The sequence below is a fragment of the Nicotiana tabacum genome, chromosome 18 (genome assembly GCF_000715075.1).
Source record: "Nicotiana tabacum cultivar K326 chromosome 18, ASM71507v2, whole genome shotgun sequence".
NCBI classification, from domain to species: Eukaryota; Viridiplantae; Streptophyta; class Magnoliopsida; order Solanales; family Solanaceae; genus Nicotiana; species Nicotiana tabacum.
In genome coordinates, this window is record NC_134097.1 from 56,847,030 (window position 1) to 56,919,118 (window position 72,089).

General features: G+C 38.4%; 1 protein-coding gene across 3 annotated transcripts; it reads left to right on the forward strand.

The window, feature by feature from the left end:
- The first annotated feature begins 18,141 nt into the window (after nt 1–18,141).
- Nucleotides 18,142–43,453, forward strand: LOC107826087 (subtilisin-like protease SBT2.4). 3 transcript variants are annotated; one of them, XM_016653035.2, is made up of 9 exons: nt 18,142–18,562; nt 20,239–20,633; nt 21,088–21,183; nt 21,339–21,408; nt 34,530–34,812; nt 36,150–36,487; nt 36,582–36,849; nt 36,926–37,198; nt 42,830–43,453. In XM_016653035.2, exons 1-9 carry the CDS (start codon nt 18,560–18,562, stop codon nt 43,237–43,239), a joined length of 2,136 nt encoding a protein of 711 aa, XP_016508521.2. In that variant the 5' UTR covers nt 18,142–18,559; the 3' UTR covers nt 43,240–43,453. The 3 variants fall into 3 exon arrangements, with proteins under 3 accessions (XP_016508521.2, XP_016508523.2, XP_016508520.2); XM_016653037.2 differs by having other exon boundaries at nt 18,145–18,562; nt 21,108–21,183; XM_016653034.2 differs by lacking the exon at nt 18,142–18,562 and adding an exon at nt 19,462–19,614.
- The last annotated feature ends 28,636 nt before the right edge of the window (nt 43,454–72,089 follow it).

Sequence of the window (72,089 nt, forward strand, 5' to 3'; positions counted from 1 at the left end):
CCAATCCAGCACACCACGGTTTGATAGATCTCGGTTTGTCTCTGAAGAAGCAAAGGCGAGGTACAATCATAAACTTGCCAAGAAGCTACTCCATGAGGTCCATATTGACAGGAAGGCATTGGTGAAGGAATGCCCCAATATGTTTGATGAGCTACGGAGGTGTCAACTGCACATCTTCTTTGAGGCTCCTGAGGAAGCCAATATTTAGCTAGTGAGGGAGTTCTATGCAAACCTGCCAGAACACGAGGACAAGGTTGTGACTCTGCGCAACACCCCGGTTAATGCTTCTATATAGGTCATCCGTAGAGTGTATCGCCTCCCCGCATTCACGGGTGATGATCATTACATCAGGGCTAGCCGCCCGATGGTTGACTGGGACAGAATTCTGGAGGTCATTTGTATACCTGGCAGACAGCCCAAATGGGTAGCACAACCTACGACTCTACACTCTAAGTCGCTTACTTGGGAGGCCAAATGTTGGCTCACTGCCATCACCACTCGGTTGCTACCATCCAGCAATACCACCGATGTAAATGGGCCATGGGCCACTATGATCTACTACTTTATGACTCACCAAGGGTTTGATGTCGCCCGAGTCCTCTCTGAAGAAATGTTCATCCGATCGCCCGAACTAAGCAAAGGCCACTATTCCCTTCGCTTGTCACCCGTCTATGCCGCCTTGCTATGGTTCCTGAGAACTCCCGAGTTGATGGGAAATTACCTATAAAAACCCCTTTCCGGGCGAGAAAAATTGGGCAAGAGGGAAGAGAGCCAGTACGACGCAATGATGACTCGTCTGTTGAGTCTGAGTCTGAGCATCACGACGCAATGATGACTCGTCTGTTGAGTCTGAGTCTGAGGATGATTCTGATGCTGCTGAAGCTACTGAGATCACAGCCCCTCCTAGAGGGGACGAGGCAGGATCATCACAGCCACGCCGGAGCACTCGGATGGATGCTCTGGAGCAGGAAATGACTGGACTGCGGACCTCCATCACTGACTTGGGGTCCCGCATGGATGTTGTGGCTGACCAACAGGTGAAGTTGGAAAAAAAGTTCATCGGCTGGTTGAGAGCACTGGGTCGCGCCTGCAACGTGAACCCAGATACAGTTTCGGATCAAGAGTGACCCTTCAGGGAAGTTTCTTTACCTTACTGTTTTTTATATTGTCAAGCCATGGGGACATGTCTTAATTTTAAGTGTGGGGTGAGGGACTTTGTTGTATGTTGTACTTGTGAATATTATCTAATTGTTGTTCTTGGTTGTGTTTTGTGTTAGTGACTTTAGAAATAGAGTAACAGTTTTTTTTAGGAAGTTAAAATAGAAGCGACTTGTCCCGACGATGGATCTCTTTCGGCGGGGTTCTTGAGGGACCAAGTCGAGAAAAAAAAATTATGTCTTAGGTAGTGTAGTAACTCCCCCTTGGTTTTCTTTGGGCCACGGTTCTTTTCCAAGGGTTTTAACTTGAACCGGGTATAGGTAGATTTTTTGTTTTAGGTTAGGATTAATGGGCGACGAGCTTAAAATTGAAGAAAAAAAACCCTTAGCGTTCTTACACCTGAACACGATAGACGCTAGAGTGTAGCGCTTAGCTTCAAGGGTTGAATCTTGTTTAAGTGCCTTAAAAATTGTATGTTTGTATCTAACTTGAACACTCAAAAGAGAATGTTTTGATAAACTAATCCGGAGTGAGTCATGTGCCATGTGGGTGTGAGTATCATTGTATTCCATGTTGTACATTTGATGCCTAGAACTTGCCCTGTGTGTTTGCAAAGCGAAATAGTAGCTTCATTCGGTTTTAGAAGTGATATAGATATTTCTTTGTTGAGTTAGACATATAAAGTGAACCCACCTGAATGCATTACATCTTAGTTAACCCTGTTGAGCCTATAAGCCTGTTTCTTTGGCAACCACAATGTGAACCTTAACCACTTGTTTGAATAGCCTGCTGTTTGAACTAATTTTCTTCCACTAAGCACTAGATTGGTATTGAGATTATGTAAAAACAAAAGTGTGGGGTGGTAGTTTGGTTTTTGAAGTGGAACCATGGAAATAGAGAAAAGGTGCAGAATGTGGAGCGTAAAAAGAAAAGCACCACGAAAAAAAAAAGTTCATATATTTTGTAGTGATTAATAAGTGGTAGCTTGTACAAATTGCACATAATGTATGGGGATGTTTAAATAAATGTGGTGGAGTGTTGGCTTACAAAATGATGATTTTTTAAGTTCAACGTAATTGTATTAAAAGTGCTTAGGGAGGTTAGTCACTATATCCAAATGTATCATACCCGTCTCTTAGCCTACATTACAACCAAATAAAGTCCTATTAATCTTAGACTGAGTGGGGCTCGATTTGTTGAGTACTACACTAGGGGCAAGCCAATGGTGCATCTTTGTGGCATGTGAATGTTCTTTTTGGAGAGTGAGCGAATTATGTCTATTTGAGTTCCTAATTGTTATCACTATCATTATATATATGGAACTACTCTTTTGTGTGATGTGAGGGCATATGATTCACAAAGGAAAGGTGCATCTTGACTATTGTGTAGAGTGGTTTGAGTAAGTGCAAATGTTACAGGGTACGAAAAACTTGATTCTTGAGGTAAAAGATGCTCACTACTAGGTGTAACTCTGTGAAATGTTCTTGGCGTGAGTCGTTGAGGGAAAAGCATAGGGAATGAATTTTTATGGAGTGTGGTGAATTGCTCGAGGACTAGCAATAATTTAAGTGTGGGGTGTTGATAATAGGCTATATAGTTGTTATGTACACCATAATTGCCCATGTTTTGTGGTTGTTTTATAATGTAAGTTGCCAATAAAATGCTTTAATTAATGCTATTTGGTTTCGCAGGGAATATAAGATGTGAGGAAGCAACATGAAGTATTTAGAGGCAATAACGTGAAGAAAACACCCACTCAAGAAGTACCCAGACACAAAAAGAGCAAAAAGAGAAGTAACGCGGAGACAAAAAGGCCCAGCATACTTACCGCGGTTGCCACTGCGGTCCGCGCCGCGGTTGGAGTCAGTGTCCTCCGCGGTCAGCGCCGCGGTTGACGCCGCGGCCGCGGCAGCATATTCACAGTCCAGAAATTTAAGGGGCCAAAGTGTCAATTCGGGAAAGATTTTGTAAAACCCTTATAAGATGTAGGAAACTCGCCCAAGAAAGGGGGCTTATTATTTTTTTGAGAGTACCTTTGCAAGAGAAGTGTGAGATATCACCCAAAAACATCATAGTTCTTATTCTCTTCTATCTTTCTTGCAATTTTCCATTATGAATATTTTCGTAGTTTATTCTTACGTTGTCATGAGTAGCTAAATACTTTAATCTAAGGTTTTGGTGAAACCCGTTGGGGATGACTTGGTTGTGATAGTAATATAGTTTGAATTGGTTGTTAATCTTTATTTGTTCATCTACGTTTTGATTGTGGTTAGTTGAAAGGGCCCTCAATTATCCGTTCCTATTTATTATGTATCTTCTTGAGAGAGAGTGCATATTTAGGTAGTTGTTTGAACAACATCACTCCCGGAGTATAGACGAGAGTCATAACCGAGGGTTTAGAGGTTGGATTAGAGATAACGATACCTCGGGTGCAATCTAAAAGAACGGTAATGTGAATCTAGCTAGCGTAGCTTGAGAGAGTGCGTCTAGTAAATTATCATAATTGCTTGAGAGAGATTTATGATAGCTGGAGAGTTCTTGATTGATAGAGTCAACTAAGGCATCGCTATAAGAACATACAACCAAGGAAATCACCAACGGGGGAAACCATTACCTTATACCTTATTCCAACTGTTTACACATCAAGCATAGTTAATTTTCAGTTGTTAATTATTTTCAGTTTTTAGTTGTTAGAAATATCATCAATCGTGAATTACAAAGTTTGGGGGAATTGATTCTGTGAATTTAGTAAATCCGACAAAAGTAATTGATAGGTTAATTTTCTGTGGTTTGATTCTAGGCAAAAATTACTCAGATTATATTTGCTACGTCCGTGTGTGTCTGTGTATAAGGCATAGTTTGGCGTTATCAGTTACAGAAGCTCCACCTTCCAAAGAATTCATTTCGCCTCTACACGTATGGATTGCAAGGTATTGGGACTTTCGTACTGGTCGAGTCACTTGATAGGAGGCCCTTTCATCTGTGGAGAAGAAGGTCGTACAGCTAGCAGCCGAGCTTGAAGCGGCAAAGCCCAGAGAGAGGCGTAACGATAAACGATTTTATTGTCTTCAAGCTCAATTAGCAGCTATCCTTCTTTTATTTTTCCAGTCTCGCGAGTCATCCCCGGATGCTCCTCCTCCACGTTATCTTTTTGCCCTTGCGGAAGATGAGGGTTCTTCAGATAGTGGAGGAGATGAATTACAAAACACTCTTTGAATAGTGGGGTTTGTATTGCTAACATTTTATTGACTTGTTTTAGTTCTAATGTTTTGGTGAGTTCTTGTTGAATATTATAGTTTATTTGTGAATATTAATATTGTAGTAATGGGAGTTTTGGTTGAAAATTGAATATAGTCTGATTATTGTAGTGGGTGTTATGTTTTGGTTGGCGGATTAAGTTGTGCATGCTGTAATCGTGTTGGAGATTGTTTTATATGTTTATTTTGGTTGATTGGCAGCATTTTGACACTGAATTTAGGCTTTTGGCAGATGGTGCAGCTTTAAAACAAGTATTACCTGCCAGATTTTTTCATATACTTTTAAAAAAAATATAAATTGTAATTTAGCGACCTAAACCAATCGGTAAGTGCCAAAAAAATTCCTAAAAATTGTTAATCTCCAATCGAAGGCAATCCGTAAACAGTAAAAAAATTCAGAGATTATAATTTATTGACCAATATCGGTTGGTATCTTTATTTTTACCGAAAATGTATTAATATACCGACCGACATCGGTCGAAATTATAATTTTATTTTTTATATAATTACCGATCAACTTTGGTTAGTTATATTATTTTACATGAAAAAATTGTTTTATCTTTTCGAACGATAATATTGGTCGAAAAATATAACTGTATTTTAAAAAGAATATATATTTACTGACCGAAATTGTTAGAATTTAGACTAAAAAAGGTTTACTTTTCCAATAGGTTGCGGTCGGTATTATCGACCGCAGACTGTTGCTAACTTTGACCGACCAATCCTATACTGTTCACTTTGTTTCTATTGGTTTTCGGTCATTGGATCGATTATCATGTTAAATTTTAGAAGTGGAAAATGATTAAATTAAGAATGCCATTACGATAGGAGTAATATACAGTTCAAATGCGATTACGTGATAAGTAGGTCTACTATATGAACTATGATTTGGATGCATGGTTTTTTCTTTCCACTCTAATTGTTGTTTTGTAAGATGAAGATACTTCTTGCGTTCCTTGTACTAGGCGCTTCTATGATAATGCTTTAATTTCACATGGTGAACATTACACTTGCATTATAGATTCACCAAATTTGTGGATGTGAAACAAGACAAATAAAATGGAAGAAAAAAAAAGAGAAAAAAGTAACGGTTAAAAATAGCAGATTTTGCTCTTCGAAAGCTTGACTTTGTTCATGAAAAAAATGTGTGTGTTTCTTAATACTTGCTGTTTCATGCTTAGTGAATTTTCTTTTAATTAAACTTCACTTGAACTCGTTTCTTATCTTCTCATATTGGTGCTAGCAATGAATTCTGTCCTCAAAAACTTTCTTCTTATATTTATAGTTCTTGTTTCATGCAATGGCGAAGATAGAAAAATATATTTAGTTCTAATGGAAGGTGATCCTGTCGCATTTCATCAGGTTAAAACATCTTCAGAAAAAGGGAACAAACTTGATCCAAACAGGTATTTACAAAATTTAAATACCCTTTTCAAGTTGATTGCTTGAGGTGTGTTTACATTGGCCCAAAAAAATATTGCTTGCTACTTATATGAATTCAAAAAATAGTGTTTATGCCTAACATTCGATGAAAGTACTCATTCTTATTTTTAATTGTTTTTTCTTTTAAATATGTGATGCGTAATTTAGGATAGCTAGATATACTTTATTAATGGATGTGACAAGTAAAATTGCATACATAAAAGCCATAAGTGAGGATTATTTGTTTACATATAGTGAAGCATATGCAAATGAGTTGACAAAATCCCATGATGAGTTTCTACAAAGTAATTTGGAGAGAGGGAGCTATCACAAGCTTTACAGCTTCAAACACATCGTCAACGGCGTTGCAATCCACACTACTCCATCTCAGGTGCTTCCCATCTTCAAACTAGTAGTATTATTAATTATCTAATTCTACATGATCTTCACTTACCACTTCATTGAAGAAAGCCATATTTACCAAACTAAATATGGTAGTAGCAACAAATCTTTACCATCAACTATTGTTAGAAAAATATTACTACGGAGACGAAATAATCAGTGTAGTCATGGTTCTTAAGGAATTTAAGCTCTCATTATTGCTACTGCAGGAATTATGGCAGAATTCTTCCAGGATTCTATAAAGTCTATGAAATTCAAGTACCACCAACTAACTCAAATTTCCACTAGAATGAACTCTGTGAATTTTAAATAGTAGCAAGAGAACTTTATGTGTTGTGTTTTATTTTGGAAAGGTAAGGGGTATTTATAAACCCTTTAGGTTTATGTTAGAATTACCCTTGCCAACATGTACCTTTTAAAAATCAATAGTCACCTTTTCAATTCGAAATAAAACTGTTAAAAATGTTTTAATAATTAATCTTTTTTAAATAAAAATAATAGGTGACTGAAAATATTAATTTCGGACTACTTAATTTCCCCCAAGACCCAATCTTGACTATAAATAATATAGCTGAATTCTAGTTTCCCTCCAAAATATTCTTCAAAATATTCAAACCATATAAGACAGAGAAACAGTCTCTGTGCCCTATCAGGTAGGGGTAAGATCTGCGTACACACTACCCTTCCCAGACCCCACTTAGTGGGACTTTACTGGTTGTTGTTCTTCTTCTTCATATGACAAAGAAGTGTTTATAAGCACTTCTTTCTTTCTTTATTTTTCCAATGAGGAATAAGTTTCCTCTTCTTAAAAGCTAAGTGCTAACCCATCAATACTAACTAATTTAACAACTATAAATTGGTTTATTTCAATAAATGGCAATAACTTATATTTACTGTTGGTATATAGTAAAACTTTTTAGCAAACATCTCAATCTTGTTGCCAAAAATATTTTAATCGTTGGTAAAGTAAACAGATTTTCTCAACAGCTTGTTTGATTTGTGGCCCAAAATTTGTTTAATACTGAAATTGCATGTGTTGAAGAGTGATGAGACAAGAGAGTTTTCCTCTTGGCACGACTTGAGAGGTGGTGTTTAGAATTTGTCCTTGAAGATAATGGAAAATACATGGATTCAAATTCAGGAAGAGAGAAGGAAATCATTTTGTAACAGGCCAACAAAGATCACATGAGCCATCTCTCATGAATTTAGCGTGATCATCACATCTGTTGGTTCACAAGCCAAGGAAGTTTACTACAACTATGGTTTTGAGTCTATGAGACTAACAAGGATATTATTGTAAATAGTATTCATATACACACGTTGTAGTTAGTTTTATATTTGTTCGTCAGTTACATCTTTAATTTTGTATTTTGTATAAATACGACTTCATTCTAGCCTTTGTAACTTATGAGCCTTTGCAATTTACTGGCTTTGTAGTTCTACACTCTAAACTTCAACTTGGTATCAAGAGCACCAATGGCTTCCCAAACTTCTTCTCCAAATCAAATCAGTTCCTCTCAGTCCTCCTTGGGTCTTCCGAACCTCCTACAACTATTTCAAATATTAAAGGTTATGTACCCATTGAATTAACATATCTTAATTACCTTACATGGAAAAAGGTTTTTTCACTATTCTAAAAAGTCACAACCTTCTTCCATTGGTTGATGGCTCTATTCCATGTCCACCATCAACCCATGATGAGTATGGCTTGTGGATTCAATGTGATACTGTAACTCTCAGTTGGATCAATGTCAGTCTTTCACCTCCAGTTTTTGATTCCCTTCTTAACTGTGCTTGCGAAACATCCAAAGAGGCATGGGATGTTCTTGCTTCCCTCTACCTTGATCAAGTTTCATCTTCATCAATTCATCTGAAATCAAAATTTCATAATTTTAAGAAAAAATCGCTTTCCATGGAGGATTATCTCCAACAACTGCACTCTCTTGCTTGTTCACTTGGAGCAGTTGGCAAACCAGTTTCAGAAGACGATTTAGTGGCCCAAGCATTGCAAGGATTGCCAACTATAAGATGAAAAGGAGGAGAAAGAAGATGCTAACTATGAATTGGTTGCTCGAAAGAGGGGGAGCCCCGAAGCCTCAAAGGCAACTGAGCCGGTGATGGTCGAGGAGGCTCAGCTTCGGACCGAGGAGATCTCGGAAGATGGTCTGAGCAAAGTCCCCGAGTCATCACAGGCTGAAGATGTCTCCTGTCGTGACAAACAATTGGCGGGTGTGCTGGAAGGGTCGGGTTCCGAGGCCCTCCGAAAAAGAGAGAACGCCCCAAGTGCCTTGCTTGGGGTAATCGATATTGGTGATTCACCGCCCCTCCCCACATTTTCTGAGGGGAAAATTCAGGAGGCCCAGGCTCTGGAGACCCTCGACGTGGGAACGACCCACGAAGGGGAGGACTTATTCTGTGGTTGCTTCACAGGGGTCGGAGATGTTTCCGATATGGATGCATCGATCATTTTCGATGAGGCTTAGTGAATCCTGAACCAGGTAGACTTCAGCTCCCGTTATTAGTTTTATGTTTGCCTTTATTTCCTTTTGCCTTATTTACTTTCTTTCTCCATAGGCCATGACGCTTCATCGGGATGCGTTTTCTAAATCCCAGGCCGAGCTAAACCTGTGTGAAGACGATCTCAAAAGGCTCTCAGAGAAGAGAGATGCCCTTAAACTCTTCAGTGGGCAAAAAGAAGAGGAAATCAAAGACCTCCAAGTTGAACTGGCCAAAGCTCACAAAGAGCAGACCGACCTGATCGAACAGTTGATGAAAAGTTTTCTTAGAAGTTCGATGTATCGATTCGGGGATGATGACTAATACTTTCATCCTGCAGGTTCAGCAGAACGCCGAAAAGATCAAGCAGCTTTGCGAGGAGGCCAAGATGAAGGAGGCAGAGACATTGGGGTGGAAATAGAACATTGACCGCCTCGCCTCAGAGAAAGATACTGTTCGAGCCCAACTATCTTCGTCTGAGCGTCAACGCCAAAGCATGAAGGAGGAGAGTGTGGCCCGAGACTAGGGATGTGCATTTGATTTATCGATTCGATTTTGACCCTTATCGATTATCGATTTGTACATATGCTTATCGTTATCGTTTCAATAAGTTTTCGATTTTTTCGATTTATCGATTTTTGGGGCTTATCGATTCGGTTATCGATTACACCAATAAGAAAATTTGCGGGATTCCACGAAAAGTATATCGCTATAAACGCGCCTAACTAATATGGATAAAAAGAAGCTAAAATAAGACGAACACTGTTTATGACATAAAAATTATGTCAACAAGTACATGCAACGAAACTAAAGTAAGGGATCAAATGTATGCCACCAACTCTCCAACGGTATAAAAAACAAAATACATCATCACGGCTAATTCTGTTTTTCATTAATTAGAACTTCATTCCCTTGAGCTTTAAATATGATCATTCCTTAAATGTGGTAGAGGAAATAATAGGGTTAGGGACTTAGGGTAAAGGAAAGGGTATTATAGAATAAGGGTAAAAAAAATTCTTTTTAGTATCTTATTGGTTTATCGATAAACCGATAACTGAAGAGGACAAAATCGAAATCGAAATCGATAACTCGATAAGAAAAATCGAAATTGATAAATCGATAAACCGATAACAAATAATCGATTCGATTTATTGATAAACCAATTCAAATGCACACCTCTACCCGAGACAAAAAAAATTGAGGAGCTCGAGACTCGGTTGGCCGCTGAGCTTGCAAAGGCCACATCTGTGGCAGGAAGAATAAAGGATGAAGCTGAGGCGATGGTGGCTTTCTATCGAGCTGATGCTGAAGCTGCTCAAGTTCAAGCAAAGGCAGCGGCTGACACAGCCTAGAATCGATCATAATGGTCGTTGAGCATGCCAAGTTTCAATCTCGAAGAGAGACTCTCGAGGAGATTCATGCTCGTGGCTTCGACCTTGCCGCCGATATCGAGAACACAAAAAATACTTAAGGCCAATGCTGGTATGCTACTTTCTTTCGATGATGATGACTCCGGGAGCGTGAGCGAGTCTGAGAGTAGAGAATATGAAGATGAGGCTCCTCGGAAATATTAGGTACTTAGAACTTTTTCTTCTTTTTTTGGATTTTTATGTAAGACCCTGAGTGGTCTTTGTAAATATTTTTGTATATATGAAAGATCCCTTTTCTTTCCGATTTTTCTTTGATTTATGTTTTATGAAAACTCTGTTTTGCTTTTGCCTTATGATAATTCTGATATACTTCAGATCTTGTGAGAATTTTGACTCACTTCGTTGCCTTGCGAAAATTTCGACGAAATTAGATTGGTATAGTCTCTATAATAGAGTGAGTATTTGATCGAACTCGGAGAAGAGAAAAACCCTTAGGTTTTGGTTGAGCGAAGGTGAATCCTCGAACTTAACAATATAATGGCCTTTAGGCTCTTGAATCGGGCCGATATGGCCTTAAAAGAGTGGCTTTTTCCCTTTTTCAGCTTAAAAAGTTTTAATCATATAAAAAGTCGTTGTGCCTTAGCATGAAATAAATCTGTACCTATTAGGATTCAGTGTTATCGAAAAACTTTGTTATGCCTTAGAATAAGTTTGTTCGGGAGTTCGAACAATTTGGTACCTCTTAAGGTTTTTGAGGGTTGATGTTATCGAAGCTATTTGTAACTTTGCCGAGGGTGGCCTTTCTAACCAGTTTTATGAAAATATTTTAAGGCCTATTTGATTATGGAATTGGACGTCTCCAAACTGGGTTAGTTTGGTCGTAGCCTTTAACTTGAGATTTGCCCTTTGGGCTTATTTTTCGATTATACTTCGAACTTGTTCGAGGTGTCAGTCCCCGATTAGGTTGGTCGTGGCCTATAATTGCCTTTTTAAGGTCTTATGAGTTAGAAGTTTAATAATTCGAGCATGTCAATTTTCGGATGGTAGTCTCTGAGTGCGGGAATAATTGCTCGAGCTTTAGTTGCGATTGGCTCTGGAGCTGGTTACCGCAATAGATCGTAAGTATGAAATTGTAAAGTAGAAATTTCACTAAGGCATGGAACATTTGGTGGGGAAAAGATACTTCTTTTAATAGATTGTTCATGCGTATATGTTTTGCCATTAGGGCTCGAGTAATCTACGCAGACACGGTTCATTTGACCATTTAGCCCTTTACAAAATTTACATATCGAGACCCTGTCAACACGAAATATTTTTCTTGAAAACATAACATCCAAGGGTGATGCCCCCCAGTATTTGAGGTTGATTATAAAGAAGCCTCGGATTTTATTGAATTGTCCCCAGGTAGCACATATAATTGTTGCCTCGTTATAAACCTCGCCGGAAAAACCCATTTGGGACAAAAATCGATCTAAGGAAAAAAAGTGCAATGCGTGCTTTAAAACCTAAGGTCTTCGTGTTGAAGAATTTCCCGATGTCTTCGATCAAACACCTGTAATAAGTTAGTGTCAAATATAAATGAAAAAGGAAAGAGTCATACCTTAGCAATAGTACCGTTTGAGGAGTGATATGTTCCAATTATTTGGTAATTGCTAGCCGTTCATCGTGCCAAGTTTGTAAGATCCCTTTCCGATGATACCGAGGACCTGATATGGTCCCTCCCAATTTGGGCCGAGTTTCCCCTCGTTTGGATCTCGAGCGTTGATGGTGACTTTTCTCAGAACTAAGTCCCCTATTTTGAAGTTTCTAAGATTGGCTCTTCGATTATAATATCTTTCGATTCATTGTTTCTGGGTGGCCATCCGAACAAGGGCGGCTTCCCGTTTTTCGTCTAGCAATTCGAGCCTTGGGTTCATAGCCTCGTGATTTAATTCTTCCGTTGTGTATCAAAACCTAACGCTTGGTTTCCCGACTTCGATCGGGATCAGAGCTTCGGCGCCATATACTAAGGAGAATGGCGTTGCCCCCGTACTAGATTTTGTCTTTGTCCGATATGCCCAGAGGACTTCAGGCAAAATTTCTCTCCATTTCCCTTTAGCGTTGTTCAACCTTTTCTTTATGTTTTGAATGATGGTCTTGTTTGTTGATTCGGCTTGTCCGTTCCCACTAGGATGATACGGCGCCTATAATATCCTTTTTATTTTGTGATCCTCGAGGAACTTTGTTATTTTTCTGCAGATAAATTATTTTCCATTGTCACATACTATCTTGGCATGTATCCCGAATAGACATATGATGTGATCCCAGATGAAGTCTATAACTTCTTTTTCTCTGACTTTCTCGAAGGCATGTGCTTCAACCTACTTAGAGAAATAGTCAGTCATAAACAAAATAAACTTAGATTTACATGGGGCCGACGGCAGAGGGCCGAAGATATCCATTCCTCATTTCATGAATGACCATGGGGATAAGACTGAATGAAGCCGCTCCCCGGGCTGGTGGATCATTAATGCATGTCTTTGGCATTTGTCGCATTTCGAATGAACTCCTTAGTATATTTTTCCATGCTGTCCCAATAATACCCTGCTCTAATGACTTTTTGAACCACTGATTCGGCACCGGAATGGTTCCCGCAAGTACCCTCGTGAATTTTTTGTAGGACATAGTCGGTGTCTTCTAGACCTAAATATACTGCCAACGGCCCATCGAACATCCTTCTGTACAATGTTCCATCTTCGGCCAATGTGAATCGTGCAACTTTCGTTCGCAGAGTCCTCGATTCATTAGGGTCCGACGGAAACTTTTCATTTTTTAGATAATCTATATATTTGTTCCTCCAATCCCAAGTCAGGCTTGTGGAGTTTATTTCGGCATAACCTTCTTCGACTACCGACTTTGAAAGTTGTATGACAATCCCGAGCTAATTTCGTCATCTTCGACTGATGACCCTAAATTTGCGAGGGCATCGGCCTCACTGTTCTGCTCTCGAGGTACATGCTGTAGGGTCCATTCTTTGAACAAGTGTAGGGTTACCTGCAATTTGTCCAAGTGCCTCTGCATCCGATCTTCTCGAACCTTGAAGGTTTTGTTAACTTGGTTACCCACGAGTAAGGAATCACACTTGGCCTCAATGACCTCTGCTTCCAAACTTTTAGCCAGCTCAGGACCTGCAATCATGGCCTCATACTCGGCCTCATTGTTAGTCAACTTAGGGGTTTTGATAAATTGTCTAATTGTATTGCCTGTGGGTGGATTCAAAACGATACCTAGACCGGACCCCTTCACATTCAAAGCTCTATCTATGAAAAGGGTCCACAACCCCCAAGGATGTACCCGATTTTAGTAATAGTTCCCTTTCAACCTCGGGTACGAGGGTTGGCGTGAAATTGGCCACGAAATCTGCTAAGATTTGAGACTTTTAAGGTTGTTCGAGTTTGATACTCGATATCGTACCCACTGATTTCGATGGCCTATTTGGCAAGGCATCCCGAGAATTCGAGCTTGTGCAAAATATTGCAAAGGGGGTAAGTGGTTATAACACAAATTGGGTAACATTAAAAATACGGTTTTAATTTTCTAGAGGCACTTATTAGAGCAAGAGCAAATTTTTCTAATTGTGGGTACCGAGTTTCGGCTTCACCTAAAGTTTGGCTAACATAGTAAAATGGAAATTGCATACCTTGCTCTTCTCAAACTAGGACACCACTTACCGCGACCTCTGAGACTGCCAAATATAAGTAGAGTTGCTTGTCCGCTTTCGGAGTATGAAGCAATGGCGGGCTCGAAAGATACCGCTTTAATTTTTCCAATGTTGGTTGGCATTTCGGGGTCCAGGCAAAATTGTTCTTCTTCTTGAGCAGTGATAAGAACCTATGACTTCGATCCGAAGACCTCGAGATAAACAGGCCTAAGGTGGCTATCCGCCCTATTAATCTTTGTACGACCTTAATGCTGTCCACGACTGTGATGTTTTTGATTGCCTTGATTTTATTGGGGTTGATCTCGATTCCCCAATTTGACACCATAAAGCCGAGGAACTTACCTGAACCGACCCCGAATGCACATTTCTCGGGGTTGAGCTTCATGTTGTATTTTCTCAATATGTTGAAGGTTTCCTGCAAATGTGTCAAATGGTCCTCTGCGCTACGCGCAGGAACTTAACTAGCATGTCATCAATATAAACTTCCACTGTTTTACCTATTTATTCTTCAAACATTCAGTTTACTATGCGTTGATAAGTAGCACCAGTATTTTTTAGCCCAAATGGCATTATATTATAGTAATAAGTATCGTACTTAGTAATAAACGAAGTCTTTTCCTGATCCTCCGGGCTCATTTGTATTTGGTTGTACCCGGAGTAGGCATCGAGAAAATTGAGGATCTCGCGGCCAGCCGTGGCATCGATCATGCGATCGATATTTGGCAGAGGAAATGAGTCCTTAGGGCATGCTTTGTTTAAGTCTTTGTAGTCTATGCACATTCTAAGTTTATTCCCCTTCTTGGGGACTACAACTACGTTTGCTAACCATTCGGGATATTTTACTTCCTGGATGGATCCTATTTTGAGAAGTTTGGTTACCTCATCCTTGATGAATTCATGCTTTACCTCAGACTGTGGCCTTCTTTTTTGCTTTACTGGTTTGAACTTTGGGTCCAAGCTCAATCGATGAGTGGTAATCTCTGGTGGGATCCCTGTCATGTCAAGGTGGGACTAAGAAAAATAATCCATATTTTTAACAAGGAATTTAATGCGTTTTTCCCTGAGCTCGGGAGTTAACCCCGTGCCCAGGTATACCTTTCGATCGGACAGATGCTCGATCAGTATGACTTGCTCCATCTCTTCGACCGTTTACTTTGTGGCATCGGAATCATCGGGGATTATGAAGGTTTGATGTATCATAGAATCATCATCCTCGATAATTTCCTGTTGTTCCGATCAAATCGAGGCCGACGATTGTGGTTGCTATTTGACTTCTTGATTTTCCTTAGATTCTGGTCCCTTTATTGATATTAGTGCTGATACTAGTATTACTTCATCAATTGCAAACATCTTTTTGGCTGCCGGCTGTTTGCCGTACACCATTTTGACTCTTTTCGGTGTTGGGAATTTCAAGACTTGATGAAGCCTTGAAGGTATTGCCCTTATATTATGGATCCAAGATCTTCCGAGCAGCGCATTGTACCTCTTATCACATTCGATCACGTGGAACTTCGTTTCCTGGATAGTTCCGGCCACGTTTATTGGCAACATAATTTCCCATTTGGTGGTTTTACTTTCCATGTTGAAGCCGTTGAGTAATCAAGCTGAGGCACGATCTGATCCTGGAAGCCGAGTTGTTCTACGACCCTCGATCGGATAATGCTTGCCGAGCTACTGGATCAACTAACACACGTTTAACTTGAATTTTATTCATAAGGATAGATATTACCAGTGAGTCGTTGTGAGGCTGTTCGATCCCTTCCGCATCCTCATCGTTGAAAGATAAGGTATCCTCTAGTAAGTAGTCTGGGGTATGCTTCTCCCATGTGAATGTCACTTTGGTGCATTTGAATATCGGGCCTTGGGGAATATCGACCCCACCAACGATCATATGGATCACGTGTTGTGGTTCTTCCTGTTTGCATCCCTATCTCTGAAATGATTTTTAGCTCGATCACTTAGGAACTCTCGAAAGTGACCCTTGTTGAATAAACGAGCTACCTCCTCCCTTAAATATCTGCGGTCTTCGGTCCTGTGACCATGGGTTCCATGGTACTTGCACATTCGATTCGGATTCCTTTGAGCTGGATTGGTCTGTAGGGGTTTGGGCCACCTAGTATCCTTGATTCGTCCAATGGCTGACACAATACCTGAAGCATCGACGTTGAAGTTGTATTCCGACAACCGTGGTGTTTCTTTAGGCTCGACATGTTTATCGAAGCCACTCTTACTCATAAGCCCTCGAGAATTTTAACCTCAATCATTCCTTAGATCATTTTGAACGGGATTACGTCTCGGTCCATTATTTCTACGATCTGCACTATAGGGTTGGTACCAATCTTTGTTCGATCGGGGCTCTCGGTCGATGTCTCTTTGAATCCTACCTTCAGATCTATTTGGGTAAACAAAACTGGAAGGGGCTCCCAACTGATCATCCTCGACTCTAATCTTTGACTGATATCGATTATGCATATCAGCCTAGGTCACCACTAGATATTCAATCAAATTCTGCTTTAGTTGACGTGATGCTACCGAACTTCGCTCGTTCAAACCCTGAGTAAAGGCTTAGATATCCCAATAATCGGTAATCGGGGGTATGTCCATGCTTTCCATTTGAAACCGAGATACAAATTCCCTTAGCATTTCATTGTCCTTTTGTCTCACTTTGAAGAGGTCCGACTTCCTAGTCGCGACCTTTATTACTCCGGCGTGTGCCTTTACGAACAAATCGGCAAGCATCGCGAAAGAATCGATGGAATTGGGCGGCAAATTGTGGTACCATATCATTTCCCCCTTCGATAAAGTTTCTCCAAATTATTTCAACAGAACAGATTCAATTTCATCATCTTCTAAGTCATTTCCTTTTATTGCGCATGTATATTGCGCATGTATAAGAAGTGACATGCTCATTAGGATTAGTGGTTCTATTGTACTTGGAAATTTCTAGCATGCGAAATTTCTTTGGAGTGGGCTTCAGATCCGCACTTGGTGGGAAAGGCTTCTGCACGAACTTCTTCGAATCCAAACCCTTCAAAATTGGGGGTGCCCCCGGTATTTGATCAACCCGTGAGTTGTACGTTTCTACCTTTTTATCATTAGCCTCGATTTTCTTTTCTCCTGATTCAATCCGTTTAGTGAGCTCCTCGAGCATCTTCATGATGGCGGGGTCAATTCCCGATCCATTGTCATTCAATTTCTCCTGTACATGATCGACCCTATGAGCAACATCCTATGATGTATCAAGTTTGATTCTGCTTGGTGCCCAATTTTGATTTTAGAGTTGCGCTATCGCATCCTGCTAAGTTTGTAACATGTCAAATATCATTCGAAGGCTAATCCCGCCCTCTTCACCACTCTGTGCGTTCTGATCGGCTGCCCGAGCATCTTTGTGGATGTTATTTTCAAAGTCGGCGCCTAAATCTTCACGAATGGCAACACGAGAACTGACATCGACCAGATCTACAGCTTTTGGCACGTCGGGATTGATTGGAGGTACTCTGTTTCCCGGGGCGACCACATGTTCGTTCTCTCCATGAAGACCAAGGCCGGTATCTGTGTGAGTGGATACTGCTTGAGAGTTCGACATGTCGATTCCTGAAATCAAAAACACTTACGAGAACAAGCGTAAAAGCAGTGTGTGTTGTGAGGATTAATACTAGGCAATCACTATTATCCTTAGCCCCATGGTGGGCACCAAATTGTTTACCCTAAAAATTGGATAACAATTAAATTTATAATGTGGTTTTAAGGATATGTGATTTCGCCTAATACCAATTAATAAACGTAAAGATAAGTGATGCAAATTGACAATAATACAAAGCAAACCAGCGTTTGGACAGAGCTTTCGAGCTCAGATACCCTCGAGCTAGTTATGCAAGAATAGTTAAAGGCACAATAGGTTGAAGAACAAGAAAGTAAGCTGAGAAATATTATATTGCTTTGATATTCGTGAATGTAAGTTGTTTACAAGATGATTAGGACCCCCTTTATATATTAGAGGAATCATATTTAAGATACAATTACAATTATGGAAGTAAATCCCATGATTAACTAGATAACCGTTCTTGATTTGATCTGTTCCGAAATTTGCAACATGATCATTTCTGTTACTACACGCTGTTTGAAGTCTATCACATTTGGTCTTGGTTGTTGTTGGCCTCGATCTCAGCATGTACCTTGATCCTCGGACTCGATGTCTCGTCTTCGTGCTTTAATCCGATTCATTACGAGGCTATTCTGCGATGAAGTTTCCTTGTCTTGATCAAATAGCATAATCAGGTAGGCCGATTTTAACCGCCTAAAGAGTATAAAGGCGCTACTGCTACAATATTGTAATGATAATTCTGAATTTGTATCTCCTCCCGTCTCTCTCAAACCTCTTTTCTCTGTCTCTATCCCTTGAAATTCTTTCTCCTCTGATCTCCTTCCCCTCTGCTTCTTATCCTTGTTCTTCGATATCAATAATTTGGTATCAATTGGTATAGAGCCAGGTTGCTCTCGGCATGTGGACTGAATATTAACAAAGCATTAGTTGAAGATTCTACAATAGAAAACATATCGCATTTATGCGACGCATCAGCCGACCAAACAATGACTCTATTGGCTGAGATTCAAAGGCTTTTTCAGAAAATTTAAAGACAAATTGAGCTAAAATCTGAAGAGCCATGCAAATACTACTGCATGCCATGCTATGTTGTTTGCTCTAGTGGGAGGTACTATTGCCTAAACATGAAGATCTCTGCTTGTGTACAAAAATGGTAAGTTTAACCTCGAAACTTCTCCTTTAGGTTCCGTCCTTATAGAAAGTGCTGAAGTTCTGGAAGATATGTTCTTAAATGTACTTTTTATGGAAAACGAGAGTGATAATGATATAGATGCTTTGGGAGACACATTCCTAGCTAAACATTTTGTGGAAGATGAACGCGAGAATAATGCTCACAATGTGCTTGGTAAAATGCCAAAGCTAGATTATAATTCTGATGAGAGTGATTTGGATGCTTTAGAAGACATGTATCTACATGCACTATATTTCAGCATCTCTACAACTCCATGAATAGTGCAGCATGGGTTTTTAAGTTACAAAGGACATCTCTTATCCATGGATTCTAGTGGTAGTGTGAAACTATGAGATAGCATTCGAGGGACTACTAATCAACACTACAAAGAGGTTATAACTGACAAGGAGGTGGAAGAAGTACATGTTTGCAAGCTTTGGAGACTGGTTATTTGATTTTATCTTTCCTGTTGCAATGTGTTCTGGTGCTCTTAACTTCTCTGGTTCTGCCAGTCTAAGGAATGGAGCTGCAAAAGTCAGAGATATGGTGAATAATTTGCAATTCACTTTTGACTCAGGTGGTATATTTATTGGCTTGGAGAACCAAGCTATTGAGTTGCATTTTCAAAACCTGAACCACTTAAAAAATTTGCACCAGCAAACATGCAACTTCAAGGGATATGTGTCATCATTCTTCTCTACTCAATTATGGAGTCCAGCATATGGAAGCAAATTCAGCTCTAATGATGTTCATGCGATTATCATTCCTCTCTTGGTGGAGGAACGTGCACCACACCTTCTACATAATCAACTAGACAACTGTTGGTATATGCTTAGTACTAATGAAGTGGAGTGTTGTCTTCTTGCTATGAAATTGAGTTACTTGTTTGTTGTATTATCCTGAAATTCAAGGTGTTCCACATCAATTTCCATTTGTTCCAGGCGGCTCCTTAATGAAGTTCTGTTACTTGAGTGATATATTCTAGAGCAACTTTGATGTTTCTACACCAAATGATTATATAAATGAGCTGGAAGGTATATTCATATCACCAAGAGGTGCACTTTACTGTTGAGATAACCATTAAGGAGTGGAGCATAGCTTTTAGATGGAACACATATTATCCATTCTCCTTGTTACAAGATATAACCAGAAATATTGACTTCTGTGTGCTATGCTTGGAGAACATCTTTTGAAATTTCCTTTTGATCCTGGTGGCTCCAGTTCTACATTTACCATCCTTGAGGACAAGAATGTTGTTTAACAGGAGCGTATTGATATAAAAATTAGGGACTTAGTTCGAAAGTAGCTTAAGTGAGTGGGAGCCATTCTGGCGGAAAAGTTTGTTAGACTTCGATTTAATTTCCAATTCCTTTTTTTTTTTGGCATATTTCACATGAAACTAGTTAGGAGTATAAGGCTACTACTACTAAATTGTAATTTCATTGAGTAATGATAAATATGAATTTTTCCTCTTGTATCTCCTCTCTTCTCTGTCTCTATCCCTATCCCCTGAATTTGTCTTCTCCTCTGACCTCCCCCTCTTATTCTCTTCCCTTTTCTTTGATACCAATAATTTGGTATCAATCATAGATATGTAGTGAAAAATTACTAGAATTTCAATAAACTAATATTAAATTATGAATTCGATAAATTTTCAGATTGAAAACCTGAAGAATGCTCCAAGAGTGAAGTTGGTGGAGGAAGACAGGAGGGTTAAACTGATGACTACTTACACTCCGCAGTTTCTGGGGATACCGGCGGTATGGACGCAAGAAGGAGGGGATAGAAACATCGGGGAAGGAATTGTGATTGGCTTTGTTGATTCTGGCATTAACCCAGACCACCCCAGCTTTTCTTATGATCCCACAACTACTACAAATTATACTTCTCAACATTTTTCTGGAGCATGTGAGGAAGGTCCTTTATTTCCTGAAACTTCCTGCAATGGTAAGATAGTATCTGCTAGGTTTTTCTCAAATGGAGCTCAAGCTACTGCTATTCTTAATGCCTCTGTGGATATTCTCTCACCCTTTGATGCTGTTGGACATGGCAGGTAAAATTCATAATACTCTGGTGGTCAAACTTATCAAATTCTCCACCCATCATATACGTACTTCCTTAGTATTTATCTAGTATATTATTCTGTAGATTGGTCGATTGAACTTTACATGTTTATTTAGGTTAACTTAAATCAGTTGTAAGTATCAATTTTAATACTTCTCTATCGTGCTAGCAATCTGTTAATCAATCAGTAGTTAAATTTCAGGCAAATGGTCATTTTCTAATCCCCAAAGAAATAAACCTCGTGCTACCTATGGGGCTTATGTTAATGAATTTTTAGATATAGTTTATGGAAAATAAATTAACTTTAGGAAAAGATATTCCTCGAGAAAGCAGAAAAGAGAAAGGAAAGGAAATTTTAGTTTGAGATGTCTAGAGTATGATTTTGTCTTCAAGTTTATGTTAGCCTATACCTTTTTATTATATTTTTGATTTTTCCTTTCCAGTCATGTAGCTTCAATTGCAGCTGGAAATTTTGGAGTTCCGGTGGTAGTGAATGGCTTGTACTACGGACGAGCAACTGGAATGGCGCCGCGGGCAAGGTAGGTACATATAGAAAAACATACACAGAGGCAAAGGACTACACACACATACACACACACACACACACACACACACACACACATATATATATATATATATGATGACAAGTGGGTCTTCACTAAAGGAATGCTATGCAATTGCTTATGACAAACAGGATTGCAGTTTATAAAGCTATTTATCCAAGCATAGGAACTCTTTCAGATGTATTAGCGGCAATTGATCAAGTAAGTATTACTTGCACTTTGCACCGGTCACTACACAATTCTCAAAGGTTGCAACCGCCACTTAGCGAGCATATATCCGGCCAAGTGAACTGGATAATTTATCATCACAACAAATCATAAGCAGTTAGTATAAGATAAAGCTTTAATATCCAAACGCACATCAATAATAATAATAATAATAATCGAGAAACACGCTGCTCCACCCCTCGAATCACTGAGATAATCAGGAGAGAAGAATCAAGGGAGAAACAAAATTATCTATATCTATACTATATTAAAAGTACGAAGGCCCTTAGCGAAATATCGTTCGCCTTTTTTGCCCTTTAAAATTTAATTTTACAATGAACAAAATAGTAATTTAAGTTACTTTTCTAATATTTAGGACTTTAAAATCAATAAATTTTGGTTATTATATCTTTCCTTATTGAATTAGGTCCTGATATTTAGGAGTTTAAATTCAATTGAGATTTTACTTCAAATAAGGAAATGATCCCTTTTATTTTAAAATAGTACCATTTCATATTATTCTACGGACACTAAAAGATCTAATATCTAAGGTTTCTTTACAATGCAATATAACTAAATAATCATCGGCAAAATACAAACAACTCTACAAAATACAAATAAAATATATAAACATATGTAATAGGAAAAACTCTAAGTACCTGCTACTAATATTTTTAGGAGGTGCGTGTATGGCCAATCTTTTCATTCCCAATCTTTAAAAGACCAAAATATTTGATTTTTTATTTGTATTGTTTGATAAATATTTAAAAATCATGCTAAAAGCATTTTTATTTTTTGTTTTCAAGTCATATGAACAATATAATTTTTGTAAAATATTCCGACAGATGTCCCCTTAAATTACATTTAGGCATCTAAAAACTTTGGTGAGACATAATTTTTTCATTTATTGAGCTAATTAATGAGAACAATATCCATTTTTAGGAATTTTTCTTTGAATTTCATTTTATAAGCCTATATAACTCAATACATAGTCTAATATTTACGTGATTCTTAAGAAGTATGGGTACACGCGCAAAGCGCGTACCCTGAGACTAGTAAATATAAGAGTACAAATGAGTTGTAGGGACATAACCTTAAATCATACTCCCTCTGTTTCAGTTTATGTGAACCTATTTCTTCTTTTTTGGTCCGTTCCAAAAAGAATGACCCTTTTCTAAATTTGGTAACAGTTTAGCTTAAACTTACAATTCTACCCTTAATGAGAAGCTTTTGTAACCACACAAATACTCTGGGCCCCTTTTTGACTTGTTTAGGACCACAAATTCCAAAAGTCTTCATTTTTTCTTAAACTCCGTGCCCAATCAAACAGGTTCACATAAATTGGAACGGAGAGAGTATACTGCAGGAAAAAGAGGATGAAGTGTACTAGTAACCACTTTTAAGCATGCATTTAAAATATGTTTACAATTTATAATAGATTTAAGTATCATGAATTTTTGAGCTGTTAATTTAAAATTCAGGACTTAGTGTCCTAAATTTTTGAGCTGCTAATTTGAAATTCAGGATTAAGTGTCATGAATTTCTAAACTGCTAATTTGAAATTCAGGACTAAGTGTCATATATTTCTAAACTGCTAATTAAAATTTGGTACATAAAATTCGAGTTTCTGAACACAATTTTAGAACTTTACGATATGATGTCCTGAAGTTTGGATTTTGAGGGTTAAACTTCAGGTTCTGAAATTTAAGCAAATTGACTAATCTTTAAATACATTGTATACTGCTAATATATTTTAAATAGTATCCTTAAAAATGGCTACCTGGTGTCATTTCCAAAAAAGAAATCCCTAGCCTTCACGGACCGAGTGGATGGCCCACCAAAGCTGATTGCGTGGAAAGATCAACTAATCCTCAAGTTTTGTTAGCTGCGATATCTACAAGAAGCATTGAGTTGTGAGCCATGAGGACCTAATAAGATCATCAACTCACCCCCTTTCATGCCCATGGGGACAAGTCTTTTAAAAGTTTACTGTGCATAATTATACGCAAAATAAACTTACGTGCAAGTATAAAAAGCATACACACATCCACGACATTCACAAGAGTATCCACAGTACAAATGAAACCATAGAACTCATCACGATGCATGCATATAATAGTAACTCATTAAGGTCCGCTAATCCTACATGTTTTACCCGCATAGCCATAGCTTTGTAAATGTGCAATAAAAAGCCACATGTCTTATATTCAAAGCAAGTCAATGCCAAGTGCTAGGAGTGCAGGATCCTAAAATCACACACATCTTAAGGTAAATCATAATATAGCTGTAAAATGCTATATTTAGCACTTGCTCATCCCTACACCAACTAGGCATTTAAAATTATTTCAATGCATTTGTGCAACTCTTACGAAACATGTCTTTAGAAAAACAAGCAATTAAAAAGTTAAAAAATTCACCTACTTCAAAAGCAGTCAAAGCACAAAGCATCTCTATTGAATTTTGTGTTCCTTTTCGAATGAACACCTCATATCTATACAAATATGCAATAACGTAATCAACTACCCAATAGGAGTCACTTTAATATTTTTGGGTTTAGTCAAAGTCAATGGTCAAAATTAACTCTCGGCTAAAAATATTAAATCCTAGGACCTGATAAATTTTTTAACTAAACATAATCCATGGAGTCTAATAATGTAATTAGTTCTCAATCGGGCTTCATTTATCCATCCAATTTCTTACTTTTTCATTTGGGGCTTTTAGGGCTAAGTTCCGTATAGTTCATGCTAAGTTCCATGTTTTGGAAGCCTAAATTTGTATATAATCATGTAAAGAACTCAATAAAAGGTTTAGGATCATTACCTTAATAATTCTCAATGATCCTCCTTCAAAACCAGGTTATGATATGTGCGTTTTGTACCCCAAAAGTGAGAAATAAAGTATGAAATTTTGTATTTACTATTCCTCACCCAATGAACGTGTCATGTTGAGGAAGAGGCAAACCCAAAAATAGAAAGGATAAAGAATACTAAATTTTAACGTGAAAAATCTTTCAAATTAAAGGTAAAAATCATGGGATCATAAAAATCCAAAAAGCTCCATTATAACAGTAAGAGTATTACAAAAGTTCTCCAAATTGGATACATAACAAATACCAAACACGGAGCGACAATAGCAATAAAAGACAACAAATCAATTGAAGAAAGATGAGAAATCGCAAAAACGAAGCTGTTGTTCAGGGCTCTAAATTGGATACTACAGGCCTCCAAATCCGGTCTCCACCGTTCAAATCAAAGACTAAGATGTTAGGAACACTCAATGAAAATTTCAGCCCGATCCAACGGTGAATGAATCGGAATACGTGATTTGGAGCTGGTTGGTCGGAATAAAATCTGCTAAAGTCTCAAAAATGAGTGGTGCTAAAGTCTTATGTGCTAAAGTCTTTCAAAGACTAATATCAATGAGCAAAGAACAATTCTCCAAGTTTGCTCTATTTATAGATAATGAGTGGTGCTTTCTCTCAAAGCCAAAACCAACTCCAAATAGGAATGGAAACCAAAAGAGAATAGAATTAGGCTATTGAGCCTTTGGTTGAACAACGTGGGCATGAGTCCAACAAACTCCCCCTCTAACCAAGGAGCCAAATATGTCTTCAAGTAAATGAACTGTTGACAGGCTTCATTAAACCAGTTTTCTGCAAAACTCATGCTTATTTGCAACCACCGCTCCTCAAATAATTTCTCTTCCATGACCATTTTTATCCAATGATACTTTCTATTTATATGTTTGGTCTTAGAATAAAAAGTGAAGTGCGGCGGATAACATTCTGATTAGCACAAAATAAGATGTATCTATGGGTATGGTGGTGCCCATCCAATGGTCTCTCCCATGTATAAGTTGCGGTCTGTATCTGGCTTGTTCTCTAGGCCTACTCCCACCTCGTGGGAAATACTGCACCTCCAGTGCAACATCATTAGCTCGTGTCTAAACAAGAATACAAGAAAGAACTTGCACATAAATGTTCATCAAATCTTCATCAAGTTCATAATGATGATACAATATTTGAAGAGAATAAATATCAACAAGAAGTAGTCCAAGATACTAACATTCATATCCCAGGTGCCAAGAAAGCTTCCCAAAGTTATTTCATCAAGTCCGTCAATTAGTTAATTTCTTCCAACATATATGTCATGCAATCACATCAAACATGATCAATTAACAAGAAGGACTGAGGCCCTAAATCAAGTAGGGTCGAACCCCAATAATCAAGAGAATCAAAAACCATTTTGAAAGTGGCTTTTCTATTCATACTTAAAATGGACAAAGGTCCATAATAAGATGAAATGTGAATCCAAAGTCTAAGATGGGCAAGATCCGGACAATATCAAGAGGCAATGCCAAAATTAGTGACAAAGTCACTATCACAAGAAGACAAAATCCTAACAAGAATGCAATAATGTTCATGCAATTCATATATGTGGGCAAACTAAAGCATTTAAAAAAATATGTATTACTTAACTAATATCCATAAGAATTTAACATGTTGTTGACCCAAGTATATTGTATCCTCCATGGCAACCAAATAAATCCGAGTATACCAAAACATACTTCCTCAATTAGTAAGCAAATAGGGTACTGAAGTAACAACAACCAATATAACCACAACTTAAATTAAAAGAAATTTTAACAAGGCTTAAACTATTTAAAGTATCCCAAGAAAATAAATTAGATAAATAGTTTTAAAGATTATGTGCAAACCTTAGAGTGTTTCTAAAACTCAAACAACCACAAGGACGTAAAAATCCTCTAAGCCAAGAATCAAAACTTTTTCCTGAATTGTTCTTCTTAGCTTGAACGAATGTCTATTGTACCTTAAACACGTAATCAAACAATCACTTAAGGTCTGAAATTTAAAGATGTTTAAAGCAAATCATGATCAATACCAAAAGGCGGACAAAATAGGGTCACAACTATTCTAATAAAAATTTGGCAGGAACTCTACACTGCATTTCAGCCCCCTTTTCACATAGTAGATAGAAAAACTGGATATTGTGGTCGTCATAACAATTGTAGGTCTATGTCTTAGCTTTCTACAGAATTTTGAAGCACTACAATCCGAAGTTTAGACAAAACGTTATGCTCAAAATACTAACTGCTATCCAGCTCAAAAATGTAATCAATTTCTTTATTTCAGTGACTTAAATTTACCATCCAAAAGCTAAGTAATTCACATATAGATAGAGCAAGAAGCTTGCCACAACAGCAAGAAACAAACCTTCTCAAACTAAAACTTAGGGTTTCAAGCAAATCCTTAACCCCTTTTGACTTTTGAAAATAAAATACACACCTTTCTTCGAGGGGTAGAAAATAAGTTTTCTTTGCAATAAAACTTGGGTTTAATGAGAAAAGAAAAGTGGCATATTAGTATAGGTGTTGGGCTTCTTCAATGAAGAGTTAGAGGAAAAAAGAAAAAAGAGGTAGGCTTGGAGAAAATGAAGGGTTGCCAAACCTAAATGGTAGGTATCACGACCCGAAATTCCAGTTGTAGAGCCGTGATGGCACCTAACATCCACTTGTTAGGCAAGCCAATATTAGTTACTCTACTATTCATTTTAACAATTTTAAAAATGCATATTAATAAGAAGGTAAAGTTGTAAAACTTCAAATATATAATAAGCTCCAAACTCGCTGTCTAGTCTAATCCCGGAATCAGGCGTCACAAGTGCATGAGCTGCTAAAAGTGCTATAATCAAAGGCCGAAATAAAAATACAACTGTCTGAATAAAATAAACAATAATAAGATAAGAAGGGGACTTCAGGGCCTTCGATCGTCATGCAGCTCTACCTCAAGTCTCTAGCTAATAATTGTCCGAAGCAGGCCTCCACTAGACACCGCTAGGACCAACACCAGAATCTGCACAAGAAGTGAAAACTGTAATATGAGTACAACCAACCCCATGTACTCCCTAAGTACCGAGCCTAACCTCGACAAAGTAGTACCGAAGCTATAACAAGGCACTCACTATAAACAAGAATTAGTATAAGAAAAAACAATAATAGAATAGGGAAGTAACGACTAACATGAAAATCAGAACAAAAAATACATAACAAAGGGCCTCAGAATATCATCTATGCTCAAACTCACAATACTGCATGGGTGCAGAACCAACAGTCAAGAACAGTCATAACATATCTTCTCCGTTGCGACACGCAACCCGATCCACACATATATGTATACCAACACCGTTGCAGCGTGCAACCCAATCCCAATAACATATCAATATCTATTGTGGTGTGCAACCCAATCCCAAACAACATATCAATATCCATTGTGGTGTGCAACCCGATCCCCAAACAACATATCAATGTTACAAACAACTACGATGTAGATCTCAACATATGAGAAAGGAACCAAAACAAGTAAATACTCTAAAGCAAACCAACATAACAAACCGGAGCGAATAGAAACAAGGGAAGGAAAATAGATAATTAAAGGCATAACACAGCTAAAATGGACAACAAGTAAAAATTGGGTGCATGGGATATGTAATTAACAAATAAGGACAAGTAACAATGAAGGCATGACATGAATAGTAGAACAAAGTAAAAAAGACATAATATAGTTAAAATACGCAGTTAAAAGCCCACTTCTGCATGCTTAACCCATGACAATGTATGTACACTCGTCACCTTGTACATAGGCTGTCCTCACACATAAAATCAAGTAGCAAATGGACCAATCAAGTCCTAATTCCCTCAAGTCAAGGTTAACCATGATACTTGCCTCTTCGCGGAATCAATAAAATAATCAACCATGGCCTTTCCCTTGGAACAAGCCTCAAACCAACCAAATCTGGCATATTATCAACCAAACAACCCAAAATAAGTTTTAGAAGCTACCCACGAATGAAAAAGGTTCAATTTTGATCATTTTTGAAAAAGTCAACCCCGGACTTGCTTGGTCATAATTCGAGATTCGGACCAAATCCCGATTACGCATTCATCCCAAGCCCGATTATGTGATTTATTTCGAAATCCGGCCTTTGAAGTCTAAATCTCATTTTTGTAAAATCCTGAAATTCTACCTAAAACCCCTAATTTCTACCTTGAAATTTATGAATTTGATGTTAAAATTCATGGAAAAGTATTGGGGATTGATGGAATAAAAAATTAAAGTTACTTGTCAATGAATTTGTAAAGAAAAGCTCTCAAGAAAATCGCCTCTATGGTGTCTAGGGTTGAAAAATGGTTTAAAATGAGCTTAATCCCGAAAGTTCCACATTTTACACAGCTGCAGATGTCGCAATTGCGATGTCTGCAAATACGAACCACTGATCGCAATTGCAATCAGCATCACACAGTGTGCAAAAGTCGCAAATGCGACAAAATTATCGCATTTGCGAATAACCCCCCAATCGCAAATGCGGGCAATACTCTACAAATGTGACACTGTGATCGCAAATGCGATCCCGACTCTGTTCACAAAAGAGAACTTTGCTTCACAATTGCAAAGTCCCAAACCCAGCCCATGTTCGCATTTGTGAGCCTTACATCGCAAATGCGATGCTCGCAATTGCGATACTTGCAAGTTTACACCAGTAACAACTATGCATCAACTGTTCCAAATCAATCCACAATGCATTAGAGACTCACCTGAGCCTCTCGGGCCCCAAACCGAACATGCACACAAGTGTAATAATATCATACAAACTTATCTCGCTACCGCAAATCGTCAAAATAACATCTAATAACAAGAATCGTTCATCAAAACAAATTTCAACCTTAAAATTCATTTTTCCAAATATTTTACATAATGTGCCAAAATCCGCTTGGCTCACCCGAGACCCCAACCAAACGTCCGTACAAGTCCAAAAACATCATACGAATCTATCGAAATCGTCAAAATACCGATCTGAGGTCGTTTATCTAAAACGTTGACCGTTGTCAACTCAAACCTCACTTTAAGTCAAAAATCACCTTTTCTTCAAAATTTTACATAAAAGCTTTCTGAAAAACGATGCAGACCATGCACGCAAACTAATAAACGTCAAATGAAGCTATGAGAGATCTTGGAACATGGAAATTAAGGCTAGTACTCAAAACGACCTATTGGGTCGTCACATTCTCCACCTCTAAAAGAAACGTTCTTCCTCGAACGGACATAGAAATGTACCTGGACTAGTAAAAATATGTGGATATCTACTCCTTATATCGGAATTGGACTCCCACGTAGCCTCCTCAATCGGTTGACCTCCCTATTGCACTTCCACATAAGGAAAGCTCTTGGATCTCAACTTTCGAACTTGTCGGTCTAGAATAGCCACCGGCTCTTCCTCATAGGTAAGTTCTCATCAAGCTGTACCATGCTGAAGTCTAAAACTTTGACCTATTCTCATGGTACTTCCGAAGCAAGAAACGTGAAATACCGGATGTACCTCTGCTAGGTTAGAAGGCTATGCAAGCCTATAAGCAACCTTCCCAACTCTCTCCAAGATCTCAAACGGTCCAATAAACCTCAGGCTCAACTTGCCCTTCTTCCCAAATCAACTCACGCATTTCATAAGCGACACTCGGAGAAGAACCTTCTCGCCCACATGTAAGCCACATCTCGAACCTTCCGGTATGCATAACTCTTTTTCCTGGACTGAGCTATACGAAGTTGCTCCTAGATCACCTTAAACTTTTCCAAAGCATCACAGACCAAATCAGTACCCAATAATCTAACCTCACCGGGCTTTAACCATCCAATCGGCAAAAGACATCGCCTCCCATATAAGGCCTCGTACGGAGCCATCTAGATGCTCGACTGATAGCTGTTGTTATAGGCGAACTCCGCTAGAGGTAGAAACTGGTCCCACTGACCCCCGAAATCCATAGAACATGCCCACAACATGTCCTCCAAAATCTAAATTGTGCACTCGGACTGTCTATCCATTTGAAGATGAAACACGATACTCAGCTTGACTCGCGTACCCAACTCATGCTATACGACTCTCCAATAATGCGATGTGAACTGCGTGCCTCGGTCAAAAACGATGGAAATGGGCACGCCGTGCAAGCGAATAATCTCCCTAATGTAAATCTGAGCCAACAACTCTAAAGAATAGGAAGTCATCACCGGAAAAAAGTGTGCAAACTTAGTTAATCGGTCCATAATAACCTAGACTGCGTCATATTTCCTCAAGGTCCATGGTAAGCCTACCAAAAAAATAAAAATCCATAGTGATGCGCTCCTACTTTCACTCCGGTATCTCCAATCTCTCAGTCAATCCACCCGGTTTCTGATGCTCATACTTAACCTGTTGACAATTCAAATATCGAGAGACATAATCAATAATATCTCTCTTTATCCTCCGCCACCAATACTGTTGTTTCAAGTCACAGTACATCTTCGTGACACCTGGATGAATGGAATAGCGAGAACTATGAGCCTCCTCAAGGATCAACTCTCTCAACCCATCAACATTTGGAATACAAATCCGGCCTTGAGGCCTCATAACACCATCATCTCCAATCACAAACTCCTTAGCACCACCCCGTTGCACCGTGTATTTCAACACCAACAAGTGAGGATCATTAAACTGGCGAGGCTTGATACGCTCCAACAACGATGACTGTGCCACGACACAAGCAAAAACCCTGCTAGGCTCCGAAACATCCAACCTCACGAACTGACTGGCCAAATTTTGAACATCCATGGCTAGTGGCCTCTCCACTACCGGTAAATATGCCAAACTGCCCATGCTCTCTACCTTCCTACTTGATGCATCGTCCACGACATTGTCCTTTCCGGGATGATACAGAATAGTGATATCATAGTCTTTCAGCAACTCTAACCATCTCTGTTGCCACAAATTAAAGTCCTTCTGCTATAATGAACATATGTTGGAGACTTCGATGGTCGGTATAGACCTCAAATTGAAAACCGTACAGATAATGCCTCCAAATCTTTAGCGCATGAACAATGGTTGCCAAGTCTGAATCATGCACAAGGTAATTCTTCTCATGAACCTTCAACTGCCGAGACGCGTATGCAATCACCCTACCGTCCTGCATCAACACCATGCCAAGCCCAATATGTGATGCATCACAATACTCAATGTTAGATTCCGATCTTGTAGGCAACACCAATATTAGGGCTGTAGTCAATGCATTCTTGAGCTTCTGAAAGCTCACCTCACACTCGTCGGACCATCTGAAAAGGACACCCTTCTGGGTCAACTTGGTTAATGGGGTTGAGATAGATGAAAATTCATTCATGAATCGGCGATAATACCCCGCCAAACCTAGGAAGCTCCGAATCTCTATAGCTAAAGTAGGTCTAGACCAGTTTTGAACCGCCTCAATCTTCTTAGGATCCACCTTGATGCCCTCAGAAGATACGATATGCCCTAAAAAGGCAACCGTGTCAACTTGAACTCGCACTTCGAAAATATGGCATATAACGGATGATCCTTCAAAGTCTGAAGTACGATCCGTAGGTGCTGCTCATGCTCCTCTTGACTGCATGAGTAAACCAAAATATTATCGATGAATACAATCACGAAGGAATCCAGATATGGCTTGAACACCCGATTCATCAAATCCATGAAGGTTGCTGGGGCATTAGTCAAGCCAAATGACATCACCAAGAAATCGTAGTGACCATACTGAGTTCGAAAAGCGGTCTTGGGACATCCGATGCCATAATCTTTACCTGATGCTAGCGAGACCTCAAATCAATCTTGGAAAACACCTTGGCCCCCTGAAGCCGGTCAAGATTTTCGGGAACGGATACTTGTTCTTGATAGTGACCTTGTTCAACTGCCGATAATCTATGCACATCCACATCGATCCGTCCTTCTTCTTCACAAACAACACCGGTGCACCCCAAGGCGAGACACTAGGTCTAATGAATCCCTTATCAATGAAATCCTGCAACTGTTCCTTCAATTTTTTTAATCCCAATTGGGGCTATACGGTATGGTGGAATAGAAATGGGCTGAGTGCCCAGAACCAAGTAAAATGCAAAAGTCGATATCTCTGTCGGGTGGTATGCCCCGAAATCTGTAGGAAACACCTCTGGGAGCTCACGCACAACCGGAACCGAATCCATGGAAGGAAACTCCGCACTAGAATCACGGATATAAGCCAAATACGCCAAACACCCCTTCTCGACCATACGCCGAGCCTTCACATATGACATGAGCCTGCTAGTGGATTGACCAAGAGTCACTCTCCACTCCAATCAAGGCAACATAAGCATGGCTATCGCCACAGTCTTGGCGTGACAATCCAAAATAGCATGATATGGTGACAACTAATATCCATGCCCAGAATCACATCAAAATCTACCATATCAAGTAATAGAAGGTCAACTCTAGTCTCATAGCTTCCAATAGCGACCAAACAACAGCGATAGACCCGGCCCACCATAATAGAATCCCCAACAAGCATAGACACATAAACAGGGGCACTCAAAGAATCACGAGATATATCCAAATATGAAAAAAAATAGGATGACACATATGAATAAGTGGAACTCGGATCAAATAAAATTAATTCATCTTTATGGCAAACTAGAACAATACCTGTGATGACCGCATCAGACGACTCCGCCTTAGTTCTAGCTGAAAATGCATAGCAACGTGGTTGAGCCCTACCAATCTGACCTCCACTTCTCGGATGGCCTCTCCCTGGCAGGACTCCGCCTTTAATGGCCTGACCGCCACCCCGGACTTATCGAGTTGTTACAATAGGCCTCCGTGTACACTAGCATGATGCACACTGGAATATGAGGCGATTGTAAACCGTGACTCATGTGGATGATCAATCCACCCGAGGGTTCCTTGCCTCAGAAGTCTCAAAATTGATTCTTCAATTCGTTTCTAGGGTTTAAATACCTAAGTTGCTCCGACATGGCAGTTTAGGTGCCGCACCCGTGTCGACACGGCACTAGTATGGGTGTGGGTATGGGATCCATACCGGATATGGTCAAACAATTTTGGGTACTTTTACCACGATGGACGGAAAAATTTGAGGCGAGATACAATTTGATTCCCGAAATTAAAACCAAACTTGGGGTAAAGTTGAAGAAAATAGCATACCTTATCTAGGAAATCAATCATTTACTTATCTACAATTTAAGAATAAAAAAGAAATCCATACTTTACAAGCTATACTTAAGTATTCCACAAAATTTCTCATAAAGTAGAGATATTTTTATTTTTTTGAATTATTTTTAGCCGGATCCTCGCACCCGTATCCGTACTAGGATCCGTATTCCTGAATCTTAGAATTTACATCTCGAAAGATCCGACCTCTAGATCCGCACCCGTGTCGGACACCCGCACCCGTGTCCGAGCAACTTAGTTAAATACTAAAGCCCTTTGTGATCGCAATATCTCTTCCGAAATTGCGGACTCCATTGGGCTTGAACATCGCGGATAAATCCTCACAATAGCGTAACTGCATTTGTGAATCCTTCTTCACGATCACTACTAGCTCCTTTGCAATTGTACAAGTCAATCCGGTCGATCATGATCACTAGAAAATTACTGGTGTAATTCCTCTAACTTAAAACTGATTTGGAACATGCTTTGACACCTCGAGTCTCAACCTAAACAATACCAACAAGTCATAAGTAGTATTAGCAACTTATACACATGCTCAAAACATTATTTGGAAAGAAATACATAATTTAAGAGGTTGGGTTTTCAAAATCCTTTAGAAGTATTACTCCCTCCTGTCCGAAAAAGAATGATACTTTTCGGATCTTGAGAGTCAAACCTCTTAAATTTGGCGATGAATTTAGACATAGAATCTTTATGTTTTTTTATGTAAAATTTAAATATTATATAAATTATACTGTGAATCACAATATTTAACGATTCAAAATATTTGAAAGGTATATGAAAAAGTCGTGGTCAAAGAACTACTCATTTGACTCTCGAAGTTCGAAAAGTGTCATCTTTTTTTGGGACAGAGGGAGTAGTTATTTTTCCTTTGCAATTTCACCCTTATTATATAAGTAATTATTGTTTTAGTATAATGCGTGCAAGTTGACTCGAACACCACGACTATTAGAAAGAAGTAATTAATATCGTTTTAGCATTTCTCATTCAACCAAATTCTAAAATTTTCAAGAGGTTGACCCAGTTTGACAAATTAATTTGCAGGCAGTATTAGATGGGGTTGATATCTTGACTCTGTCAATAGGACCAGATGAACCACCAGAAGGCACACTGACTTTCTTGAGCCTGTTTGAGATATTCATGTTAGCTGCACACAAGGCTGGAACGTTTGTTGTTCAAGCAGCTGGGAACCAGGGTCCTTCTCCTTACTCTGTCATCTCTTATAGTCCATGGGCTGTAGGTGTTGCTGCTTGTGACATTGATAGAACCTATCCTGCCACTCTTATTCTTGGTAACGGTCTCAAAATTGGGGGTGTAGGATTATCAGGTTAGTTTTGCTACATAATTATTATTTAAAAGTCTATATTACTTTTATGGCATTTTTGTCGAAGTAACTCGTTATTTCAATCATTTTACGAAAATAATACAACTTTTTAAATAATTTCCGAACTAGTATAAACGTATTTCTTAGGAATTATTTTATTCAAAAATTTCACCAGGCAAAAGCTAACCGCTAACGAAGTTTAGTAAAATGTTCACGCAGTCATTGGAACGATTATTAATTAAACGTGATTGAGAAAAATGATTTTAGCTTATCGCTTTATTTTTTAAAATATATTACGGCATTACTGAGAGTAATGTTTTAAGGCTAGGGCATAAACAAGGGTTATGTCAGTAGTTGTCCCCGCGACCGATCAGGTTAAGTTTGATGATGTCTTTATAAACTTGTTGTTTCCACGAATTACAGTTTATTCTTTTATTTTTACTGTTGGTAACGTAAATAATTTTTAACGAACTAAACCTCAGATCACACTGAAATCAGATGAGAAAGAAATATTGGTCGATGTATCCCAACCAACACCGTAGCAGCATTGCATATAGTCCGGAATCCAGTCTTTCATGAACGGACCAAACATCTTGAAGTAGATTGCCATTTTGTTAGAGATGAGCTAGTCGCCAGCAGTATACATCCCAGTTATGTTCCTTCTCATGATCAGTTGACAGATATCTTTACGAAGGCATTAGGAAATCATAGTATGAACACTTTTGGGCATTCGAAATCATCATTACACAACATGAGGAGGGGTATTGACCGTATATAGCAAATACGGTAAATAAATGTTGTAATATGTGTAGGCCTATTTTCTAGGAACTTGAAGAGAAAGTTAGGGTTATGTTATGATTTTATATATATAGATGTGAGATCCCACATACCGGCCCGGCCACCTTTACAGCAAGAAAAAGAAGAAACTAGGATTGAAATAGGAGACTGGCTAATTCGAGAAAACTTCAACAAGGCAGATGGAGCCTATGTGCTTCACTATGGGTACAATTAAATTTAGTTTTTGCAACACCGTATATGAGATTCTTTAACTCATAATTTCGTACAAGTTTAATATTAAGAACTTTAAAGATCATATATTTATGTTCCAAATACGGAATATGCCTCTACTTGTAGACATAGTGATTGCTCTAAAAAAGTTGGATAGTCTATATTTGGTCACTTCAGCGACGTACTTGATACTTAAAAAAGAAAAATTAGTGGGATAGCTTATTTAACGTTGGAATATATAATTCGAAGATGATTAAAGAGAAAAAGTATGATTTTTGTTTGAGGGCTTGTAAACAATATGTTTTCACATTAACTAGTATGTATTTTTGTAGGACCAACATTTGGAGGTGGGTTGATTCAGTATAAGCTGGTTTTGGCTAAGGATGCAGTAAAAAAAAATAGCACATTTCCAAGAATTTTCAATGCGGATGAATGCCAATACCCAGAGGCATTTGACCCTCTTGTTGTGCAAGACAGTGTTGTGATTTGCACGTTTTCAGCTGGTTTCTACAATGGGAATTCCAGTCTTATGGGCATCATACATACTGCCAATCTTCTTCGATTCAAAGCATTTGTTTTTGTTGCAAATCCAAGTTATGGAGATTTCATAGCGGAGCCTATTCCTTTCGCTACTCCTGGCATTATGATACCAACAACTATTGATACCCAGGTCTGTCTGTCTGTACCTACCTAAATTTCCCTCATATTTTCAAATATATATATATATATATATATATATATAACTTCATCTATTGTATTTGCAGAATATATTGCAGTACTATGAAAGAGAAACTGTAAGGGACAAGAATGGTTTTGTGGTAAGATATGGTGGTAGAGCAGCCATAAGTGAAGGAAGAATTGCTTCTTACAAGGGTAGAGCTCCTATAGTTAGCAGATTTTCATCAAGGGGTCCTGATTACATTGATCAAAGTAAAAATCCTACTGATGTACTCAAGCCTGATATTTTGGCTCCTGGACACCAAATTTGGGCAGCTTGGAGTCCCATGAGTGTTTTAAATCCCATTCTTTCGGGTATATATATATATGTTTCTAGCTAAATTTTTTTATAACTACTCTTCTAGTATAAAGTTAATAATCATATATGCAGGACATAATTTTGCCCTATTGTCTGGTACAAGCATGGCAACACCTCATATTGCTGGAGTAGCTGCACTAATAAAGCAATATAATCCATCATGGACACCATCAATGGTAGCTTCAGCAATGTCAACCACAGCCACCACTTATGACAATCTTGGGGACCCCATTATGGCTCATGGATTTGATCTCTACACCTTATACACTTCTGCTCCTTTTGGTTTTGGTGCTGGCCTTGTCAATCCCTCTCATGCTCTCGATCCCGGTCTCATCTTTTCAGCAGGTATAAGTGTAGTACTTTATTCATTTCCATCTGAAGAAAGCAAATGGTAAATTTCTACCGTTATTAACTGGTTAGTAAAGAGTTTGATAAAAACGGTTATGCTATTCCATTACACTATCGTAAAGCTGCTCAAGATAGAAAAGACAAATACAGATCCTAATCACTAATTGACAAAAGAAAAATGCAATTCCCGATCACTAATTGTCTGAAGATCGGGAATTACAGATTGCAGAAAATAATGTTGAGAAAAAGAATCTGCAGGTGATTATGGTTCCTTATTATGCCCCCTGCAAGATACGCGGTGAGGGAACGACGCCTATCTTGGACCGATCACAACGAAAATCTGTTGTAGGCACCACTTTGGTAAGAGAATCAGCAAGTTGTGAGAAAGAAGGAACATGTCGTACAACAAGTGTTTTGTCCCTGACTTGCTCCCGAACAAGATGCTTCATGCGACTGTGGAAGATTTGGTTTGAGACAAAAGGTTGCACCTAATTTGTCACAGCAGACCATGGGAATGTTTGAAATGGAGAAGTGTTGTTCTTTCAGGAGATTAACAATCCAATTGGTTTCACCTGCAGCATTTGCAAGCGCCTTATATTCGGCTTCAGTAGAGGAACGAGCTACTGTAGTTGCTTCTTGGATGACCATATAAATGGAAAACCCCCAAGAAACACGATATAAGCTCGATCCGGTGGAGCACCAGCCATCTGGATCAACTCCCTAGTCAGAGTCAGAGAATGCTACTAGATTGAGAGGTTTATGAGGTGCTAGTAGCAGACTATAAGAATCAGTTGCTTTCAGATAGCACAGAACCCTCTTGCTAGCTTGCCAATGTGAATGAGTGGGACGATGCATAAACTGAGATAGGCGATTTACTGCAAAGGATATACCTGGACGAGTAATAGAAAGATACTGAAGAGCACCAACAACTTGACGATAATGCTTTTGATCCGTGGGTGCAGTGCCATCATCAAGTGTGAGTGGAGCGATGCTGCAAGTGGAATTTACTCCTTTGCCATCAAGCATATTGAATCGATGAAGAAGATAAGCAATATACTTTCTTTGCGAGAGGAGAAGACCAGCAGATGTATGACAAACCTTAACACAAAGTAGTTAAGAGGCTGTAGATCTTTCAGAGAAAACCGGGCTGCTAGAGCTGTATTCACTTCAAGTACGTTTGCATCAGAAGAACCTGTCAATATAATATCATATACATAGAGAAGTAGAAACACAACATAGGTCAGACCATGCATTGTAAAAAGTGAAGTATCCGACTTAGAACCAACAAACCCACTCGAGCAAATAAATTTCTTGAATTCATTGTAACATGCACTAGGGACTTGGCGAAGAACATAAATTGCCTTATGGTGTTTGCAAACATAAGTAAGATACTTAGAGTTGACAAAACTAGGGGGTTGCTCCATGTAAACCTCATCCTCTAGTTTACCTTGGAGAGATGCATTATTCACATCAAGTTGATAAAGAAACCATTTGGAGTATGTGGCCAAAGTGAGAATCAGACGGATAGTAGTTGATTTTACCACTGGACAGAAAGTTGAGGTGAAGTCAATACCAGAGGGCTGATGAAATCCTTTTGGAACTAGCCAACCTTTGAATCGATCTAGATTTCATCTGATTTTTGTTTGACCCGAAAACCCACTTGTAGCCAATGATATTTCGGTTTGCAGATGGAGGAACGAGGGACCAAGTCTTGTTGCGGACAAGGGCATCAATTTCTTCATGCATTGGATCTTTCCATGCTGGACTACGTACTTCTGTATATGTGCGAGGAGCCACAATAGTGTTGGGATCTAAATAACATGACGCATGCGGAAGCTAACAATGCAAACTAGTATAAAAATATAAAAACTATTGAGAGAAAAATCTCCCCTAAACAAGACTCTTTAATGACTACATTGTGGATGCTATTGTTGTTGTTCTTGTTGTGAGAAGAAAACGTCAATTTGTAGAAGTACAAAACTTCTTCTCCAAGAAAAGAATAATGCATATGAATGAGATTTATTCCTTCTAGGAGTTTTTTTTCCTTCCTTCAAGAAAGGGAATCCTAATAGATTAGAAATTTAGGGCAAAATCCTAACAAATAGGATCTGCTGATTCTAAGAGAGCTGAATAATTAAGTGGTTTCTTCAGTTTGAAGATATTGTGCTGGGACCGAGTGACTACATGAGCTGGCGGATGAAGTGGACTATTTACCTGTTGCAAAGAATAGTTTGAGGCATCTTCGCTCAATTTCAAAATAGGAGCAGTTGGACATGAGACTGTTGATATTGTTGTAGTGAGCGGAGCTGGAGTAGTGGGTGGTGAAATTATGACATCCAATGGCATGGATACGGGAGTAGATATTACGGGAACTGGGGAGATATCAAGAGTGGGTATAGGTGTAGTGGTGTTTGATGATGAGGGTGGAGTGTGGTCAATAGGTATAACATCAAGTGAAGAATGAAGAGTGGATTCGGAAACCCGAGGTAGGAGAAGAAACATGGTAGAGAAGGGAAAATTATTTTCTATAAAAACAACATAGCGAGATAAGAAAAAACTTTGGAAGTGGATGGATCAAAATACTAGTAATTTTGTGGAATACCCAAAGAACACATGGCTTGGACATAAGATCAAGATTATGACTAGAATAGGGACGTAGCCAAGGATAGCACAAATAGCCGAATGTACAAAGTGTACTATAATGTGGTGAGGTATGAAAAAGGGACTCGTATGACTTTCCTTTCATGATGGGAGTGATCATTCTATTGATTAGGTACAGGTGAAGAATGAAGAGTGGATTCGGAAACCCGAGGTAGGAGAAGAAACATGGTAGAGAAGGGAAAATTATTTTCTATAAAAACAACATAGCGAGATAAGAAAAAACTTTGGAAGTGGATGGATCAAAACACTGGTAATTTTGTGGAATACCCAAAGAACACATGGCTTGGACATAAGATCAGGATTATGACTAGAATAGGGACGTAGCCAAGGATAGCACAAATAGCCGAATGTACAAAGTGTACTATAATGTGGTGAGGTATGAAAAAGGGACTCGTATGACTTTCCTTTCATGATGGGAGTGATCATTCTATTGATTAGGTACACGGCCGTAGAGCAAGCATAAGGCCAGTAAATTAGGGGTACTGAGGCTTCATGCATGAGGGTTAAGGCCGTTTCCATGATATGACAATGACGTCTTTTTGCCAGTTGCGTAGCCAGGAATTTCGTCAAGGGTGTTCAAACTTTAAACAAGTCAATAATTTTTTGTCGATGAATGGTGTACCAAAGTTTTAAGATCAAACTACGCAATATTTAGCTAAACAATAAAAAAAACTTTACACAGCATTAGAAATTTTACTAATAAAAGTAAGCATAAAACCAAAGAAAAGAGAGAGTCGAGGGGATTTTGTGTAGAGAGCTTTTGTTGAAGAAATTTTTGTAGAACTTTATAAAATTTATTTAAGAAATAACTTTTAGTTAAAAGATTACTTTTAAGATTAGTTGTTTATTTCTACACAAGTTTTAAGTTTTAACATTTATTTTATTAAAAAAAAACTATAGTGAAAAAGAATCAAATAGACCATATATGGTGGTCTCCGTTTATTTTGGCAAATAAAATGAGTTGTAATTTAAACCCGTGAACAACACGTCACTTTGAACACCCTGAGCGTTGGACTCACTCAACTGTGTTAAGGGTGTTTAAAATATAATATATAGCCATATAAAGTAATATTCAACTTATATACACAATATAATTTTTCGGCGAACGGTGTACGCTTGACCATCCTTGGTATAGGGTGGCTATGGCACTACTTTCTGCAACACTCACCCTTTGAGGCGTGTGGTGTTGAGAAGAGATGCTGAATTCCCATTGATAGAAAGTGTCTTTGTAAAGCTCTAATATTCGCCACCGCCATTTGAATATAAACTAGTGATTAAACAATTAAAAAACTTTTTAACAAGCAATATAATTTGAAGGCAGCAAGGATGGAGACAACATTAGATTTCTTTTTCAATGAGAAAATCCATGTATATTTTGTGAAGTGATGAAGAAAGATGGCATAGTAGTGATACCTTTCGGTGGAATTGACGGGATAGGATCCCCATACATGAGTATATTAAAGTTCTAATGGTCTTGAACTTCTTATTGTAGATTGATTGAATGGCAAACGATGTCTTTTATTACAAAGACATGAGTTACAATGATCTTGATAGAAATCGAAAACTAGTAATCAAAATTGTGAAATAACAAACTTCAGAATTTTTAAATTAGGATGTCTGAGACGACGATGCCAAAGTGTAAATGAAGGACGAGTGGATGTATAAGCAAGGTAGGCTGCATGTGGTGAGGATCCAGTCCATTTCTAAGCTTGAGCTGTAAAAATTGCACGGGGCGCCCTATTTGATCGCCCCCGTTTAACCTATACCCATTTTTTTTAAACTTTTAACTTGTACCCACTTTTTAAATAACTCCAGCCCCCTTTCTCCTCCTCCTTCTCCTCCTTCGTTTTCTTCTTCAAGTTACAAAACAAACTGGTATTTATCTCCAGAAGCAACGGTGCTTTAGTTATAAGGTCAATTTTTTTTAATTGAACAGTTCGGCAGTTGTACTTCTGCTCCAAATTTACAGCAAATTAGTCTTAGGAAAAAGTTTAAGTTACCAGTAAGATGAGCTTTAAAATTTTGGAGTTTTTGTATGTTTATTCGTGTTTGAGTTGAGAAGATGTACACTATTTTTCTTAAAAAATCACTGCTAATTGTGGTGCTTCAGCTCTAGAGCTGAAGTTCGCCAGTTACAAAATAAAAACTTCAGCTCTACAAACAAAACCTTCAGCTCTAGAGCTGAAGTTCGTCAGTTACAAAACAAAAACTCTTCAGGCCCGGCTACTAGAATGCTGAAGTTTTGCGTGATTGTCTTTGCTACTTCAGCCCCGTATGCTAAAGTTATGCGAAAAACGGGTACGCTTGCAATTTTTTTTACAAAGCAGGCACAAGTTAAAACGTGACACAAAAAGCGGGTATAGATGCAAATGCCCCGCTTGAGCTTTATTCGGGCCTTGAGCTAGAGGTGCTTCTGTTCTCAAATCAGCAATGGCTAGTTCATCAATAGTGTGGATCTCATTGAGATATTGAGCTATTGACCTGGTAAGGCGAGCAAGAGAGTTTTGAAATCTATAGACTTGTGATTGGCACTTATTTGCGTATTGTTGAGCAAGTTTCGTCCAAGCTGCATGAGCAGTGGCTGGATTAATGGTGACCAACTGTCCACCTTGAGTGATATGATTGATCACGCCATGGCTGGTTGGGGCTGAGGTCTTGACTGCGGAAGTTTCGTCAATAGTCATGATAACAGACAGGGATGGTACGAGCGAAGCTGCTCAAGATAGAAAAGGACAATACAGATTCTAAGTACTAATTTGCAAAAGAAAATTACAATTCACAACCACTAATTGGCTGAAGATGAGGGATCAAATATTACAGAAATAATTATGTTGTCTTATTAGTTAGAACGTAAACAATTTGAAGTTGATGGTTTTTTTTTAAGGAACATTTTGACATGACAAATTCTAAGTTGAGTTACCAAAAGTGCTAATCTTTCATCTCATTTATTTATTCTTATTGAGACAGGGTACGAGGATTACATCAGTTTCCTGTGTTCTTTACCAAATATTGATACTGCAATAGTCAAAAGTGCAACAGGAGGAGTTTGTGGTGAGTTATTTGTCAATCCATCGGACCTAAATTTGCCTTCGATTACAATAACATCCCTTAATGGATCGCGACTAGTACGTCGGACAGTCATGAATGTTGGAAGCAAAGCAGAGACGTATGTTAGTGCAGTGTTGGCACCGAAAGGAGTGATGGTTGATATACAACCATCTTGGTTTAAAATAGCTCCACAAGAAACCCAACATTTGCACATTACACTCAATGTCACCCAACCTCTTGATGAATTTACTTTTGGTGAAATTGTTTTAACGGGATCTTTAGATCACGTCGTCAAGATGCCACTATCAATTTTCCCCAACGTCATATGAGAAGAGGCAATGACTAACTTGATAGTCGATCATATAGTTATATACTCTTATCTTGTGCCAAGTACCTTTGTAGTTTGCCTCTCATTGTCGACATTACCTATGTACTTTCAAAAATAAGACATTGTATTAAGCCTTTCTATTACTAGTATTTTCCAGTTATTGACCATTAGGAGATGCAATTCATTGAGTGAAACAGTCAAATCGATAATTGATGAATTGCCGTCTGTCCAACTTCATATCGGTTCTTTGTTGGAATTAAAAGTTATAATATAGTTTATAATATAAAAATATATATAATGTAAGTCATACAATAATATCAACTATACCCAATTAAAGTAAGTCGGGGAAAAGTACTAAAGAAGTTGGAAAATAAAATGTTTGAGCACTAATTAAATACATATGCAAAAAATAAGCATTGCCTTTTGAATATTTTAGTAACTAGTTAATAGGTGCGATCAAATATTCTTTGATTAAATTTAGTAATTAAAAGTTATAATATAGTTTATAATATAAAAAATTATATAATGTTAGTCATACAACAATATCAACTATACCCAATTAAAGTAAGTCGGGGAAAAGTACTAAAGAAGTTGGAAAATAAAATGTTTAAGCACTAATTAAATACATATGCAAAAAATAAGCATTGCCTCGCAATGAGGAGTCATTTCAATTGGAAAGGCTCATCATATAGTGATCAGAATTAGAAGTAAATATTATTCATAATTAGAAACTGTATGTGGTAAAATTAGTTAATGCCAGTTGGAGGAATAAAGAGGTGACACATGGAACTGAAGATAAGTAGGACGTGAGTCAGCAAATAGTAAATACCAGTTTGCAAGCAAGTGACCGATGTTAGATGAATCCCGAAGACAGTGTAGCCGATGATAAAGATTCAAAGAATGGACATCGATTAGCATTTAATGAGCAGCCGTTACAGAGAATATTTGCATTTATAACCAATTGTTATGCATTCATCAGTGACGGTTTTATTCTCATTTAAGAGGAGCTTGATTAGGAGATCTTGTCTCCCAAAATAAAGCTATAAATAGGAGAATTAGCATCCATTGTGGACACAAAATATTCGGTACACAAAAGCTTAAGTCAGCTCTCATCTCATAATACTATTTTTCATCTTTATTCTTGAATATTGTTCTCACTTCTGTTAACGGAGAGGCTAAGTTCATAGTCAGACTTGTATTTTCTTTAAATTTAATTCATAATCTTACTTCTTTTCTTGTTTATTTCATATTTCTGGGTCAAATTAATTCACGCGTCTATAAACCACGTTAAAACGTTTATGCTTTCCGTCAATTGTTGCTAACAAATAATGTCATATTATTACAAGTAATAGTATTTATGAGCAAGGAAAAAGAAAATGGGTGAAAATAATTTATAATCTCGAACTTTGCTTTAATACATAAACCCTCGCTCCAAATTTGAATAATAGACAATTGGTTTTTTGACTTTTTACAAACTTGTTTTTAGTTTTATGAGCCTATTTTTTTTTTACACATGAGAGATTTACTTTTACACGTAAGAAATTTGTCTTTTACACATAAGAGATTTAAAAGAGTCATTTTCTTAAATTCAAAATTGTAAAGGGTCATGATGTACAAATAGCACCATTATTCCCCTCCTATCTCAATTGCGTTTTTTAAAATGCTTATTTTACACCTTTATATTCTCAACGTTCGTATCTTTCTTGACTTTTTTTTAATATCATGTACTATTTCTCAGTTTTAAATTTGGGTTCATAGACTTACTATATAACAAATAAATCTAATTGAAAAAAAAAGTATCATTAATCAAGCATACAAATTAATAAGATTGAATAATGAAAGAGACGATCGATCAGAATAAAAAATTAAAATAAAAAATGTTAGTATCAATAATTTTTTTAGTAACAGACAAAACTAAAAAAATGCACTTGCACAATTTGTCACGATCCAAATTCCGCCAAGCCATGATGACACTTAATTCAACTCGCTAGGTAAGCCAAAAAACAAATAACACAACTCAAATGGAATATCATCAATAAGCAATGAATAAAATAGTTGAATACCTCATGTGTAAGTGCGACTTCGCATCTACGACCAATCCTCCGCAGATGCGGTGTACCAGAACCAACAATTAATGCAAACTCCGAAATAGCAATAAACCACTCCCAAAAATGACCCGAGCCCTACAAGACCCAGTCTAATTATACCAACCAATATAAATACATATTCCAAACTTATCCAAAGGCTAAAAATACTAAAAATAACATCAAAACAAAGAATCGTCGATGAAGAACAATATCTTAAGTTCAATCTTTCAATTTCAAACCAAGCATCCGATTCAAGCCTAACCAATCCAGAATGAACTCGAATTTTGCATACAAATACCAAATGATGAAATGACCTATTCCAATTCCCAGAACAATAACCCCCAGGTAGCCCCAAAGTCAACCCCCAGTCAAACTTGTGAACTGTCACGATCCCAAATTTTCACTTTAGGATGTCATGATGGCACCTAGTTTCTAAGATTAGGCAAGCCTAATTCATGAAGAGATCTAACAGAAATAACCAATTCAACTATATAAGAAGTAAACTGATAAATAAAATAACGTAAGTAAAGCCGAACAATAGTTATACAATCCTCAAAACCGGTAGTACAGAGTCATAAGCTATACTGAGATACACTAGAATCTACAATACTGCTTTGGAACGAAGATAAATAGTAGCAAAGATAATATCAGGAGGTGACTCCGAGGTCTGCGAATGAAACGATAAGTATATCTTGAAGTCTCCAACCGCGCAGACACAACTCTTAAATCCAACACGATTCGAAGTACCTGGATCTGCAAAAAAAATGCAGAAGTGTAGCATGAGTACACCATAACGGTACCCAATAAGTATCAAGTCTAACCTTATTAGAGTAGTGACGAGGCCAGGTTAAGACATCTACTAGACATAGAAACTTAAACAAGATATTAACATAAAGCTAACAATGGAAATAACATCAATGTAAGGCTAACATTGGAAATATTATTGATATACAATCAATAATGGAATAATAGAAACACAAATGGCAGCAAGAAGTAGACGAGTAATAAAGCGACAACATAATCATAATGCAGATGAAATATGAATGAACTCAATTAAGGGAGCAAATGACTGTTCAAGTAACCAAATCCTTCTCAAAACATGACTTACAACAAGAATTACCCCGGGGCACCACACCTCATAATCATATATCATAAGCCACAATTCCGAATCATACACACATGGCATATCGTGCCCAAATTATCAGTCACCTTCGCATGGCAAAGTTCATGTGCAACCATGTTCATTGTATCCATGTCAAATACCAAATAAAATGTTCGAGAGATTTATTTAAATACAATAAGGCATAAAAACAATCTTGAATAAAGTAAGGCGTGAGATAATGAGTTTATTTTAAAATTAGATAAAGTAAAATAAAGTATAATTTATACAAAAATAGAATATCAAATGAGTTTAGTTTAGAAATCAATCAGGCAAAGTGAAATAACGTTTTAAAAATAAAGTAAAATATCAAATGAGTTAATGAATTAAATATACAATTTATTAACGTAAAGCGTGATAACAATTTTAGGTAAAGTAAAACATCAAATGGGGTAGTGAATTTAATTTGAGAACTCAATTAAGGTAAAATATGATAACCATTTAAAAATAGTAAAGCATCGAGAGAGATAATGAGTTCTATATTAAGAGTCACATAAAATAAAGCATATTAATAATTCTTTTATTTAAAGTCATTATGCTACCAACAACTCAATAGAATATGCGATAATGACTCCACGCAAGTAAATTTATCTTGACAATCGATTTACCAAGTAACAACTGAGGCACAAATTGGCATATTAAAGAAACACAACAAATCACATTGAATGCATAACTCGCACAAGAAGTCACAATGGTTCCAACACAAGAATATCAACAAAGAAACAAATACAATCAAAATAAAGTGAAATATTTTAAGGAAAAACAATAACCATCCAATCAACGAGTCGTTCCAATATAGAATGTACAATAAGAATCACAACCGAGGTACCATGCCTCAAAATCACATTTCACAAGTCACAATCACAATCTTTCTTATGTCGTCGGGTGAGCCTTGCATTTATTTTTAAAAACATCTTTTCCGAAATAGCTACACGCGTTTTAGCCCTCTTATCTCACCATGTGGCTTCAAGTAATTCCCTTGCTAGCAACACGCGTATAAATCTCACCTTATATTACCGTATGCACATCAACTCCTATTCATATACCGCCGCATGTGCATCAATATCACATTACAATAATCAATTGTTGGGTACAAACGTACACACAAGTATACGCGATCGACAAATAATAAAGTGATGAGAAAGTATCGTTTCCACTAGGATTTATCATCACTATTGTCCAATCTAAACTATTTATAAATTTATTACTTAAGTGGTTGTGAAGAAGGTGATTTTGATTTTTATGGCTAAAAATTAATACGAAATTACTAAACAAGCTAACAATTAAAGGTGCAAAACAAACAAACAAACACATAGAAAGAATTCAATGAGATGTGAATATTCTGGGGTTATGGGATTAATGTCTCTCTTATTGCATTCTCATATTGATTTAATCACTTGATTTATCTTATTTGTTAATTAACATGGTTTGTTTTACTCGTGAAGTTCTTTCGACGCTTCACTCGCCTTTTCTAGACAACCTAAGATTATATGTATACAAAATTAGAATTAATGTGAATGCATGTGTATTTCCTGCAAAAGTAACCAAGGCAACTAGAATATATTTATCCTAATCGTGAATCCGTTCTCCAATGCCCGGATTCAAGAACTTACTCTATTCAATCTTATATGCAATCTATAGTTTTCACTTTCGAGTTCAATTATAAATTCGTAGATAGTAATTTATTGCTAGCTATGCAATAGAATAATTAAGTACAAGACTGAATAAACAAATTCATATGCTAAGTCAAGCAAAACAATCAACCATCAAATTACAATAGTCAATAACGACTCATAGCCCAAAAATAATGAGGTACTTAGCCACTCATGTTCATGACAATAATCAAAATATTATTTTAAACATAAAAGCTATGAATACTAGATGAAATATGGAAAAATCGATAAATTCCGTGCTCCTTTTGTGTTTCTTTGCCTTTTTTCGCCTCCAAAATTGACTAGCCTCTCAATAATCACGTTTGGGGGGGTATTTATTGGTTAAGGTCGGGATCCCTAAGTCCAATTCCAAGTAGAAAATATTTAATTCATGGACTGGCAAGGGACCAGACCTTAGAGCTCGCGAGGCCTGGTGTGGAGCACACCTGGGAGCTGGTGTCGCCCACTCTGTTGCCTGGTGGAGCACGCCTGGGACTTGGCGTCGCCCACTCTGACGCTCGGTCCGACTTTTTGCCTTTTGTTCTCTTTTTGTGTATCTTTGACATCCATGTGTACAATCTTCACGCATTTTCATCATTCAACAATCCTACACATAAAAATGACACAATTAAGCTCACATGTTGCATATTTAATAATTAAAACATTAAAATGTAAGGTAATCAATGCACTAAAGATATACATTTATAGCCAAATATCACTACCCTACACTTAAACATTGCTCGTCCTCGAGTCAACCAATAGATTATACTATTCTTGAGTACTTTACATTTACACAATTGAAGCACACTACACAAATGACCACAGTTGATAGCAACAATTAAGCTAGAGCATATGCAATCACATACACTTCCCTTTTACTTATGCCATTCTTCAAAAGAAATATTCACAATGAAAATAACATGTTCATAACAATCCTAGCCTCTAAAACTGACTTAATATCATAATGCACTCATGGCTTGAACACCCAACGTCACAGAGTATGATGACCCAAAATGTCATCACTTATTTTAGAACTAAATTCTGTATTATGAGGTCTTAAAACCTCCTTTTTGTCTCACCTCGATTTGCATGCGCAGTCCGGACGTATATCCGAGAAGCCATTATGTGAAAATCTGTGAAAAATGATGAATTTTGCTTTTAAAATAAATTTAGGTTGACTTTGGTCACTATTTTTGGGTAAACAGACCCAGATCCATGATATGGTGGTCCCGGAAGATCCGTAGGAAAATATGGGACTTGGGTATATGCTCAGAATCGAATTTCGAGGTCCCAAGCCCGAGAAATAAATTTTTGAAGAAAATTATTTAACTGAAAATTTTAGAATTTTTGGAAATTTGAACGTAATTAAATTTGATGGTATCATGACCGTATTTTAGTTTTGGAGCCTGGTACATGTCTTATATATGACTTAGTTGAGCCTGTAAAATTTGGTAAGAAACGGACTTGAAATGACGTGAATCGGATCCTCGATTGTGAAATTTGAAACTTAAGTGGTCTTGAGATTTTCCTTTGATTTTGATGCTAAATTCGTTGTTGAAGGTGCTAATTTGGCGATTTGATCGCACGAATAAGTCCATATAATATTTTTGGGTTAGTATGCATGTTTGGTTTGGAGCCCCGAAGGCTCGGGTGAGTTTCGGACGGGTTTCGGGATGTTTTTAAACTTAGAAAAGTTGCAGGTTTTGCTGTCTCAGGTGCACAGAGATTTTGTTCTTTGCGTTCGCATGGTTCCACTTGCGAACGCATAAGGCAAACTTCCTCAGGTGCCAGTTTGTTCTTCGCGAACACGGAGCTTAGGACACGAATGCGAAGCTGTGAGGGGAGTACGCTTCGCGAACGCGTTCAGGCACTCGCGAACGCGTAAGGTTAGTGGCCTGGGGGAGGGATTTCACATTTGTTCTACGCGAATGCGGCCATCTAACCACGAATGCGAGTCATTGAACGCGAACGCGATAGTCAGCTGAGCCTGATCCATCGCAAATGCGGTGAAGGCCTGCCCAGTCATTTTTAAAACAGTAGCAAAAACGGGCAGAACCCATTTACTTCATATTTTCAAAATTTGGGAGCATTGAGGCGATTTTCAAATAACAAGTTCTTCCCCAAAGCATTGGTATATGATTCTAAACCTTTTTCTTTCGATTTCCCATTGCATTTCATCAATTTTCATCCATAAATCTAGGGGTTTTATGGTAGAAAATAGGAATTTGGGTAGAGTTAGGGCTTTTTGATTAATTGGAATTTAGACCTCGTTTTGGGGTCGGATTTCAAAACTAATTGCATATTTGGGCTCGTGGGTGAATGGGTGATCGAGTTTTGGTCCGAATCTTGAGTTTTGACCAAGCAGGCCCGGGGCCGATTTTTGACTTTTTGGGAAAAATGATAGAAAACCTATAATTATGCATTGAGTATGAATTCTTTAGCATTTATTTATGTTATTAAATTAATTTGGGCTAGATACAAGTAATTTGGAGGTAAATTCTAAAGGAAAAGCGGTGTTTGAGGCTTGAGTTGACCGTGGAAGTTTGAGGTAAGTGTTTGGTCTAACCTTAGCTTGAGGGATTAAGAGTTATGTCTTATTTGCTATGTGTTAATTGTGGAGTACGACGTATAGTCATGGTAACGAGTATCTATACATCGGTGTCAAGAATGCTCGTGGGTCTACTATTGTAATTGTGTGACTCTATTGAGATTTATTCATGCTTAATATGTTGATTATGATATTGTCTCCCTTGCCAGGATATTATTATTATGAAATTGTCTCCCTTGCCGGGATATTATTATTTACGATATTGTCTCCCTTGCCGGGATGTTATTGTTATACTCTTGTTCCCTTGTCGGGATTCTTTTGTGATGTCGTCACGGAAATATATGAAATAGGATCGGGTGGCACGCCGCCACGAAAATGGGATCGGGTGACACGCCGCCACGAAAATATATGAAATGAGAGCGGGTTGCGTGCCTGCGACGAGATATATGAAATGGGAGCGGGTTACACGCCTGCAACGAGATATGTGAAATGAGATCAGGTTGCACACCTGCAACAAGGAAGAAATGAAAGTGAATTCTGTGTTTGTTTTCCTTATCCTTGTTAGCAATTGGATTTTGGTTTCTATACATTCCTCTTGAGTATTATGTTGTTATCTGTTACTCCCTGCAGCATGTTTCCCCCGCCCAGCTTTACTGTGATTATCTGCTTTTACTTTCTGTTGAATATGATTTAACTGCACAGGTTTATTTGATAGTCTGGTCCTAGCCTCGTCACTACTTCGCCGAGGTTAGGCTAGGGACTTACCAGCACATGGGATCGGTTGTGTTGATACTACACTCTGCACTTTGTGCAGATACTGGTACCGGAGCGTTTGGACCGTAGTGAGGTTGTTGTCTTCAGTCCAACAGGCGACCCAAGGTACTCCTGCAGGCGTCCGCGGGACTTAGCGTCTCCTTCTATCATTTCTTTTCTATTTTTACTTATTCAGAGACAGATTCGTGTATTTATATTCAGACCTTATTTGTAGTAATCTTAGACAGTCTGTGGAATTGTGACACCAAATTCTAGGTAGAGTTGTATTTAGACCTCCACAGTTTGTATTATGTTAAATTATCAGATTTCGTCTTCCGCTTTGTTATTGATATTACTATTTTGATATGTTGTTTTGAAATTATAAAGACTTAATGACTTGAAAAGGGTAATTAAAACGGAATAGTTGGCTTGCCTAGCTTTCACTAGTAGGCGCCATCACGACTCCCAAGAGTGGGAAATCCGGGTCGTGACAAGTTGATGTTGATACCCAATTTTTCCCTATATATTTTTATAGATATATATACTTTCAAAATAGCATATATATGCATATACAAGCATGCACAGGATTTTTATAGTTTTTTCTATAATTTTAAAGGCTTTAAAATGATTTAATTCTTCCCCTTTTACTTATAAAATTTCCAATAATTATTCTTCAAATTATTGTTGTAGTAATTTAGCCATCTAAATCCTATATTTAGGCCAACAGTGCTTAAGTATGTTTTGTGCATTTTTTATAATTGCATTTGCATTTTTAAAAACTAATTTGCATATATTTTCAATACTAGCCCTATTAACGCATAATTATGTTTATATGCATAAAATGATCTTCTATATTTTTAAAATATTAAATATCTATTTTAAATCATTTTAGTACACGAAATTATTTTTTAGAAATCATATATTATTTATTATAAATTTATAGGGTTAATTGGCTATTTAAAACTTAGCCAAATTGTATTTCAATTTTAGCCTAAATTCAACCCAATACGCCAACCCAATTCCTAATTAAATTACCCGACCCAGGCCACAAACACATCTTACCCGACCCAAAACCCATCAGATCCTGGCCGTTGATCTAAAAGATCAACGACCCTCATTTGTTCTTTCCTTTTTAATTCCAAACGAACCCCTAACCCTAATCATTTCTCCACATCCGCCGCCTTAAGATCCTCTCCTCTCTCAAAACACTTTCAACCTAACCCTAATCTTCAACCACCGACCTCCCATCTCCGGTCATCTCCGGTGACCTCTCATCGTATCTTAAGCCTCCAATGGCTTCTCTCATGTTATGCTTGCCTTCTCTAAGGTCTTCAAGGGCCCAAGGCCATGCCGACTTGCATCTAGGGTTCATCTCCTTCATGTTTTTGGCTATTCCAGTGTGATTTCAAGCAAAATTATTCTATATTTACTACGATCTTTGAGTTTCTGGACAGGTTTCTTCATCTCTATATGGGTTCTTCCGAAACCCTAATTTCTTTTCTATGCCTCCTAGATCTGTACAGATCTAGAACGATCTGAGTTTGTTTCTTTAATTCTTTACACTGTCCTTGAGGTTCTTTACAAGAATCATGTGGTTTCAAGTATTTTTCATCTTCTTCCAAAACTAGGGTTTTCAGAACTTCTTTTTAAAAAACTTTGTTTAACTGATTTTTTGTGTTTAAACTTCTATTTCTCACACATCTTGACTGATTCTATGAGGTTACTACATCTTTAACTTATCTATGTGGAAAGTCCTAATTTTTTTAGGGTTCTTTGTTTGGTTCTGTGCATCGGCATGACTGACCGATTCTCGTTTTTGAGTTTCTGTGATTTCTCGTGACTATCTTGCCTTGATATGTTTCTATTGAGTTTCTTAGCCTGAATTTACATTGATTCTATATGCTTATGTTCATCATGACTGTTCACATCAAGACTTGCAGCTTTCTCATTGAATTAGTATTGTTCGACTCTCATGTTTGCTAGAGTTGTATGTCGACTCTTGACTATCCATGTTTTACTTTATTTATATGCTATATGCTAACTCTTTTCATGACTTTCTCTTTGATTGATTCTAAATTCCCTATTTCTTGGTCTGATTTGAACACTTTCATTTAAACGTTCGATTCCTGCCTTTTTTCTCAATTTGATTGATTCTCTTACCTTGTCTACATTGTTACTTGATTCTTACGGACTATCTCCTTAATTAGAATTTTCTAAACCTGGCCCTAATTGTTTACTCTATGCCTACTATGTTTGAATTATTTCCTTGTCTGATATACTCCATTTACACATTGATTTCTTTCCTTATTTGCTACCTGCTCTTACCGTTTGAACTAATTCCCTTAATTAAGGGAGTATTTGTACTGATTTTGCTCTAATTGGTTCTGAATTCCATAATTACTGTACAATTGTGATTCTTGCCTTATTTTATCTAGTTTCAAGCTACTATTATATATACTCTCTTCTCCATTCATTACAGACACGAACACATTAGTTCAAAACTCTCTCACACTCAAAACTTTTCTGCTCTCTCTCTCTCTTTGGTTATTTGCTATAATTCTGAGTTAGTCGGCTGCAAGCCAAGGCTAACTATTGTGCTCTCCTATTCCTCACTTTGTGTTTACTATCTCTCTACTGGTATGTCCTGATTTCAATTCAAGTCCCAAAACCAATATGTTTCTTTTATTGCTTCGGTTTATCATGTTTCTAATTTGTTTCTATCTTTGATTCTGTTGTTCAACATGCAATTGACATGATTATATTACTACTTCATCTAGCATGCTATTCTAACCTTCTTAGGGCCTTTCAGAACATGTTGTTATACCCCCTAGTGGTCTGTCTCAACATGACTCTACCCTGTTTTGAATGCTTGTCTACTTATTATCCAGTTTTGATATGCATTTACTCTGTCACTTTAAATCGCTAATTCTATGATTATTTCTGAAATTCCTACTGTGTTGGTACCAATAGCTATCCCATAATCCCTTAAACCCCCACAAGAACTGCTATACTCCTGTATACTATGTGCTTTATGTGTCCCCAATTCTCATTCCCCTGTGTGAAGGACTGTTATTTGAGTGTTGCTGAACTTGTTTTATTGACCTGTTGTTTGTTTAATTACACAACTGTTTACAAAAGCTGTTTTACTAAACAACTCTCTTGTTTACAAAATTATTTCAACTAAGTCTCTTTTTACACTGCTTTCTTGCTAAAACCTTTTCAAAACTATGTCAAGCACTCTCACTCCATTCTTAGATCCTTAAGTTCTGCCCCTCCAGTGTGTGACTTCCTTGGGATCCCTATGAGATTCCTCTGAACTCTGATGCACTGTATGTCATGACCCAATTCCCGAACCCGGTCGTGATGAGACCTCTCGTGAAGACAAGGCCAGCCAAACCAAAACAGAACACCTCTTTTAAACAGTTAATTATCATAAACAGTAATAAAACATGATATAATATCCATAAATTACAGAATTTAACGATAACAACTGTAGAAACCATCCCGACACAGCCCAAATCGGGGTGTTATAAGTCATGAGCAACTAATAAATCCGGATACCAGTCTACTAGATACGAAATCCGATACAAAAGTTCAAGAACATGAAAATAGCAGGATAAGGGAGGCACGGGAGCTGCGGACGCCAACAACTACCTCGTGGTCTTCGAAAATACTGCCTGGACTGGGAGGATCAGCACTCAGGAGCGGACTCTGCGATGCCTGAATCTGCACACATGGTGCAGGGAGTAATGTGAGTACTCCGACTCGGTAAGTAATAATCATAAATAATGGCTGAAAGCAAGAAAACACGTAAATGCACAAGGCAATTCTATATCAAGCAGTAAAATCACTTAAAGCAGTAAATCAGTGAGGAAGTCAAATGAAATCCCTTTAAACCAAGTAAAACAGGTAATTTAGCAGGTAAATAACAAGTAGAAATCTGCCCCTCGGGCACAGTATTAATCACTCAGACCAGTATCAGCCCCTCGGGCTCACTCTCAGTATAGTATCAGCCCTTCGGGCTCACTCTCAGATCAAATGGGTACCCGCGCTCACTGTGGGTGTGCAGACTCCGGAGGGGCCCCCTTACGGCCCAAGCGCTATATCAAACCACCTCGTGGCATCATCTCTTGGCACTCGGCCTCATATCCCTCGGCACTCGGCCTCACGTCACTCAAGCCACCTCGTGGCATATAAAGTATCTCAAGCCCTCGGCACTCGGCCTCACGTCACTCAAGCCACCTCGTGGCATATAAAGTATCTCAGGCCCTCGGCACTCGGCCTCAAGTCACTCAAGCCACCTCGTGGCATATAAAGTATCTCAGGCCCTCGGCCACATATCACTCAGCATATCCTCACATATGGCCCTCGGCCTCACTTAGTCCGAAAATCATCACAAACCCCTCGGGCATTAGTAAAACAGTAGTTCTTAGCCCAAAACATCATGTAGAAATATCATTTAAGTTTCAATCAAATACGCGGTAAAATCACCAATCGGGACGGACCAAGTCACAATCCCTAGTAGTAAAAGACCCCACGCTCATCATCCAGCGCGTGCCTTACCTCAATATAGCATTACGATGTGCAATCCGGGGTTTCAAACCCTCAAGACATCATTTACAATCATTACTCACCTCGAACCAGCGAAATCTCTAGCTCGCGATGCCTTTGCCCCTCAAATTGGCCTCCACGTGCGTCAAATCTATCCAAAATCAGAACGAATACATCACAATATGCTAAGGGAACAAAGCCCAAGCGAAAACAATCGAAAAATATCAAAAATCCCAAAATTAGCAAAACCTGAGCCTCGGGCCCACTTCTCGAAACTGAAAAATTTTCACATCAACGGGTTCCTTATCCTTCCACGAGTCCATACATATCAAGAGTTCTCAAATCCGACCTCAAATGGCCCTTCAAATCCCAATTTAAAATCTCAAAATCCCAAGCCCTAGTTCTTCCATTTTTAGCTAAATTTCCATGAATTTCTAGGTTAATTTCACAATAGAATCACGTTTTAGGTTCAAAAATCTTACCTCCAATCAATTCTCCTTGAATCCCTCTTCAATCTCCCTCAAAGAGCTCTCAAAATGATCAACTATGGTGGAAAAATGGCTCAACATCGCGAATGAAATGTTTTATAAAATTACTGCCCAATTCTGATATTCCTTGTTCGCGAACGCGGTCAACCTCTCGTGTTCATGAAGCACAAGTTCGCGTTGACCAACTTTTCCTCTTCGCAAACGCGACTCACCCATTGCGAAAGCGATGCTTCTTCCTCATATACCTTCACGAACGCGAACCCCTTACGCAAATGCGGTGAACAAAAAGGCCTTAATCTCAAATTACACTACGCGATCGCGAGTACCCTCTCGCGAACGCGATGCCCAACCTGCCAACCCTCCGCGAACGCGAAGTTCCACCCTCGAACGCGAAGGCTTAACCCTGGCCTTCCATAATTCCTTCTTCACGAACGCGAAGAGATAAATCCCTGCAACACTTAACCAGCATTTCTGCAATTTCCCAAACTCCAAAATGGTCCGATTGACCACCCAAAACTCACCCGAGGCCCCCGGGACCTTAACCAAAGGCACCAACACATCCTAAAACCTCATTCAAACTTGTTCCAATCATCAAAACACCTCAAACAACACCAAATTCATCAATTCATATTGAATTCAAGCCTAAGTTTTCTAAAAACTTCTGAAATATGCTTTCGATAAAAACCCAACCAAACCACGTCCGAATGACCTGAAATTTTGCACACACATCACAAATGATATAACAAAGCTATAGAAACTCTCGGAATTCCATTCCAATGCTCGGATCAAAATCTCGCCTATCAACCGGAAATCGCCAAAATACTAACTTCGCCAATTCAAGCCTAATTCTACACCGGACCTCCAAAACCAATTCCGATCACACTCCTAAGTCATAAATTACCTCTCGAAGCTAACTGAACCATCGTAACTCATATCCGAGCCCTCTAAACCATAAGTCAACATCCGGTTGACTTTTCCAACTTAACCTTTCTTAAAGAGACTAAGTGTCTCATTTCTTACCAAAACCACACCAAACGAAAACCACTCAAATCAACCACATAAAACACGGATAACAAAGCAGAAATGGGGGAAATGGAGCGGTAACTCCTGAGACGACTGGCCGGGTCGTCACACTGTAGTTGGCTCTTCCACACTGCACTTACTCAGTTCTGGTTATAAAGTCTAGGTATGAGCAATGCCCGGGATCCTTGAGGTCCTTAGGGAACTCTGACGCACATAGACAATGATATTGTCTATGGAATTTGGCATTTGAGGCTATTGGAGGCTTGAAAAATCATTTGGGCCCATTTTCAGGCTCCCTATAGCGTAACTTTTTGTTTTCTTTTCTACTTATGTAATTCATGCAGTATTGGTCTGTAATAATTTGTTTTAAACAAATATTGGGGGTTGTCTAGTGAAAAAAGGGAGGGTAGTCATATATGTTATCAATATCAATGGGTAGAAATCATGCCTTAGATTTACATTTCACATATGTGCATTAGAATCCATGTTTAGGACAAATATATTCCAAGCATGCCATGCATTAGATATCATGTTCTTAGGTTTACTATTTCAGCATTTCGCTTGACATTGTTTTATCATTTAGAAACCCTGCTTTAGGCTAAATAACAGCACTAACATAAATTGTTGCTCCTGCACACTTGACAGCATGCTCTACAATGCTATGACCTTTATGCATGTAGAAATTTTGCTTTCTAGGAAGTTCTGCAACTATGTTGTGCATTTAGAATCATGCTTTAGGAATTTTGCATATCAATCATTCTATACCTTATGTGTGCATATTAGATGCCATGTTTAGGTTCTCGTTCATCCTCACTCAGCTACGCCTAGTTAAACTACTGATGCATGAAAATGAATATAAATAGTCTCATCCTACTTTAAACAAATTAGTAATAACCCAGTATCTTTGTAACACCTAGAACAACATGCTCTTGGGCAAAAATGATTTCTGATCTTCCAATGGTTCTGGTAACGACTATGCACTATCCCACGCCTAGGCAAGCCTTAGGTATTCAACTCTTATAAAATTGGAAACTGTCTTTTATGTGTACTTCCTAATGATTAACGAGCTTAAAATTAGTAGGTGAAATGATTAGGGCCCTGCTTCTAGGTTACAAAATAAAGACTGCATGTCTCATGTGTTCTGATATTCGCCTAGACAGCATGTCTTAGGATACTATTTAACAATATTGCCCTTATTTATGTTTGAGTCATGTTGTTTATATGCATTATCTGTGGAGGTAAAACTGAGCCTCTTATCTGCTATTTCATGCTTTTATCTGTTGAAGTCCTATGTGTTCTTGCTTGTCGCCTTAGTATTTTCTCCTTTAAACCTTAGGGGTCTGTCTAGAACTGCCTATAGGTAGAGGTCCTAAATTCCTCCAGGACCACTAAGAAGGGTCGGGTAACAGCACGCAATAGAGATCGCTAACCAACACTCGCTTTAATAGCTGCTAAGGGGTAGGAAAGGGTAGATATGGGATATGATGACTACGCGCTAATATCACGTGTAGTCCCTCATTGAGGAGTGTTTATCGGGCATTGCATGGGGTGATCCTATAGGCTAACCAACCTAGGACACCTCTTTCCCTAATTCCTTTTGATTAAAACTTTATATGTACACAACTTGTTCAAATCCTTTGTCTCATTATTTGAGTCATGTAATGTCCAAAACCTGCTCTTATTTGCAATTATATGTTTAAAACTATTTATTTGTTAATGGACTAGTTTACAAGTATAAGTTCGGCCGAGACTCACCGTTGTGGACCGAAAAGGGTGCCTAACACCTTCCCCTCGAGGTTATCTTGAGCCCTTACCTTAAATCTCTGGTAATGCAAACCAATCCGTGACTTAATCGCTCTAGGTGCCCTAACGCACCATAATTCATTAGGTGGCGACTCTTCAAAACCCAAATTCCCAAAAGGAAATGAGTTATTACCCCCATGTAATGTCGAAACCCGGACCTTCTCCCAGTAAAAAATGAGAAAAAAGGGGGCGTGACAGCATGACGACTCTGCTGGGGATACCTTTAGGCTCTTACCATAATGAACTTATTTTTTAATGAATTAGTCCAAACATGCTTTATCCCGTACCCTTCTCCCTTATTTGAATTTAACTGTCCGTTTTTTAAACATTTATGATTCTTTATCCATGAAACTGACTTGTCTTTTTATTTCTTTTCCTGTTACTATCTTTCAATTATTTAAATACCGTATTTATTTTTTCTACGTGCAAATACTTGACTACATGTTATTAATTGTTGCATAAATCATGCTCCATATCATATTCCACTCATGCGTATCAAATCCTATAGCAACACTTAAATGAGTGGTTGTGCTCTTCCTATTTATTACCCTTAAAGTCGGAAAGGCTTATTTGTGGTAAAACCAATCGATCAGTGGTGCAGTCGCAGTTCCGTGCCTTCCCCCTCAATTTATCCGCTTGAGGGTACCAGTCTAAAACCCCATAGTAGCGTTACTCTGGTTAAAATTGTGCATGCATCATGGTCAAACATAGCCGGATCAATATGATGTCCATATAATGATCCTTTAAGATAAGCCTTATCCAAAAGTCCATCGGGTTTTCCATAATCCCAACGGACACAACCACGTTCTGTGCATTAATTTAAAGAACTAAATGCCGATATACTAATCGTAAATGTATAAATAGTCGAGTCTAGTGGGGGTAAGGTCTAACCCTTTTGTTTTGCAGAAAATGAGGCACGAGGTCCCCAAATTCAGTACGGTTAGCAACATCCCACCATTGCTGCTAGATTGGTGGGAGGACCTTTCCTCAAGTGACAAGAAACATATGAGAAAGTATCTGGGTAACTTGCCTTCCTTGCTAGATATTGAGCCAAACAACAAGTTGATCGAGGCTGCCACTTTATTTTGGTATAGTGAAAGGGCTGTGTTTCGTTTAGGCGACATAGAAATGACATTGCTTCTAGAAGAAATTGGAGGGCTTGCGGGATTGACTTGGGATAGTCCCAGGCTATTGGTACCAGAAAACTGTACTTGCAAGGGATTTTTAAAGATGATGGGGCTGAAGAAGAATGTCGACCTAGTGTGCTTGAAGGAATCTTACATACCTTTCGAATACCTGTATGAGAGGTATGGCCATAGCAAGTCTTTCCGTACCTACCATAATGAGATCTCTGTCACTTCTCTGGGTCACATCCATTGTAGAGTGTTCATATTCATTGTATGTTTCTTAGGCCTGATTGTGTTCCCAATAAAAAAAAGGGAAGAATCCACACTAGGTTGGCCATGGTCGCCAAGACTTGGTGGAAGGGATTAATGGACAGACATATACCATAGTTCCCATGATCTTAACTGGCATCTACAGGGCTCTGGAGTGCTGTCAAAGAGGGGTCAAGCATTTCGAGGGTTGTAACTTGTTGCTGCAGTTGTGGTTGTTGGAGCATTTCCAAAAGGGTCATTATCGCCAAGAATTTCCGCAAAGGGCTTGGAATGACCATATTGCCTTCCATCACCCCAAGCGGATGACTTACATTCCAGACAGGTTTGCTCAGCCGGAAACTTCTAAAGAATGGGTAGGGTTCTTCAACAATTTGATCGAGAACTAGGTGCAATGGATGTTTGAATGGTTCCCAACAGACGAATTCATCATCAGATCCAGGGATGCTCCGCACTTGGTGCTGATCGGGTTGAGGGGGATATACCCCTATGTCCCTATCCAAGTTATGAGGCAAGCAGGCAGGAAACAGGTTGTACCAAGGGTTGTCAAGATGAGTCATTTCAGGCCAGACTTTCAAGATGAAGACGTCCCTTACAAATGCCAAGCTCAGCACATGTGGCACTGCAAAATCATTGTGGAGAAAAACACTATTGAGTCGGACAGGTATCATGCAGGGTGCGAGCCTCTCTACCCGGCATGGTTAGAGGACAATCTGAAAGGAATGGTGACACCAGGGGCCGGTCAAGGGAATAAAATCATAGATGAAGAAGTTGAAGCTCAAGTCAAATACAACAGGCTGCGCAAGAGGGTCCACGACTCTGAGAATGAGCACCGGAAAATACATGAGAAGAATGTAAGGTTGATCGAGGAATGGAAAGAAATGGCAGTCACTTCCAACAGGAAACTGGAATATCTGGAGCGAGGAATAGTGGAGCTGGAAGGTAAAGTCATAAAGAGGATTGAAAATTGCCAGAACGCTGAAGGAGCTGAAGGAGGACATCTGGCCAGAGCCTACTTGCTGCTGGGGCTGCACGAACTGGGGGATCTATATGATGGAGTCCGGAAGATCGAATCTGGGAAAGGTCCTTCTAGGACCAAATAGGCTAGATTTATTTGTTTTTTCCTAAAAATGTAATAAGGCCAAGTGGCAGTAGTGACTTATTTTTATTGTCGTGGTGTTGTTTTGGGATTCATCTATTTTTATATAATGAAATGAAGCATTTATTGGCATTAAAAGTTTTCCAAATTTGTTTATCGCTAGGCCTACTTCGGGCACAACAAGGTTCCCAAAGTAGGACACGAATTTACATTTCCGCAATATGTGTTTAAATACTGCAAACATTTTAGGATCCTCACTGACTTGTTACCTTTTGTCTTTGCTTATATTTTATTATTCATATCCCTTTAGGTTGGTTCACTCATACTGGCCTCATCAGCGTATCATACCAGATCCAGAGGCCCTCCACTTCCTCCTCCTCCGAGCAACACAAAAAGCAAAGGAAAAGTAAAAATGGACGACTTAAGTGGCACCCGAAAGGAGAATATTGAGAACGCAGAAACCTCAGATGGTCGTAGTACTCCGGCCCCAAATGATCTAGTCTTGAGACTAGAACAAAAGATATTGGAATTGCAAGGAGAACTTGAGCAAGTTCGCAACTTGGAAAACTTGTCACTCACCCTCAATATCCCCGACATCCACCAACAAAACACAAAGAACCCAGCACCTTCTCAGAACACACAAAACCAAAATCCTCCCGCGCCAAATCAATACACAACTCCACCCCAAAATCTCAATCCACTACCAACTCCGCCACAACATCACCATCAACCAATTCTAAGGACCTATTATGACAAGCTTGTCGGGGTCGAGAAAGATGAAAAGATCCGGATGAAGCTCTTTATGAGGAGTCTTACTGGGGATACTTTATCTTGGTATATCAGCCAAGATCCCAAGAAATGGTACAATTGGGTAAGTATGGCATCGGATTTTATAGACCGGTTCAGGTTCAACATAAAGAACACACCCGATGTTTTCTACATTTAGAATCTTAAGAAGAAACCTACTGAGGCTTTCCGTGAATATAATACTCGTTGGAGGTCGGAAGCCGCCAAGGTCAGTCCCTCTTTGGACGAAGAACAGATGAATAAATTCTTTGTCAGAGCACAAGATCCGCAATATTATGAGAGGTTGATGGTTATCGAAAATCACAAATTCTCTGACATCATCAAACTTGGAGAAAGAATCGAAGAAGGAATCAAAAGCGGGATGGTAACAAACTTTGAGGCACTGCAAGCCACAATAAGGCACTACAATCAGGTGGCATATCGAAGAAAAGAGATGTTGGGGCAATGACCCAGGGTCCAAAATCTCCACTTGTCTATCAAACACCTCCACCCACATATCAAACACCTCCACCCACATATCAAAAACCCACATACCAAGCATCACCGCCTACATATCAACCTTCATCTCCCAGATATTCCCAACCAGCCACTGTCCATCACACCTATAACTCCCAACCATCCCACTTCCAATCACCACCAACTCGCCCAAATTATCCAAGACCTAACTTCGACCGCAAACCACCTAGACTATACAACACCATTTCTGAGCCCATCGACCATCTATATGAAAGGTTGAAAGACACGGGTTATGTCACTCCTGTTCCTATTGTGGCATTAGAAAACCCATCCTAATGGGTCAATCCAAACAAAACTTGTGCGTATCATTCCAGTATGAAGGGGCACACCATGGTTGAGTGCCTAACATTGAAGAATAAGATCCAGACGTTAATTGATAATAAGGTCATATAGGCGAAGGAAAACGCACCTAATGTCTGCAACAATCCCCTCCCTGATCACAGAGGTGATGGTGTACATGTGGTACAGACTCAGTAACCAATAGAGGTTGAGGTAACTACATCAGCTCCATTCAAGGTAGAGGTGGCTCCGCCCGCGGTCACCCCCGCTCCATTTGAAGTAGAAGTGGTCACACCTTTCACCATGACAGTATTAACCACACCCCCATTCAACTCAAAAGCAATACCCTGAGATTATGTTGTTGAGGCTCGGTGAAAAGGGAAGGCCAAGGTAGAGGAATCTGATGCCGCACAAGGAATGACTAGAACTAGAAGAGTCTATACACCGGAACATTTGGGAGGATCAAGTAAGGATGCCACTACTAGGCAGCCTATCATTGAGACCGGGCCAGATGAACTGTGGAGGAAAGTACAGGCAAAGGAGTATTCTATTGTCGACCATCTGAACAAAGTCCCCGCTCAGATATCTATCCTGACACTATTGCAGAATTCAGAGGCACACAAGAATGCTTTAATGAAAGTGTTGAGCGAGGGTTATGTACCCAATAATATCACTGGTAGAGAAATGGACAATGTGGTAGGGCAAGTACTAAAAAGTCATAAGATCATCTTCCATGAGGATGAGCTACCACCTGAGGGGCTGAATCACAATCGAGCATTGCATATTACAGTGCAATTTGAAGACATTCATTTCCAGGGTCTTGGTTGATGGAGGTTCAAGCCTAAATATTTGTCCATTGGACACTCTGAAAAGGTTGGACAAAGGTTTCCATGAAATACGGGTAGGAAGCATGAACATGAAAGCTTTCGATGGGTCCCAAAGGGCCACAATCGGGAAAATCAACCTTTGCTTGCAGATGGGGCCAACTTGGTTCGATGTCGAATTTCAGGTACTCGACATACCAGCCTCATATAACCTTTTGTTGGGCCGACCATAGATCCATGCTACTGGAGCCATGCCTTCCACACTACATCAAGTTGTGAAGTTTGAATGGAACCGCCAGGAGGTAATCATCCACGGAGATGGAAGTAACCCCATCTATACTAGTCAAACTATCCCGACCATTGGACATAGAAGAAGGCTAGGAGGGGAAACCTATCATCATATTGAACGGGTCAATGCCGTCGAAAAGGATAAGTGGCGAAGTATAAAAATAGAAAGCACACTAGCATGGTTTGGATATGAACCTGGCAAAGGGTTGGGAAAGAACCTTCAAGGTATCACTAAACCAATACAGCTGAAAACTTATGGTACCACCTTTGGACTTGGATACTAGTACACATGGCAAGAGTACATGATTGGTCACCCCCATGGAGTGGAATGTATTACCCTCTTGAGCAGCCAGTGCCACGTTTGGAACAAGCTTTTCACCAGGCTAATACGATATGGGGGATCGCAGAAGAAGAAGCACTCACTAGGTTGAAGAATTTGTTCTTGGAGGATGAAGACATGGATTGCAATGACATAATTGAGGAGGAGGAGGAGGAGGAAGAAGAAGAAGAAGAAGGCCTCACTATTCAGACCGTGAAGAAGGGAGTTGTTCTTAGAAACTGGACCGCCACACCATCCCGAGCCCGTCGAGTCCCTGGGTGGCTTGGCAGAATTTACTTCTATAGCCATTCTAGGCATTTAAGATTTCCCGTAATTTTGTTTTAAGCTTTACTTGTTTCAAAATAAATGCTCGATTCATCGAGCCGTACTTTGTCTGGATGATTTTTCAGTTTTAATCAAATGCATTTGCTCTTTATTATTCACTACTAACTGTACATTTTTCCTGTCTACAACGTTATTATTACTTTTCCTGATGAACTAGTGACTGTGACATATAATGAGGCAATGCAACATGAGAATAGTGATTCAGAGGAAGAAGATGAGATACCTGAGGAAATTGTCAGGGAGGTTAAAAATTTTGAGAACAAGCCTAAGTCCAATCTGGACGAGTCTGAGGCAGTAAATTTGGGAGACGTCGCAACCGTCAAGGAGACTTGTATCAGCATTCACTTGTCACCAACAGAGAGGAAAGAGTACATCTATTTCCTAAAAGAGTATGAGGACATGTTTGAATGGTCATATGATGACATGACCGGTTTGAGCACGTCTATAGTGGCTCACAAGTTGCCTACTAATCCCATATACCTGCCGGTAAAACAAAACCTCATAAAGTTTGAACCAGACATGAGCCTGAAAATCAAGGAGGAAGTTACCAAGTAGATCAAAGCCAAAGTTCTCAGGGTGGTTGAGTACCCAACCTGGTTAGCTAACATTGTGCCAGTTCCGAAGAAGGATGGGAAGGTCAAAGTATGTTTTGACTATCGGGATTTAAATAGAGCAAGTCCCAAGGATGACTTCCCACTGCCAAATATACACATCCTGATCGATAATTGCGCCAAGCATGAACTCCAATCCTTTGTAGATTGCTTCGCGGGTTATCACCAAATTTGGATGGATAAAGACGATGCAGAGAAGACAGCTTTCATCACATCGCGGGGTGTATACTGTTACAAGATGATGCCATTCAGTCTGAAGAATGCCAGGGCTACTTACATGAGAGTCATGATAACCATCTTCCATGACATGATCCATAAAGAAATAGAGGTGTATGTGGACAACGTCATTATCAAATCCAAGAGGGCCACAGATCAAATAGCGGACCTGAGAAAGTTCTTTGACATGCTAAGGAGGTACAATTTAAAATTGAATCCTGTAAAATGTGCATCCGGGGTTCCCGCAGGAAAATTATTGGGATTCATCGTCAGTCATCAAGGGATTGAGCTGGACCCGTCTAAAGTCAAGGCTATTCAGGAGTTACCACCACCTAAGAGCAAAAAGGATGTGATGAGATTTCTAGGACGTCTCAACTATATCAGTCGATTTATAGCACAGTCCACGATCATATGTGAACCCATCTTCAATATGCTGAGGAAAGATGCTGAAACAAGCTGGACAGAGGATTGTCAGAAAGTTTTTGACAAGATCAAGGAGTACTTGTCCACCCCACCAGTTTTGGTCCCGCCAGAACTAGGACGACCTTTGCTACTCTATCTATTTGTATTAGATGGAGCCTTCAAATGTGTTTTGGGACAACATGATGAGACATGAAGAAAGGAGCAAGCCATATATTACTTGAGCAAGAAGTTCACACCTTACGAAGCAAGGTATTCTCTACTTGAACGCACTTGTTGTGCTTTGACCTGGATAGCTCAGAAATTGAGGCACTACTTCTGCGCCTACACTACATACCTCATATTCAGGATGGATCCTTTGAAGTACTTATCTCAGAAACCCATGCCTACTGGGAAGTTAGCTAAATGGCAGATACTATTAAGTGAGTTCGATATCGTCTATGTAACTCAAAAGGCGGTCAAGGGACAAGCATTGGCAGATAATCTTGTTGAAAATCCGATAGAAGGAGCGTACGAGCCTTTGAAAGACATATTTCCCTGATGAAGAAGTATCATTCGTAGGGGAAGACACTACCGAAGCATATGACGGTTGGAGGATGTTCTTTGATAGAGCTGCAAATTCCAAAGGAGTAGGCGTTGGAGCAGTTTTGGTATCAGAAACGGGTCAACATTACCCGGTGTCTACTAAACTCAGATTTCCCTGCACCAACAACATGGAAGAGTATGAAGCCTACATACTAGGACTCAATATGGCAGTCGACATGAACATTCAGGAGTTGTTGGTGATCACCGATTCAGATTTGCTCATGCACCAGGTACAAGAGAGTAGGCTACCAAGAATTCCAAGATATTGCCATACCTGCACCATGTGTGGGAATTAAGAAAGACGTTTGCGAAAATAGAATTACGGCATGTGCCCAGAATCCAGAATGAGTTTGTTGATGCATTGCCCACTTTGTCGTCTATGATACAACACCCAAATAAGAATTACATTGATCCCATTCCAGTGAGGATCCATAATCAGCCGGCATATTGTGCTCATGTTGCAGAAGAAACGGATGGAAAGCCTTGGTTCCATGACATCTAGGAGTACTTATCGAAGGGAGAATATCCGGAGCATGCAAACCACACTCAAAAATGCACACTCCGGATATTGTCCAATCATTTCTTCCACAGCAGAGGGAACTTATACAGAAGAACTCCTGATCTAGGTTTACTAAGACGTGTAGACGCAAAGGAAGTTTCTAAGCTACTTGAGGATGTACATGTCGGGACCTGTGGCCCGCACATGAATGGTTTTTCTTGGCTAAGAAGATACTTAGGGCCGATTACTTTTGGATGACCATGGAAACAGATTACATCCAGTATGTTTGCAAATGCTTTCAATGTCAAGTGCATGCCGATATGATAAAAGTGTCGCTGAATAAGCTTAATGCAACAAGCTCACCTTGGCCATTCGCCGCTTGGGGAATGGATGTTATTGGTCCGATTGAGCGCACCGCTTCAAACGGACACAGGTTTATTCTGGTAGCCATCGATTACTTCACAAAATGGGTAGAGGCTGCATCTTACAAAGCTGTAACCAAGAAAGTTATCGCAGATTTTGTCAAGGATCGAATTGTTTGCCGATTCGGAGTCCCCGAGTCCATTGTTACTGATAATTCCGCCAACCTCAACAAAGATTTGATTAAAGCTATGTGTGAAACTTTCAAAATCAAGCACAAAAATTCCACAACCTATAGACCGCAGATGAATGGAGCCATAGAAGACGCCAACAAAAACATCAAGAAGATACTAAGGAAAATGGTAGAGAACCACAAATAATGGCATGAGAAGTTACCACAAAAGAGTCAAACCAAGACAGTTCGCACCAGGGCAGCTGATATTGAAGAAAATCTTCTCGCATCAAGATGAAGCCAAAGGGAAATTCTCTCCTAACTGGCACGGTCCGTACATGGTTCACAGGGTACTAACAGGAGGAGCACTCATACTTGCAGAAATGGACGGAGAAATATGGCCAAAATCAATCAATTGAGACACAGTCAAGAGATACTATGTGTAAGCACGTGATTTTTGCCCTATATGAGAATTACTCCCAAAAAATCCAAAAATAAAATGATTTTTCTTTGGTGTGCAATTTTTTGATATTTTGTGATATTTTGAATAATTATTTGTATTTGTCTATGCGTGTTTATTTGATAAATTAATAAAAAATACAAAAATATGTCGCATTTTGCATATAGGATTTAATTCTACAATTGTTAGTGATTAAATTTGTTTTACAAAAATTAAAAATTATAAAAATATGCATCGTTTGCATTTTTAGCATTTAATGTCCAAATATACAATTTTATGCTTAATTATTACTTAATTGTGCGTTAATTGTTATTGGGAGTTATTTTGCGCTTTTATAACTTAATTTAGTTCTTAATAATAGTTTAAGTATTTTTATAATTTAGTTTTAGAAAAATAAAAGAAGAAAAGAGAGCGAAAATATAAAGAAAGTCGGAATTAGGCTTCTTCTTCAACTTCAAGCCATAGGCCCAAAAAATGGTCCAATCTTTCCTACGACCCAGTCCATTTCGAACTGGGTCGACCCAGTCCATAACCCAAAAGACCCAAACCCCTTTTGTCTTACATTTTACAAAACAAAAACAAAACAAAAAAAACAAAAAAAGGAAAGAAGGGAAAACCCTAAAGAGCTAACCAACCCGCCCCCCCTTTCTATCTTTCTTCTTCTTCTTCCTCAAGAAAGACCCCTCCCATGGCTGCCCTTTACCCTCCATTAGCACGTCCTAATAGACCAGTTGTTCAAGCTTTACCTGCTCCGACCATGGATGACCCAGCTGCGTCTTCATCTCCTTCGTCAAGCTCAAAACTTACTTGACATCCATGGTTGCCAACGCTACGTCGAATGCTTCTGTCTCCGAGCTGCTATCTCACGCCCATCATCTTCAACACCAAGCTCTCCGCGACTGCCCGTCATAGCTTCTGCCTCGTCAACTCAGGCAGCCATGGCTGCCATTGCATTCCATCAACGTCGAACAACTAATTTGGCTTGACATTGTTCGACGACCAGCTGTTGTTGCTCCCCTATGCTTTACGTTGTTTCTTATCCCTCCCTCGACAAACTGTTGCTGATACTCATCGCAGTAGTTCCCTATTGCCTGCTTCTCCATCGTTACTGTAGCAGCAGCTGCGTCCAGCCATAGGATCTCCGTCGCGATGCAGTTTCCTCCGAGCTGCTGCTGCCGGCATCCGCTGCTTCACTTCATCGTTCTTCTTTGCTTCTAGTGTTTTGTTGTTGCTTCGTCTTCTTTGTTTTTCAAATGTCGAGGTTTTTTTTCATTGAGTCGAGGCTTGGACAGATCGGTATACAATCAAAGTTCGTCGTTTCAATCCGGTTAGTAGTTTTGAATTTTATTTTGTCCATTTTCGTTTTTATATTTCTCAAAGTTAAAATCGTTAAATATTTGATTCTTGTTTTGTTCGTTGTTTATCGTTGAAATCATTTTTTCTAGTTTGTTCATGTTCATGTGCTTTGTTAAAATTAATTTTCAGATTTCAAAATAGAAGTTTAATTAGTTGTTTTCATGTTTATTTCATGTTTGTATTATTGTTTAAGTAAGTATTTGTTAGTTTGATGTTTGTTAGATTCAAATTGAAATTTAATCAACTATTTCTTCAATTTGTTTCATGTGTTTATGTATTGTTAGAAATTGTTAATATTGTTAAGTTCAAGTTTAAGTTCATAATTGTTTCTTCGTCGATCTTGTTATTTGTTTAAAGAATTTAGTTGTATTAAAGGAATATATTGTTTTAATCGTTTAATCCGTCATGTTTGTTGTCTTAAAATAGATTCATTCATGTTCATACTTTGTTTGGATGATCTTGAATCCGAATTTTGTATAGTTTGATTTCTTGTTTACCATTTATGATTATTGCTTGAATTGTTCTCATAATCTTGTTTTAAGTTTAATATAAGAATTGTTTGTTGTAATGTTGTTAGAGTTGATTTTTAAGTTCAATATGATTGAATTTAGAAATTTTCATATTTTGTTTGTTGTTGTTTGTTGAATCCGAAAATAGGATTGTTTGTTGCTAAAATATTGTTCAATCATAGTTCTTTGTTGTTCAATTCGTGTTCATATGACTTGTTGTTGAAATGTTGTTAAAATCGTGTTCATGTGATATTGTTGTTATGATGTTCATCCATGTTCATATTGTTGTTTGAACATTGTTAGAAATTGATCATATTGTCTATATTTTGGTTAAGTTTGATTAATTGATGTGTTATAGCTGATGGGTAGTTTGGTAAATTTGTAGTACGTTCAGGGGTAGTTTGGTAATTTCAGTAAAGTCGAAGGGGGTAGTTTAGGAATTGTACATTTTGAAATTGTTTATTTGAAGCATGGGGGACAAAATGAAATGGGGTGGGTTGTGATATGATTATTTAATATAAAGGGGGGACAAGATTTAAATTAAAGGGGAATCTTGCATTATTTTAAATAAAGCACAGGGGACAAAATATAATGGGGTGGTGTGATATGTTTATTTAATATAATGGGGATGAGTGGGAAGATAATGGGTTTGGTAGAGAAAATGGGTTGATTTTAATTAATTGAAAGATTTTATGAGAGGGGTTATAAGAAGTCTTGAAATCAGAATAAAAAGAGAGGACAAAAAAAATACACAGACAAAAAAAACGGGAGAGAGAAACAAATCTGAAAATAAGAGAGAGAAAAAGGCTGAACATTTAAGAGATAGAAAATTCCGAAAAATATTTAAGCTTTCAAATATAAAAAAAAACTAAAAAAAATATATTCTGTTTTCTTTTGTTGTTTGAAATCAGAATTAATTGTTGTTTCATAAAAGCTGGAAGCTTTTGTTTTTTTTGGATTACTACTCCACCGGTCTGTTACTGGGTTGTTACTGTTGCTGGGATATTGTTGCCGTGGTGTACTGATTTTACTGTTGTTGCTGATTCTCATATTCATTTTCTTTTGCTTCCAATATCAGGTACACAACTGAAAAGCTGTTTATTGTAATCCAAAATATGAAGCGTGAATACATATGAAGAATGAAAATTTGAAATTTTAATTTCGTTTTTATTTCTTTGTTCCTTTTGTTGATTGTATTTAAGCTATTTCATGAATTACTAAATAATAACTGGAATAAGAAAATAATATCATAAGTTAGTCTGTAATAAATCAGTTCGGCAAAATAGGTTAATTCACTAGTTATGAAGGCTTCAAGATTATAGGTTGATCATGAACAAGTAGCTAAATTTAGCTAAGACACGAATTTAAATTAAACATCGTAAATTAGGCATTAAGGCATGACTTGAGCTTAAGCATGATTAAGAGAACGTTTAAGTCTAATAAACTTTCTAATAAGCTTTAGTAATTATGGTTAAATCTAGTTTCAAATGATTGTGAATAATTAATCTCAATAATTTTTTTTTTTAAAAAAAATAACAATGCTGAGTTTTAATCTAGCTATATTTGTTTATTTTGAATATTAGTTGTTGAATTTTTATTTTATTTATAATTTCGAAATTAAGAGTGAAATTCCTTTTTCATCAATATTTGTATTAATCAAGCAATTAGCATGTCATGTCTTCTTAAAATAATAAAAGCTAGTAATAAATTAGGATTTTCTTTCTTTAT

Coding starts and splice junctions, on each gene's coding strand:
- LOC107826087 (XM_016653034.2), top strand. Junction 21,409..34,529: donor TATTAGCGGCAATTGATCAA/GTAAGTATTACT, acceptor ATTAATTTGCAG/GCAGTATTAGATGGGGTTGA. Junction 36,850..36,925: donor TTTAAATCCCATTCTTTCGG/GTATATATATAT, acceptor TCATATATGCAG/GACATAATTTTGCCCTATTG.